We start from the raw sequence: 60948 nt of genomic DNA, 5'->3' as shown, positions 1-60948 counted from the left end.
AGCGAATCACATGACCCTAAACCCCCGCCCCACCTCCCGACTTCTGAAACTCTTAAAGGGTGGGAAGGCTCCGGCACAAAGGGATTAAAAACAAATTATGAAATGCCTCATATGTGCACAGAAAATTATGTGATAATCATTTTGGTATGCAAAGTGCATTGAGCAAATTGGTACATAAATAAACCTAAAATTTTGCTCTGGTTACAAAGAAAATATATATTTATGTTTTAGTCAGCAGATACAAATGTTGTTCCTTGTACTATGACAATCTGCAGGCCTTCTGTATACCATGGAGTTCTTACTTGCTGGAGGTGCGACTGGCTCTCTGCTTGACAGCTCAAAGATAAATTCCAGGCATCCTTTCTAATAGGAATTTTATTATTGGTGAGAAATTTTCGAAGTTTTATTCACATCTAAATAGTTGCATACACTGCAGTTTTTATGATTGAAACAGTGAGATAGCCCCAGGTGGTTATAATAAAGTTGGACCTCTCTATTTAGAAATCGGCTTGATAAAGGACATAGTGAAAAAAACTTCTACACAAAAGAGAGAAAATCTCATTCTCCAAAAACAGTTTGTGTAAATCCTGGCTAGGTAAAGTATTTAGTTTGCCTACAGGGATTTGTTTTGTTCCATTGTAAGGTCTTCTCTACACATAATAATGCGTAGACATGCTCCAGGTTCTCAAAGTCTTTTCTACCAGAAAATGAGAACTTAGAAGTGATAAGCACTTGAAATAAATTAGCTGCTGGTGACAGAAAAATAAATGTCATAAAAGTAATTTTGGAAGTGTCTGTGCACTCTGTATATCACATACTGGTTTTTCAGTTTTGCTTCTGTTTATTTGTAGTTTTTATTAAGAACATAAGAAAAGCAATATTTATTTATTTATTTATTTCAGGTACTTATATAGCGCCGTCAATTTACGCAGCGCTTTACATATTTATTATACATTCAAATCAGTCCCTAACCCTCAAGGGGTGTACAATCTAAGGTAATCTACAGTTAGAGGACACATTCTGTATTTGGGAGTTCTCTTCTCAAGATCGAGATACAAATTTCAAAATAATTGGTTTCTTGGGTTGCATGAAACCTTGAGTGTTGAACTCCATTGGGACCTGTACACAGAATAATAGGAAACAAATGTTTAAGCACCATAGAAGAAAGCCAGGAAAACAAAATATATTCTACAATAAAGAATTTTGGGTGGAATGATTTACAAATTTCTAATTTAATTTATTATTTTGATTTATCTTCCTCATCGGCTGTGTTCACTTACTTTATATGCATCTTAGTGCTTGTTCCAACAAGATATGTTTTCCATAGTATGAATGTCAATACATGTAATATGCAGGCAAAACACATCTAATATGCACTGCACTATACAAAAAATGCATATGGTGGAGGTAGTGTCAGGGCAGGGCTGTGGAACGGACAGGTAGGCCTAGTGGCAGGGTAACGCACTGGCTGACGACAACCACCACCAACAGACCGAAGTCCCTCAGGGCACGGAGTCTAAGTCCCAGGCTGCCCTTCACCAGGGCCCCTGATGGTGGGGATGGACTTGACGCAGCCAGGAACCAGGTCGCGGCCCACGAGACACCCCGGCTGCGGTAATGGCCGCCGCCAATGGCGTGTAGCTGGTGAGAATGACAATAGCGTAGTCAGGCAAGCTGGGTCAACAACAACGAGACAAAACAGTACAGAACAGTAGACAGAGAATCACAGGTCACGGGCCGGGTACAGCAACGGAGGGTCAGATCGAAGGAAAACACAGAGAATGGTCTAGTCACAAGCCGAGTCAGAATACCAGAAGAGTCACGAGCGTATACACAGAGCTGTAGCAAGACAAAGACACAAGACACAAGTGCAAAGAGCATGTGCGGATCACAGGCTTATATGTACTCAGCCACACCCCTCTGGGGGATGGACCTCAGAGACCTGAAGGCATAAAAGCTTCCCACCATGCTCAGCATAAATCCAAGATGGATGCCAGCACATGGAGTAGCATAACCTCTGGGAAAAGGTAGGACCTTGACAGGTAGACTTATAATAATTAGTATGTGAGGTATCTCCTTTTTCAGAACAGTCAGTGGAGTGGCAGACTGCCTGTTGTAATGCAAGTTTACTTTCTTCATACCACTGCCACTATCAGAATGCTGTTGCTTAAAATGATAATAAACCCTTACATAGGCCCTGAAGTGATTAGACTAGGGTGATACACAGTGATAAATTAAATCCTCCTACATAAGTGATTCCTGTTTTTATGCAGGCCTCTCTTCTCTACAGCCTTCTAGAGTACACAGTTTAGAAAATATTTCTCAGCTATCAGGAGATGGGGGGTGGGGAACTGGTGTCACACACTGCACAGCAGTGAGCTGAGTGTAATATGAGACCTGAGTGGGGAGAAAGGACACACTCCCCTCTACAAAAATCTCATAGGGAAACCTGACCAGCTGAAGCTGTCAATTACCTGCTGTGTGCTGGGGGGGTAGAGTCATCATGGATTGCCTGGTGTTGGGATAAACTGACAGATAGCAGAGGAAGGAGATAACAGACAGGTCCACAACTAATGCTATCCACTGAGGCAAGTACATACTATGTGAGGATATTATTTAATTTCAAAGGTTTAAAGCCACTTTAAAACTAATATCCAGGCAAATATATAAAATATACTAATGAATGCAGCTATGTATTTATTGAAAAAAAAAACAAACAAATGTATTTAATATTCTGATTGCATTTAAAATACATTTATGATGTGATGTCAGCATGCTGGCAGACTGTGGAGGAAAATTACCATACTTTAGGCTAATCAGCCCCACTGCATTCATATGCTACATTTGTGACAAAGAACACACTGACAGCAGGAGATAGACAACCTCATCAGTGTGTTGCTGCTCCCTTGCTGTACAGTCACAGACTGGGAACAGGAAAGTGACCTGTGTTGCTTATCTGGAGCAGAGAAATGTTAGATCACCTGGTTGGTTGTGCTATGTGGCAAGATTGTGTAAATCTCCAGACTAGTGGACACAAATGCTAACAGTTTTGCAGGTAAAATAGATCCCATATGCATATCTCCCAACTTTCTGAAATAATAAAGAGGGACAGCTTTTAGAACACAAATGTAGGCAAAGGACATGTCCCTGCCAAAGCCCCAGTTCGACGGACCACAAAGATCTATTATGCAGAAAATGATTGGTTACATCAATTTTTTTTCACCTCTATTTTTCCTTGATATTGGCTTACCAAATGCAGTAATATAGAGGTTGGATAAAAAATATAGTGCAGGATAACACTTTTGTAGTAAAATAGTATATTTGTATAGAGATGTACCAAAAAGAGGGACAACTAAGGCTGCACAAGGGACAGAGGGATTTGGTCCTAACAAAGAAACCGTTCCTCCAAGTCGGGAAAGTTGTGAGGTGTGCATACAGTATGTGTATTTCAGTTATGCATTTAGTTGAACTTGTGTGTTCAGCTTTACTCTTCGATAGTTTGGCTTAATGTAAAGAAATATTGTATGTTAATGGTTCTGAGAGATAGCAAATCACATTACAAATGTTCTCCAAATAATCACTAGTAAAACACACAGCTAGAATGCTTACAATTAAAGTATTCACTTTTTTGGTATTGGAAAGAGTAGAGAATGGTTAAGAAATCTGGGGGATTTAGTTTTTTTTATAACAAGTGCAGAAATTTAGCTTACCAGAGTGTCTTCACAGGGTCGACATGTGAAGTGCTGGAGGATGGCCGTTATTGCTACTTTCATACTTAGCAATGCAAACCTCATTCCAATGCAGTTTCGTGGTCCATCTCCAAAGGGAATGAATGTGTATGGAGTATGACTTTCTCTGTTTTCCTTGCTAAACCTGTAGAAAAAGATAGTACTTCCTAATGGTTACTTACTATGGGCTGCAGTCGTCTTTGTTTAGGCTATAAAAGGGTGACTAATATTTTAAAAGAAGCTTGGAAAGCTGTATCAGATCAGGTATACAAGAAATGGTAATACATTACAGTATTTTATACTATACTATATTACTACTGTTTATGTTTAAGATCTATTCTATGCACTACCAGCATGGTTTTTTTTCATAAGATCACAAACTACTTGCATACATATACTTCTAAAAAAAAAAAAAAAAAAAAAAAAAAAACAAATCTGGGCAAAAACAAATTTGGTAAACATAATCCATTGCAGGTTTTTGGTTGACCACATTTTTGATTATGTAAGTTCATATAAGATAATTGTTTAAAAAGTTTTCACTGGGGACTGATATTAAGAAGTAAACAGCTTCACCTCTTCCAGTTTAAGGTCAAAATGGAATATGCACAAAAGGAAATATGGGTCAACCGAGCCTCTATGAATCTGTTAGTCTCTCAAGTATAGAATTCTGTCATTTCCCGGAGGCTATTGAAGCAGAGGCCCTGGTTTTCAAAACCCTCAATGTAGCTGTATGGGGCTCCTCTGCTATTGAATTTCATTGTAATGTCTAGCTGTTCATTATGACCTTTGTTACAGTATAGAATAGGTGTCACTAGATGGTGGACTACGGTCCAGACATGGGTTGAGTGGAAGTCCTTATTCCAAAAAATACCACTCCTAATATTAGTGATAATTAGTGGAGCATTATATGTGTCACACTAATTCCTTTTGATGGTCTCTATGTGCAAACGCATTTACACAAATATTAAGTGACAAATATGTTATAATAGTGCCCACAAAACACAGTAAAATATAAGTCCAGTGTAATCAATAATGAATTACAAAAAAAAAATAAAAAAAAAAATATATATATATATATATATATATATATATATATATATAAAAAATGCGCCGCTAATTATCACTAATAATAGGAGTGGTATTTTTTGGAATAAGTTTTACATAGTAATTTAAAGTGGCAGCTGATTGGATATAATATTGAATATTTAAAAGCATCAATTGGCACGGTTTAGTGATTAATATACTTTAAGAATCACTTTATAAAATAATTGAGTGGCAGTCCTGTCCGGACTGAAGCCACACCACTTAGCAGTCTGATTGGACTCCTCTCCTGTGTATATTTGCCCATCTGCTGCTATAGCCGCTGCTGCTATTTAAGCTCACAACAGGGCAGAGGTCAGGAGATATGGCAGATCTACATGAGAAGCAGGAGCTGCCCAACTTAACTAGCTGGTAATTGGTTGCTAGGATGCAAGGCAATCCTAGCAACCAATCACTTGCTTGTTAACATAAAGGTTTAGGCAGCTTCCACCCTCTATGGAGGCCTGCATTACTCTCTGCACTCTCTGCACTGTTGTGTTAAGATAGGACTGTGAAGGTAGGGGGGAGACCTGCAATTGCCAGGGGGGGGGGTGCTTTAATGGGGGACTGTGATGTGAGGAGGGGCTGGAGCTGTAAAATGAGAAGGGGGTCTGTGATTGCAAGAGGGGCTGTGTTTTAGGGGGGAGGCTGTGATGTGAGGAAGGAATGAAGCTGTGAGATTGAGGGGGGTTGTGATTGCAACAAGGGGAGCAGTGATGTAAGGGGGGACTGTGATGTAAGGGGGCCTTTGAGGTGAGGGGGGTCTTTGGTTGCAAAGGGGGCTATGATGTAAGGGAGAGGGTGATGTGAGGAGGTGGTCCCTGTGATTGCAAGGGAGACTGTGATATAAGGGGGAATTTAAGTGAGGAGGGGCTGTGATTACAAGGTGCACTGTGTTGTGAAGGGGACTGTGATGTCAAGTGGGGACTGAGGACACTGATGTGAAGAAGGGACTGAGGACACTCATTATGAAGGGGAAATCTATGCTGTGAAGGGGGGTCTGTGATGTGAAGAAGAAAACTGAGACTGAAGACACTGATGTGAAGGGGGCTGTGATATAAAGGAGGGTGGCAGAGCTGTGATGTGAAGGATCTGATCATAGAACAGAAATGAGATTTGGTCTTCTGCAGGATTAAAATGTTACTGACCAGACCGTCATGAACTTTAACACAGTACCCCTGGTATAGAAGTTAAACATATCTGACAAATATGGTGCCAAATTGTAACCTCCGTAAAGTGCAGTCCAAAGGGAGAGTCGCAGAATGAGTAAAATTCCTTTTTGACAGCATGCAGCTACTTGTATTTTTACTATATGTGATCTGGGTTTATTCAGGTAGTCTGTTTGGCTAGGATGTATAATGGTTATTATACCTATGATAGGTCTTATGGGTACTATCTTAACCAGCATCTTAATTTTAATTTTGAAGCAGGGAAATGGGTCAGTAAGATTCCACTAAGGATGGAAATTTATGAACAGTATACAGTATATCCTTAACTATACCTTTCAGGCCGAAATTCCTCGGGCTCGGTCCAGTATTCTGGGTCATTATGCAACACGTATGCTGGGATCATACAGACCATTCCTTGTGGTATGGTAACACCATTGATTTCAACAGTTTTCTTTGAAACCCTCTCTACTCTTCCTGCAGGAGGGTACATTCGGAGAGTTTCCTGAATCACCATATCCAGATATTCCATTTGCATCAGAATGTCATAAGTGGCACTGGCCTAAGAGGGTGACATTAAATAAGTCCACTCAGGCAATTAAAAAAACTCACACATTATGTAAATCCAAATGTTGTCATTTAGTTTGCTAAGGCCTCTTCATCATATACATTTACAACCAAAAAAAGCAATTTTTACCTTTGTATGCTTTTATTGCCTCTCAGTGCTGCTGATTCCATCCAGGCTTTTTTAGCAACTTCTTGTCTGCATATACTCACTCAAGTATCAATCACAAATCATTTCTCTGCACTGGCTTCCTGATAGTGGCAATGGTTAACTTTGCCTGTGGAATTTGTGCTTGCATGGTTGCTTGTGCTCTTAAAACAGAGGCGCATGTAACAGGTAACATTGTAAGATCACAACTGGGCAGTTGTCACCCCAGGTCAAAAGGAAATGCATGAACATGGACCTTCATGACAAGATCAAAAGGTATGCCTTTAATTAAAGCTGCCAATTTAAAAACTGTAAACAGCTATTGGGATTAGATCTACTGAAATAAATGGACAGAACTTTTATCTTCCAAATACTTTTTTCTTTGCCCATTGTTTTTATTTTATGTATCTTAAACCAGCCTCATATTTTCCAGCATTATGCACTTAATGTTGATTCCATTACATGGCAGCAGTAAATTCATGCTGTTTACATTATAAATCAATGTAACATGCTTCAAGTCCAAACTGAGAACTGTGAAATATTTGTTCTGTAAAATTAATTTATCATTGTCTTTCCCCATTCCTTTCTATATTTGCCTATGTGACAACCCAGAGGGATACAAAAAAAAATCTATAGTGAGTAAGTCAAAAAATAACCAAAAAAATTTTCATGGGGAAAAGTCTACTGGTCTGGGTGAGACTGATTCAGCTAATACTTGCATTTTATGTATATGTACAAATCTTGTGGGGAGAAAATTATTTTTGTGGTCAGATCTTTCTAAAAACCTATGTGAGTGCTATTTGAAATGGACCTGTGAGAATAAACAAAAGTTTCCATTTCTAACTTGGGTTTAAAGGTCCAGTCTCCAGTCCCTCATCCTGATTCTGGCTCTGATACCTAGTGAGTGACTGACCTAGAACAGGCAGACAGCAAAACCTAAAAAACCAGAGCTGTCATCCTACATAATCATTCCTAGCTAGTGATGTCAGGATCAAGAAGACAGCTTTAGAACTGGCACTTTTAAAAATAGGTAAGCAATAGCAGGGTAATGTAGGAATTTAACGCCTTTATTTTTGCCTTGAGCCAGACAACATGTCACCACTGCAATCCTTTTGCATGGGGCTCTCCAGAGATACCATTACTCTGCGGGACAGAACAGTGAGATAGAACACCCTTGGGGATTCTAGGCAAGGCCCAGCCTGGCCAAACCAGGATACAGTCCAACTACTGAGCTCTCTCTCGTTAGCCAGCACAAATCCCTCTATCACTGTACACATGTCCATGTTCAAGAGTAACTCCCCAGTTTGTAAATAATGTTAGTATAGTCTGGATTCCATAAGGAGCAATCAAAACTTTACCATACAAATCAACAGAAGATTCATAAATTAGTGGCAGTTATAACGCCATAAACCTGATTTCCACAACCAACGTAGCTCTAAAATCTTGTCTTTATTCAACAAACCAGAGTGTAAAGGCTACATTAAAAGTCAGTTGATATGTTTCAGCCAGTTATAACGCCACAGGCACATCTGAAGATTCAGATTCAAAAAGGTCAAAAACACCTAGCCTTCTTTGTGGAACCCAAGCCAACATCTGCTTTGTTATCAAAATATGTTCTCCAGATTTAGGCTATAGTTCAGTTCTTCTATCCCCTCCAAAGTGATCAGTCCAATAGCTCCCCCTCAAAAGGGCAATACACACCCCAGTGCTGTCTGCAGCCACCTTGTTCTGACTGTTGGCTCACCAAAAGAATAATTCATTCTTTTTCTCTTTTTGCTGTCCACCAGCTCAGCTGGAGCTTCACCCACCTATTTTATTCACATAAAAATACCTTTATTTAAATGACAGTGATTGACAGATGGAGGTTGCCAAATAACCTGAGGTGGGATCCAAACTTAAAGGACTTCTATCCTACTACAGCAGCTCCCATATCATTCCTTACAGGCTCCGTGAAATGTCTCTGGCTAGGTAGTGACAGGTGACAATATGAATTTTCTGGACCAATCACTTTAAAAAAAAAAAAACACAATTATTTTTCTTTTCCCATGTACAGGCTTCCATTCCGCATTTTATTCAGAATTCTATTTGATGAATTTTGGTGAAGAATCCATAGTCTGACTGTTTTCAGATGTGAAAATTCAGTATAAGGAGCCTAACCACTGTCTTTCTAATAGTGTTTTTAAATGTAGCAGCTCTTAGGACCATGTAGCACAATTACACCATAAGGTTTCCACATTGTGGTTGTATGGGAAATGCCTGTGATGCCTTTCTGATAGCATCAAGATATCCTATGAGCATTAACAGGCAGCCTAGAGGAGGCCAGAGACAACCTATTGCTGCCTGATAAGATTGATACTTTTTAGGCCTCATGCACACTGGACGTTATAAAAACGCCAGCAGCATTAGCTGTAGAATGCTGCAATACAAATGTGAGTTTTTTTGCGTTTTGTAGCATTTTTGCATTAGCTTTTTTTCATCTTTTTTAAGTGTTTTTCAGTGTTTGCGTTTTTTAGCAAAGTTATACTCCCACAAAATCTTCAGGCTCAAAAAACGCTCACAAATGCCAGATAGACGCGCTTTTTTTAGTGTTTTTCAGCTTTTAGCATTTTTCAGCTTTTAGCAGCGTTAGAGCATTTTTACAGCTAAAAAACTCCTCTTGAAACCCACCGGAAAACGCATCTGCCAAAAAACGCTGATGAACACATAGGATAACATGCTGGAGAGTTTACTGGCTATAGAAAAAAATGCCAGAAGCCAAAAACAGCAGCTGTAAAAACGTCCAGTGTGCATAAGGACTTACACATCTAGATACAAATTGCTGTCTGATAAGATCCCACTCTAGCTGCGCATGTGCGCTCCCGGGGGCAATCTGTGGTGCGCTGTGTCCCTGGGATACAGCGGTCATCGTTCACAGTAAAGAGCCAATGACACAGACTCTCTTGTGATCAGCTGTGTCCAATCACAGCTGATTGCATGTAAATAGGAAATGCCGGTAAGCGGCAATCCTCAGAGGGGACATCTACACCGATCATCAGGGCACTGGTCATCTGTACCCTAATTGTCAGTGTAGCCCCATCAGTGCTGCATTTCAGTGCCCATAATTGCCACCTGTCAGTGCCCATCAATGACACATATCAGAGCCCATCAGTGCACATCAATGCCACATATCAGTGTCCATCAGAGCTGCCAGTCAGTGCCGCATATCAATCAGTGCACACCAGTGTCACCTATCAGTGCCATATGAGTTCTGCCTTTCAGTGCCTGTCAGTGCCCACCAGTGATGCCTCATCAATGCCGCCTATCAGAGCACATCACTGCAGCCTCATTAGCGCACATCAGTGAATGAAGAAAATTACTTATTTACAAAATTGTATAACAGAAAACTAAGAAAAAAGATTTTTTTTTTTATTTTTTAGTTTGTTTAGCAAAAAATAAAAAAAAAACAGCGGTGATTAAATACCACCAAAAGAAAGCTCTATCTGTCTCAAAAAAATTATACAAACTTTGTTTGGGTACAGTGTTGCATGACCGCGCAATTGTCATTCAAATGAGACAGCACAGAAAGCTAAAAACTGGCCTGGACAGGAAGAGGGTAAAAGTGCTTGGTAAGCAAGTGGTTAAGCATGTGGTAGTGGTTTGTGTTCTGGGTAAAGCCCTGTATGCCAGGTGTAATTCTCGGTATCTGTTCTTATTCTGTATGTATGGACTCTACACAGTGCCACTTCTCCTGTCCTATATGCGGGGTGTAATTCTCGGTATCTGTTCTTATTCTGTATGTATGGACTCTACACAGTGCCACTTCTCCTGTCCTATATGCTGGGTGTAATTCTCGGTATCTGTTCTTATTCTGTATGTATGGACTCTACACAGTACCACTTCTCCTGTCCTTTATGCTGGGTGTAATTCTCAGTATCTGTTCTTATTCTGTATGTATGGACTCTACACAGTACCACTTCTCCTGTACTTTATGCTGGGTGTAATTCTCAGTATCTGTTCTTATTCTGTATGTATGGACTCTGCACAGTACCACTTCTCCTGTCCTTTATGCTGGGTGTAATTCTCGGTATCTGTTCTTATTCTGTATGTATGGACTCTGCACAGTACCACTTCTCCTGTCCTATATGCTGGGTGTAAGTTTTGGTATCTGTTCTTATTCTGTATATATGGATTCTGCACAGTACCACTTCTCCTGTCCTGTATGCCGGATATAGTTATCGGTATCTGTTCTTATTCTGTATGTATGGACTCTGCACAGTCCCACCTCTCCTATTCTATATGCTGTGTGTAATTCTTGGTATCTGTCCTTATTCTGTATTTATGGACTCTGCACAGTACCACTTCTCCTGTCCTATATGCCGGGTTAACAAAAAAATCAGTGAGTGTCCTGCCTTCAACAAGATAGCGCCCTTTGCCCATTAAGGTTGGTTATTAAAGCGCACCATCCTGTGAAGGATCTGTAAAGGTTAAAAAAAGTAATTGAGTGCGTTGCCTGACGCAAAATTGTGCCCTTTGCGCTATAATAGCCAACCTTACTGAGCAGGTGCAAAGGGCACCATCTTGTGGCAGGTAGGCAGCACACTCACTTTGTATCTGTTCAGTTTGCGCACTATAACTGAGCAGGTTCTAAGGGCAGCATCTTATGGCAGGCAGTGCACTTTTTCTAACCTGTAAACTGTGTCCTAAGAAAGTTGATGAAATGTTTTAATAGATAAAAATTACTCCATTGTGGTAGGCAACAGGTTCACAGTTTTCTTTTTCCTCTTAAAAACATTTCATAAAATTATGACACACATTTAGTATCCATACAGTTAGTATTACCTTTCATGTGGGGACATTGGGGGGAATTTATCAAGACAGAATCTGGAGCAGTTGTGCATGACAACCAGGCAAAAAATTATCTAAGGCCCTGGTCTGATCATGCCTACAAATGCAACTTCCCTTTAGTATTTAGAGCCAGCTTCAATCAATTTGATCTGTTTACTGCTTGCTGATAATAGCACACAATAGACTACCACCATAAATGATCTACTGCTGCAGAAGTAACTGAGAAGGTACCAAATAACAAAATGTAGAAAAATGAAAATATAATTGCCCCTACCCCCTTCGAAAACCCCAGGTTCATTTTTAGGAATTGTGTTATTGTCAGAAAACTGCTCCACTGAAATGATTACTGCCAACATAAACCTACCTTGATCTTATTGGAATATTATACTACTAATCTAAATATACTTTCATCTGGGTGTGCCACATTATAAAAGCAAAAGAGTAAAAACACTTCTAAACTAAAAGTCAGATATGCACTTTGCTTTATCATTCACATAAAGATTGTAGGCATGTAGTAGTCATGATATGTAGGTTAGGAGAATTAGAAACACTAATTTGCTTATTGTAAATTACAGATGTAAAACTGCTTATCATCAGGTAGATTCTTACCTTATTGGGAAGATAGGAGTCAACTTCCTCTTGCAGTTTTAGCTGTACATCAGGGTGTGTTGCCAGGTTATGAAATAGATAGGTCAGTGTCATACTAGTGGTCTCATATCCAGCGAGTATAAAAACAACGGATTGAGCCATTATTTCTGAATCTGTCATTGCTGTAAAGATGGAGTCAAAGGTTAGTAGTGCTAACAATGATATTTTAAATTGTGATCATACTACAGGAGGACAGGTGATTGAAAGTGGTTTTGGAAGATAATTGACCACTTCAGCTCTGGACGATTTAACCCCCTTCCTGACCAGCCCATTTTTTGTGATATGGCGCTGTGTTACTTTAACTGACAATTGCGCAGTCATGCAGTGCTGTACATAAATGAAAATTATGGAATTTGTTTCCCACACAAATAGAGCTTTCTTTCAGTGCTATTTGATCACCTCTGCTTTTTTATTTTTTGAGCTAAAAACAAAAAAGGATGACAATTTTGAAAAACAAAAAACAATATTTTTTACTTTTTGCTATAAAACATATCCAATAAAAAAATTAAACTTCTTCATAAATTTAGGCCAAAATGTATTCTGCTACATGTCTGCTAAAAACAATCCCAGTAAGTGTATATTAATTGATTTACGTGAAAGTTATAGCATCTACAAATGGCGGTGTATTTATACAGATTTTTTTTTTTAATACTAATAATGATGATTAATGATTAGCAGGACTGCAAGATTGCAGCGTGACACTAATACAGTGATCAGTGCTAATAAAAAGCACTGACACTGTACTAATGTCACTGGGCAGGATGGGGTTAACATCTGGGGTGAACAAATGATTAACAGTGTGCTGTTTGTGCTTACTGTGTAAACTGTGTGCTGTTTTACTAGGGAGACCTGCTGCTTTCAATATCTCTGCTGTGTGTGGACACGGGAGGAGGAGGAGCGCCGTCGCTGATCACACCGGGAGAGCTGGAGATCACACACACCGGGGGTCGGAGCTTGTAACGGAGAGGGGGGATCGTACCGCACAGATCGGAGGAGGAGATCGGACAGGTAAACACCGCTTGGTTTTCAGGCAGAAGGCTCCTGTAATATTTCACATTAAGTGTTTCCCTGCGCTGTTCCTGGGGCTTCACCAAGGACTTTCGGCGTACAGTATTCCACCTATAGGACCGATTGATACTACAACTTTTCCTGGAGAAGAGCCAGAGTGGGATTACTATATTCTGAGAAAACTGCCTTTGGAGTGTTTTGGTGCTTGGAGGATCCGTGAGAGGGATCCACTACTGCTCTTTGATCCGCAAGGGTCGAAGGGATGAGGTGAGAGGCTAATCCAGATGGTGGTTGGATTCTCAGATTTGTACACACCCAGAAATCTGCACGAGTTTCACCTATGGTCACTAACAGTATTATTTGGAAGCACCGTTTACTGTTTTGTCACCAATAATATATTTTTTGGACTTTGAGATATATTTTCGTTTGTACCATTATTATGGTTATGTCACTTCACAACAGGCACGTGTGATTACATCATATATATGTGTAATTTGTTTTATGCATATATATATGGATATGGTTTTTTCATATGTTTTTTCACATGTTTTGAGCTATCCACTTTATTTGTGTTGATGATATTATTAACGAGCACTTATTGATATGTATTGTTAACACCGTCACATTTTATCTAATTTAACTTATTTGATATTTTGGGATCCCACATTCACATATTTTTATGATTTGAATGTAGCGCTGCATTCCTTATTACTCTTATCTTAGATAAATAGAGATGCTAAATATTGCACAGGGATATTTTCAACCCTTTTGAAAAATGTCCTTGTGAGTGAGAGAAGTTTCCTGGTATGTTGAAAAAGTAGCAACTAAAATCTGAAAATACAGATCTGTACATGAAAAGTATGTATTATCAAAATTGAATGTAAAGTATGTAAAATTGTAAACCTTAAAAATGGTTTTTATACAAATGTTCCACAAATGAAAATATAACTATTCACTTTAAGAGATTTAAGCACCTTGTAAAAGAAAAGAAAACATAATGATGAAAGTCTGCTTACCTTTTTGTTCTTTGTCCACACCACTGATGTCTTCTGTTCTAGAATCCAGCATAAGCTGTAGGAAGTCCACACGACCCTGTTGATTTAAACATAACAAGCAGACATTATGAAATACTGTATGTAGCTAGGTGCTTGGCTAAGAATGGAGAGTGAGAGAAACACTGGCTGCCACTGCTCTCTGCAGCTGCTGCCCTGTGGTGCTGAACTGGTTAAAGGATAAGTTCACCTTTTAGACAAAAATAATAAAACGGACATTTTTCACAGGTAAAAAAAATGCATTTATTATTTTGGTGTTCAGGAGCCTGGGAAGCATTGCACCAGCGATCAGTAGATCGCTGATGCCATGAAGTATCCCTGCAGACCTGTCAGAATATCTGCTTGTTGTATGGGATGTACAAGCAAGCAGATATGTTGACAGGAAGTTTCAATGAACTACCAGGATGCTCCACAGTGACGTGGTAGTTCATTGAAAACTACAAGCTGACAGCCGATAAGGCTGTTGGGACTTGCAGTTCATTCATTCACAGAAGTCCACGAATTAATGATGCAGCCATGTGAGCAGAGCGGTTTTCAAATCTGACAGATAGTATGAGGAGATTACTCCCTGTACTATCTGTCAGAGGATGGGGGGTGGCGGGCAGCGGCTATGGGGACATGTTACAAGTTCCACCCTAAAAATAGGTGTAACATGTAACATGTTTGCAAAAGTGAACTTATCCTTTAACAACTATATCAGCAATAGGAGGGAGCTGCTGAGCAGGAAGTGAAGAGTGGGAACTGTAGTCCATTGAAGAGAGATTCAAGTGTAATTAAGAGCCTTTGAACTACATTTCCCAGAGGAAGACTGCCAGGATGAGGGGAAAGAGCTGCATTTTCCCAGGCAGAACAGGACACAGCTTCCCCATGAGGGAGCCCAGAGAGTGCACACTGCTATTCAGAGTCACCTGGGTGCAGAGCAGTGAGTAGACTGATCGCTGTGTGTGACCAGACGGTAAGGTTCAATATCGCTGGGATAGGTAATCTGCTGCTGTGGGGATTTACTATCTACTACTAAAGAGAATGAGCCCTTAAGGAATTGACCAAACAGCCATCTAGTAGCCTTATTGTTGCTTGCAGGCTCAACTGGGACTATTTTCATGTGCACCAATGTTACAACTTGGCCCCATCGGTAGCCGTAAGAAGAGTTAGGACTAAAGAGTTCCCCAGTCACAGCTGCTATACAGAGACCTTTCCTATTGCTTATGCTAAGATTTACACCTCGGGGGACATTTTTAGAAGGATGTCAAAAACTGTAGACTACCTACAGTGGGGCAAAAAAGTATTTAGTCAGCCACCAATTGTACAAGTTCTCCCACTTAAAAAGATGAGAGAGGCCTGTAATTGGCATCATAGGTAGACCTCAACTATGAGAGACAAAATAAGAAAACAAATCCAGACAATCACATTGGCTGATTTGGAAAGAATTTATTTGCAAATTATGGTGGAAAATAAGTATTTGGTCAATATCAAAAGTTCATCTCAATACTTTGTTATATATCCTTTGTTGGCAATGACAGAGGTCAAACGTTTCCTGTAAGTCTTCACAAGGTTGGCACGCACTGTTGCTGGTATGTTGGCCCATTCCTCCATGCAGATCTCCTCTAGAGCAGTGATGTTTTGGGGCTGTCGCTGGGCAACACGGACTTTCAACTCCCTCCAAAGGTTTTCTATGGGGTTGAGATCTGGAGACTGGCTAGGCCACTCCAGGACCTTGAAATGCTTCTTACGAAACCACTCCTTCATTGCCCAGGCGGTATGTTTGGGATCATTGTCATGTTGGAAGACCCAGCCACGTGTCATCTTAAATGCCCTTGCTGATGGAGGTTTGCACTCAAAATCTCATGATACATGGCCCCATTCATTCTGTCCTGTACATGGATCAGTCGTCCTGGTCCCTTTGTGGAGAAACAGCCCCAAAGCATGATGTTGCCACCCCCATGCTTCACAGTAGGTATGGTGTTCTTTGGATGCAACTCAGCATTCTCTCTCCTCCAAACACGACGAGTTGTGTTTCTACCAAACAGTTCTATGTTGGTTTCATCTGACCACATGACATTCTCCCAATCCTCTTCTGGATCATCCAAATGCTCTCTAGCAAACCTCAGATGGGCCCGGATATGTACTGGCTTAAGCAGGGGGACACGTCTGGCACTGCAGGATCTGAGTCCCTGGCGGCGTAGTGTGTTACTGATGGTAGCCTTTGCTCCGTTGGTCCCCGCTCTCTGCAGGTCATTCCCGCTGTGTAGTCCTGGGATATTTGCTCACCGTTCTTGTGATCATTTTGACCCCACGGGGTGAGATCTTGCGTGGAGCCCCAGATCGAGGGAGATTATCAGTGGTCTTGTATGTCTTCCATTTTCTAATTATTGCTCCCACAGTTGATTTGTTCACACCAAGCTGCTTGCCTATTGCAGATTCAGTCTTCCCAGCCTGGTGGAGGTCTACAATTTTGTTTCTGGTGTCCTTCGACAGCTCTTTGGTCTTCACCATAGGGGAGTTTGGAGTGTGACTGTTTGAGGTTGTGGACAGGTGTCTTTTATACTGATAACAAGTTCAAACAGGTGCCATTGATACAGGTAATGAGTGCAGGACAGAGGAGCCTCTTAAAGAAGAAGGTACAGGTCTGTGAGAGCCAGATATCTTGCTTGTTTGTAGGTGACCAAATACTTATTTTCCACCATAATTTGCAAATAAATTCTTTCCAAATCAGCCAATGTGATTGTCTGGATTTTTTTTCACATTTTGTCTCTCATAGTTGAGGTCTACCTATGATGCCAATTACAGGCCTCTCTCATCTTTTTAAGTGGGAGAACTTGCACAATTGGTGGCTGACTAAATACTTTTTTGCCCCACTGTATTTCTGTTAGGCCAGCTTTGTTCTAATGCTACATACAATTTTGGACATCCAGCAGCAAATGAACCCTGCATTGAATATTTTTTTTGCTTTGCATACAGTAGATAAGGGTTAAAACCCCCGTTAGATTATTTTACCTGTCTGTGTCCTATTAGAAATGTATCACCTGAGCAAGTGTCTTCATTGGAAGATTTTCCTTACTTGTTCTGTTGCAAGTAAAACATTTTGGATTTTCCACCATTTTCTGCCTGTGACCTTGAATGCCACCAGAACAAATAGAGTAAATCTACCCAGAGGGGGCACAGACAACAATAAAAACCTGTCAGAGAGGGCACTGCATACTAGTTAAGCCCTCTGTACTTTGAATAATGTTTTAGGTGTATGAAAAAAGCCTTACATTTTTTAATTTTGTATGAGTTAATATTTTATAAACACTCATTAATAATGACAATTTCTCTGAGGCTTTTTTTTAATGGGGTGACTATAGGTTTTGTAGGGCATTGGTCTTCCTGTGCTTTTATCCAATCTGCTGCAGTCAGTGCCCCCTGCTGGTCAACTGAGAGCTGCTCTGACCATTTAAAAGCTGAGATAGGGACCCCCTGTAACTATACCTGCCAACTTTTGCTGGCCAGTGGTCTGTTACAGAAAGAGGAAAAATGATTGTTCTACTGATCAACAGGTATTATATTTATGTAAGAAAACAAGGTTCTGCCAACACTGTAAATGCTGAAGATCCATGGTTTACCATTGCCAGATCCTGTTTCCTGAGCGCAGGAGGTTGCTCTTTCTGTATATACACTGCTCAAAAAAATTAAAGGAACACTTTGAAAACACACAATATCTCAATGGGGAAAAATATCATGCTGGATATTATACGGATTTGGACTGGGTAATGTGTTAGGAACATAAGCATGGCCCATTGTTTGAGGGAAATGAAAATTATCAACCTACAGAGGACTGAATTCAAAGACACCCGAAAATCAAAGTGAAAAAATGATGCAGCAGGCTAGTCCATTCTGCTGAAATTTCATTGCAGCAACTCAAAATGGTACTCAGTAGTTTGTGTGGCCCCTACGTGCTTGTATGCATGCCTGACAACATCAAGGCATGCTTCTGACAAGATGATGGATGGTGCCCTGGGGTATTCTCTGCCAGATCTGGACCAGGACATCACTGAGCTCCTGGACAGTCTGAGGTGCAACCTGGTGGCGTCAGATGGACTGAAACATGATATCCCAGTGGTGTTCTATTGGATTTAGGTCAGGCAAGCTTGGGGGCCATTCAATGGTATCAATTCCTTCATGCTCCAGGAACTGCCTGCATACTCTTGCCACATGAGGCCGGGCATTTTCATGCACCAGGAGGAACCCAGGACCCACTGCACCAGTGTAGGGTCTAACAATGGATCCAAGGATTTCAACCCAATACCTAACGGCAGTCAGGGTGCCGTTGTCTCGCCTGTAGAGGTCTGCGTGTCCCTCCATGGATATGCCTCCCCAGACCATCACTGACCCACTACCAAAATGGTCATGTTGAACAATGTTACAGGCAGCATAACATTCTCCATGGCTTCTCCTGACCCTTTCATGTCTGTCAGATGTGCTCAGGGTGAACCTGCTCTTATCTGTGAAAAGCACATGGCACCAGTGGTGGCCAATTCTGGTGTTCAATGGCAAATGCCAATCGAGCTCCATGGTGCCAGGCAGTGAGCAAAGGGCCCGCTAGAGGATGTTGGGCCTCAGGCCACCTTCATGAAGTCTGTTTCTGATTGTTTTGTCAGAAACATTCACACCAGTGGCCTGCTGGAGGTCATTTTGTAGGGCTCTGGCAGTGCTAATCATGTTCCTCCTTGCACAAAGGAGTAGATACCGGTCCTGCTGATGGGTTAAGAACCTTCTACAGCCCTGTCCAGCTCTCCTAGAGTAACTGCCTGTCTCCTGGAATCTCCTCCATGCTCTTGAGACTGTGTTCGAAGACACAGCAAACCTTCTGGAAATGGCCGTATTGATGTGCCATCCTGGAGGAGTTGGACATTCTGTGCAACCTCTCTAGGGTCCAGGTATTGTCTCATGCTACCAGTAGTGACACTGATCCTAGCCAAATGCAAAACTAGTGAAAAACAGTCAGAAAAGCTGAGTAGGGAAAGAAATATCAGTGGCCTCCACCTGTAAAACCATTCCTGTTTTGGGGGTTGTCTTATTGTTGCCCATATAGTGCACCCGCTGGTAATTTCATTAACACCAAAGCCGCTGAAAGTGATTAACAACCCCCTCTGCTACTTAACGGACTAGATCAATAACCCAGGAGTGATTAAAAAGTGTTCCTTTAATTTTTTTGAGTAGTATATTTATGTAATCCTGCTGTGTTTATTCACAGGCAACATCTTGTATGTTATTTATTTGCATTGTGCCTATAGTTGCACTTAAAATCTTCTCAAAAACATGGCTTGTGTATGGTCATATTGTTATCACAATATTATGGCATTGATCATTTTTATACACAGTTTATTAATTATTAGTAAGGACTTACTGAATGATCTCCTTTTTGACGCTTCTCCTTGAAACTAGTAACTGCATTCATGTAAAAAGTTAAAAACTCTTTTGGAAACAAAGTGACATTCAGCCCCTCCAGGATAGGACGAAGGAATGGGAAAATAACTGAAAGTAAAAAAGCAAAAAAGTCATGTCACTTCAAGATAATTATTTTTCAATGTAACAGATTTTCTGTATTTTAAAGTTTGACATAATACAGTTGAGTGCTTTTTGTTAGAGCATGGAAAATATAAATTAAAGTTAACTTCTTGAATCCATGCATTACATTACTTGATTCCTCTTCACATATTCTTTAAAAAATATGTTGATACTGTATAATATTTTATAAGAAGCAGTCCAGGCGGAAATTAGTTATATACTGTACATTCTAACAGGCAATTATTATTTTGATGTTGCAACTTTTTTATAGCATAAACTTAGAACAAAGCAATTACATGTGACCTTTAGTTTAGTGTGTGAAGCTTTTTATGCACAATATTTTTAGATATACATGTGTAGCCATCTTTTAGGGGTTTATTAGAAATGGTCCTCCCTAAACAGGATATTGCACTCAATCTGTAGGTAAATACAAGGACTAGAGCCTTTGCTAAGTGGAAGAGTTGGTTTGATCATGTAGCTCCCTGCCTCTGTTAGGTTTAATTTAGTTTTTTACTTCACTGGAGCAAGGATCTGTTCTTATGGTCTGGTCAGGCTTTCCAAAGCTGGGCGATTGATTACCTCTGCCTGTTGCTAGAAGAAACGTCCATAAGATAGAGCAGGAGGGTCAATCACTCAAGTATGAATATTTATCATACCTCAGCCAGTTCCTGGGGGGGTATCCAGCACGTGGCTGGAAAGGTGATAATTATTTAGGAGTGTTTCCAGAGTGTTCTTACTTCCTCTGCTTAGGAGGGTTCCCATTCTCCTGAGGCTGCTGCCTCTGGGAGGCAGCTAGGGTGAGAGATTTGCAGTTTGGGTCTCAGTAGTAGCAGGGCTGAAGACCTAAAGAATACTTGCTAAAGGATTTTTGCTGGAGGTTGCTATACTAAAGTTCCAGTCTGGAGAAGGATCTCCCTCACTGAAGGACGTCTTGTGGAAGCTGAGTGGCAATCACCTCCTGGGACATTGTCAGTAAGGCCTACTGTGGGACATTTATACAAGTCTGCAGCTATAAAAGGAATGGTGCTAGACGTTTGTCCTCCTGTTGATTTCTGACAATGTATTGGAGTATCCTGAACTTTTAAATCACCTCCTGTTCACGTTTTCTGCACTAAATTCATGAAAAGATATCCCCTAGACTGAGTCTGTATTGTTGGTGTGCATGGAACTGTATCAGTAGCAGACAGCCTCTGTGCTAGCAAGGGAGACCTAGGCATATTCTCAGTGCTACAATAATACGCCTGGCAATGTCTCTGGTCAGGATGGAAATTAACAGAAATTAACAGAAATCTAATCAAAGTAATTGAGAGAAGAGTAACTATTGCAGCCAGCATATAACATTATAATTAATTATATAAATACTCACTAGTAAGGGTAGAATGCAAGCATTATATAATAAAAGGTTAATATTAGTACATACATCCCATGTACAAACAGGTAATATCAACAAAGGACCTGACAGAAGTCGGTTTGGAATTCTGCATACAATCCCTGGTATATATAGTTATTAACGGAGATACCTCCAGATGAATGTTGCAGCAAAATCCAGTTGCTCCTGAGGATGATCATGATGCGGCTTCTGTCTTGGTTTCAAAGACCTGAAGACAGAGTCAGTGGTGATGGGGAGATCCTCCAACTGTTTTCCAGCTGGTCTGGAATGTAGCTTTTCACCAGAAAAAAACATGGTGTGATACTGGAACTGCTTCTTAGTCCCTTGTAACTTCTAATCAACTGGACCAGACCTCTAACTACCTACTGGGCTATTGGATGTCTAACCTGACTCTAGCCTATGCTGAAGTTTGAGCTATGAACTAAAAACTAGCTACGGAATTCCAGACCAGAAGGAATAGGGTTAACTAAAATAACAGGAGATGCATATAAACTCTATTTCAATAAACAGGTTCACCTACTAATATACTGGAAGGTGGCCATTACACAAATACAGTAGCACAGTATAACACATAGCTATCTGGCACTGTGCATGTGAGATAACAACAATAGGACAGAGACATGTTGATTACTAGGATTTAGATCAAGAAGTTATTTGTTCCTAGAGTTTTTAATAGTCCCTGCTTCTGGTCTTCATAAAATACAGCAGCAGCTTCTTCATGTGGACATGTGTTCTCCAAAAACCTCTATATCTACTCCCTTCCTCTGTGGTTTTAACCCAGCCTCCCAGAGATAGAAAATGTGTGCATAATTAATTGTGTAATATTAGGAAATCCTTTGTCTAAATGGACATCTACTACATCTCCAGACATGTACTCATGGGGAACCATGATTAACACTGCTCTGCCCCTATACAAGCTGACATATATCAATCGAAGTTGCCCCTGGAAATACGATAAGGTTTGGCAGCCGTGGGTGTCTCAATAGGATGGGTCAGGTTCTTCCCTATCCAACTGAAACTTTGGTGGTGCGTGTGTGCCCCCTGGCTCTCACTGGTATTTTCTATTATTTCCCCCCTCAATGTCCGTGCTCTCCTGGTTCTCACCCCCCCCCCCCCCCCCCCCCCGCCCCTTCTTCCCCCACATCAAATTCTCCCTCCCTGAGGAGTTAGAGCTGATCTTCATACTATGGCAGTTATGGTCGAATCCAAGAGTGATGTATTACATGTATGTACAGTAATTATGTGGTGACGCTGGATTTTTTCAGACATTATGTGTGATCCTTTAAACTTCTATGTTATGCCATGTCAGCTGTTTTGTTTTTCTGTTCTAATGTTAAGTGCCATGCCTTTCTTTAATAAAGCACTCCTGATTGTTAAAAAAAGTGTATTATTAAGAGCACAGATATTCACAAATACAGACAATAGAGGGCATAGATCCCAAAATAGGTTTTACAGGAGGTAGCTATATCAGTAGTGGTCAATCAGGTAAATACAGAGAGCCACAAGTGTGGCCCTAGACCAAGGGGACCACACAGCAGAATATATACTTCAATGATGGACAGCAGATATAGAAAAGAAAAAGATAAATGTGTGTCACAGCGCTCTGAGCTGCCAGAAACAGTGAATGCGCTATTTTAAGTGTGTTGGCAGCCCATTTATTTGCAACAGGTCGATTCCATCTACAGCTAGGAACAGGGAGCTTTGATTGGCCTCCACATGTGGCCCTTGTGGGCAAATCAGCAATCTGTCTCTCTAGACCTCATGGAAAAGAAATAATGCAAAAAGAGCTACATCTGATTCACTGCACCCCAAGTTCTCTTTGTCTTGCTGATTCTGACACACTCTGCATTCTCAACGTCTCTGTGGCTAACGCCAACCCCTTTAAAATGACCTGTATAAGCCTTGGAAAGTCATCTTTACTGGTGCAGTTAATTTAAAAAAATACTTCAGTTCATGGTTCTACCATTAGTTTGATACTGGAACAAGGTCTTGGGCGACTAATTCCTCTGCTTTCAACTCCATCTGGGAAGAAGACAGAAACCCCCCTGGGGTGATCATTAAGGCCAGTGATATTATATTACCCTGAGATTAGGAAACAACATGCAGCATCTACATGGCAGTCTTACATCCACAGTCTCCTCAGGAAAGCTAAAAAATAGTAAGGTCTTTGTCCCACCATCTTCAACTTCCCACTGCCTCCTTTAGCTAGGGAAAATCCACCAATCAGAAGAGAGAGTAGGTTACTTATGCAACTTCTTAATAAAGATAAACAACATGAAGAACCCATAACATATCCCCAAAGTGAACATTACCACGTTCATATACCAAAAAAAGAAGTCTAGCAATCAACATTAGAGTATTAGCTTGTCTGATTGCTCAAGATAAAAATAAGCAGCATATCGTACATTACACCAGGTAAAACACGACTCTACCTTTCTGTTGCAAGCCTAAACTGGCTACACCATAGTAATGCAGAAACAACTTTCAGTTTTAGTGCAATACTGTGAGCTCAGAATGTACACATTTTTGCTCTCTCACGATTCTGTGGTCTTTGTCCATGTTGATAGATAGTCTGAAGCTTGTGTTTGGAGATTATTGTCTGTGGTAAAATTTACATAGGAAGTCCTTAAAATTTCAGGCCATCACGTTTTCCACCCTGAAGTTGTGCTGTGAATTCATGGCATCTTAATATGCCCATGTACCCACACACATCTAGGCAGTGAAACAGTTCATCACAAACTCTTCTAACCCATAATCCTACTTGACTTGTGTATTGAGATCTGGCTAACTTGAGAAGTTCTCCTAACCACGCCTGTTCTCAGTAGTAGATAGGATTTTGTGACCTATACATCAAATCACAATATAGCCACAGCCAGCAAGATCCACAAGGACAACAACAAAGCACCCAGTAAGTAACCTGAGGGGAGCAGAATGCATTTCACATACAGCATAATCAGAGCCACAGACCATGTCAATTTGGTCTTTTTTTAATAAATCAGCTGTACTCTGCAACTTCTTTCCTTCTATTATGGATATTGCACAAGACATTGGGATGATCATACAAAAGCTTTACACACACCATTTTAACTACTGGCCTGGGTAGATGCTCAAAGGACCCCGAACTCGCCACTTGCACCAGTCAGTTGGTCAGAGCCTACAATGCTGACTCTCTTGGGTCCTCCCAGGTCATTGTTCTTAGGCTCTTATTACAGGGGCCAATCAAGCCTTGTAACAATGAACCAGAAGCCTCCAAAAGCAACCGCAGGTGGCTATCAATTGGATAAGTATACACTGTCCAAGAATGGTCAGTATATCCGAGCACACCCAGCCTCAAGGCTTCCAAGACATGCAGCACATGCCCAGCTTTCTGATGGATTTTCTGATGAAGTGTCATATATATATATATATATATATATATATATATATATATATTCTATATTTATTGTAATGGAACCGACTCAGACTGTGCTTGAGTACTTCCGTTAGATTACCGCTTCCCCTTCCGAACACTGACAACAGACACCGCAGCCGACCATACAAGACCAGACAACACCAGTCTTGAAGTAAACCAGGAGGTAGACTACTTTATATGAACCCAGATACAAGATATATACACTCAGGGGACAATCCCCCCTCCCTGCATAATGACACAGGGCGGGACATCTACATTTAGTAACAAGAGACACATAAGTATTCAAACTTCACACCAGCAGACAGTCCCATCAGGAGGGAGGGCTGCTGGAGACAACCCCCCCCCCCACTAAGCTAATACGCATAAACCAGTACATCCCATAATAGTTTGCTCCCATGCCAAACAATAAAACAATGGGATGCAGCCACAGAACATTAAACAATCAACACCCCCCACCCCCACCTATCTCCTAAACATGTCTACACAGTCTGAGACAAAGCCCACACAGTATTAGGACAGATCACCCTGTACCCTTAACAGGCAAAGGGTGATTTACACATAAGAGGGATATGGGGGGCTGAGACGGGTCTCCCCACCTCTCCAAAGTGAGCTGGGTTCCATGGGCCCCCCACCTAAAGTGATATATTTCTGTGTATTTTGTATGGGCCTCTTTAATACATGTAGGTTTTAAACTGTAAAGAAAAATCACTTTACCTACAAATATAAGCATTGGGCTGAACAATCCAAACTTTAGAAGTTGCTTGGTCTTTTTAACAAAGGGGTCATCAGGCTTGTTCAAAGAATCCACATGCACACTGAAGGAACTGCTGGTGACAACATCCATACTGTAGGCTCCCAGAACACTATAAAAGAAAAAGAAAGCAACACTGTAACACTTTATACTTCACAATGATTATACAGAGCCAATTAGAAATCATTTCAGCCTGCAATAAATTTGTCGCTCTGAACTATGGACTGTCCTCATTCTCAGTAATAATAATAATATTATTAACTGGGATATGAATAACTGCCCACAAGATGTTCATTTACACCAGAACATAAAGGAGTTCAAGCTACAATTTAAATTGTGCTATACCTAAAAATAGTTGAGACAAAATTTGCAAAGAAATTTACACCTGGAATGGCTGGAAGCCCTTACATACAGTGGGGCAAAAAAGTATTTAGTCAGCCACCAATTGTGCAAGTTCTCCCACTTAAAAAGATGAGAGAGGCCTGTATTTGGCATCATAGGTAGACCTCAACTATGAGGGACAAAATGAGAAAAAAAATCCAGACAATCACATTGACATGAACTTTTGATATTGACCAAATACTTATTTTCCACCATAATTTGCAAATAAATTCTTTCCAAATCAGCCAATGTGATTGTCTGGATTTTTTTTCTCATTTTGTCTCTCATAGTTGAGGTCTACCTATGATGCCAATTACAGGCCTCTCTCATCTTTTTAAGTAGGAGAACTTGCACAATCGGTGGCTGACTAAATACTTTTTTGCCACACTGTATACCTAATGAAGTGATACACAGAGATAAATCCTTCTGTATAAGTTGTACTTGCTTATCCACAGCCCGCTCATTACAGCCATTCAAAGTGCACATTTTACACAGCATTTTTGAGCTTCAGGAGGCACAGGGCAGCATTTCATGTCACTACTGCACAGCACAGAAAGGACAGCTGAGTGCAATCTGAGACCTGAGTGGAGAGAATGAACAACCCCCTCTTCAAAGTCTCATGGGGAAACATGCACAGCTGAGGTTGTCAATCATCTGCTGTGTGCTGGATTGAGGCAAGTATACACTATAGTAGGATATGCTTTGTTCATGATTCATGGAAGATTTACAACCACTTTAAAATGTGCAAATATTGAGCCTATTGTATTTTTACATATGAACGTATGCAGTGCATATCATTTAAATATCTGTTTCTTTAGGCTTAGCAAATATTGATCATGCTACCAACTGCTGGCTAATTTACAGTATAAGTCAAGACTACTTTGCAGATGCTTTCTGACCATACTCCCATTGCCTGAATTTATATGAAGCATAATGTGCTTACTTTTAAAAGAGATTTGCCAAATGTTACTCTTTTTTTTGGGGGGGGGGGTCAAATAAGCATCTTCCTCATCTAGCAGCCTACTGCAGTGGATTGATAGATTTGTATGAAGGTATATGAAAAGTTAGCCTGTATCTATGGAAACTTTAAAAAATGCAACAGGTGTGTCTATTGTCATCAGCCCGCATATTCCATTTTTTATGTAAATAAAAAAAATCATAAAAGCCATATAAATTAAGGCAAGTGTTATATGTAAATTCTAAATTAAAGCAAATGTCAAATGCTGTTCCTGCATCTCTTGAGATGCATTGCTGAATGCAGGCTCATTTTGACTGCTTGACTTGGGTTCAAGTCAACATTTTAGTAATGTGCAAACCTTGGTTCCAGAAGCACCCTGAATATGCAGACGTTTTCCTTTAAAGTTGAAAAAAAGACAAAACTGTTCTTTTTTAGATAGAGCAAGGGAGGGTTATAACCCCAACAAGTTTTTTTTCCACTTTTGTTTCCATTTGGGGAGAGTTCCCATCTGCCCGTTGTCAAAACAGGAAGCTAGAGGAAGTCCCCCCAAAGTGAGGGAATTCATGGTTGTCACCAGAACTAGTTTGGAAGATTCCCCTCTATACCTACTCAAATTTCATTATTTTCTTTTGCTTTCAATTTCAGTGGTAACGTTCACCAGGACAGAAAGAAAGAAAGCGAATCTCCCTAACAGGGACACAGACAGACAACAATAAAAACCTGACAGGTGTTCTAATCCTTCTTCACTCTATCCAAAACTGAAAAATAGGATTTTTAGTTATACTTTAAGTACAAAAACTTGACTTTGTTGAAGGTATATTATAAATATTAGTAAATTAATTCAATATTAATATGAAATGAGGTGTGATGTTCAGTCCCCACTAGACTGATGAGATTGGACAGGACCTTAGCTTATACAGTAACTCCCCTGCATCTGTTGTAGTGGCAGCAGGTGTTAATATATTAGCCCCATCAGGCCTGGACTGGACATAGGGCACACCAGGCATTTGCCCTGTGGGCCAGGGCCACCAGGCCATGTTTCCTAAGAAGAGCAGCCTGTTGATGACTGGACCACACAGCGGGAGATAAGTGGCGTTCACTTCACTGTCTGGACAGGGTTAACAGAATGTAGCCGCCGCTCGCCTTCCGCTATGTGGTCATGCCTACAGCAGGGCCAATTCTGGCAAACTAAGAGGTACAGAAGAAGACCTGCCAGCAGGGGAAACATAAATCTCAGGCCGGCCGCTGGAAATACACTGCATGAGACCATGGCGGGCTCTTTCCTAACTATGACAGCTACACGGGAGGAAGGTGAGCGCAGTGTGTGTTAAAGCCACACATCCCACTCTGTAGCAGCGGTGTGTGTGTGTGTGGGGGAGATTGGGCTGTCTCTTTGCTTGCTTGGGACTGTCTCTGTACTGGATTGAGCCATCTATTTGCTATATGGAGCTGTCTCTTTGCTGGACTGGGCTGTCTCGTTGCTTGATTGGACCATCCCTTTGATTTATGGAGCGGTCTCTTTGTTTGATTGGGATGTTTCTTTGCTGTATTGGGCCATCTCTTTGCTGGATTGGGCCATCTCTTTGCTGGATTGGGCCGTCTCTTTGCTGGATTGGGCTGTCTCTTTGCTGGATTGGGCCGTCTCTTTGCTATATGGAGCTGTCTCTTTGATGGATTGTGACATTTCTTTAATAGATTGGGATGTCTCTTAGCTGAATGGGACTGTCTCTTTGCTGGACTGGGCCATTTTGTTTGCTGAATTGGGCCATCTCTTTGCTGGATTGGGCTGTCTCTTTGCTGGATTGTGCAGTCTCTTTGCTGGATTGTGCAGTCTCTTTGCTGGATTGTGCAGTCTCTTTGCTATATAGAGCTGTCTCTTTGCTATATAGAGCTGTCTCTTTGCTATATAGAGCTGTCTCTTTGCTGGATGTGGGATATCTCTTTGCTATATTGATATGTCTCTTTGCTGGACTGGGCTATCTCTTTGCTGGGTGGGGCTGTCTCTGCACTGGATTGAGCCATTCTTTGCTATATCGAGCTGTCTCTTTTCTGGATTGGGCTGTCTCTTTGCTGGATTGGGCTGTCTCTTTGCTGGATTGTGCCATCTCTTTGCTATATGGAGCTCTTTACTATATTGACATGTCTCTTTGCTGGATTTGGCTGTCTCTTTGCCTTTGCTGGATGGGGTTGTCTCTGCACTGGATTGAGCCATCTCTTTGCTATATGGAGCTGTCTCTTTTCTGGATTGGTCTGTCTCTTTGCTGTATGGAATTGTCTTTTTGCTGGATTGGGCCGTTTCTTTGCTATATGGTGCTGACTCTTTGCTGAATTGGGTTGTCTCTTTTCTGGATGGGGCTGTCTCTGCACTGGATTAAGTCATATCTTTGCTATATGGAGCTGTCTCTTTGCTGGATTGAGCCATCACTTTGCTATATGGGGATGTCTCTTTGCTAGATTATGCTGTCTCTTTCGTGGATTGTGCCGTGTCTTTGCTATACGGAGCTGTCTTTTTAATGGATTGGGACATTTCTTTTCTCGATTGGGACGTCTTAGCTGAATGGGACTGTCTCTTTGCTGGATTGGGCCATCTTTTTGTTGAACTGGGTAGTCTCTTTGCTGGATTGTGCTGTCTCTTTCGTGGATTGTGCCGTGTCTTTGCTATATGGAGCTGTCTTTTTAATGGATTGGGACATTTCTTTTCTCGACTGGGCCGTCTCTTTGCTGGACTGGGCCGTCTCTTTGCTGGACTGGGCCGTCTCTTTGCTGGATTGGGACGTCTCTTTGCTATACAGGATGTCTCTGCTAGGTTGGGCTGTCTCTTTGGTGGATTGGGACGTCTCTTTGCTATACAGGATGTCTTTGCTAGGTTGGGCTGTCTCTTTGGTGGATGAGGCTGTGTCTTTGATGGATTGGGACGTCTCTTTGCTATACGGGATGTCTCTTTGCTGGATGGGGATGTCAGTTTGCTGGATGGGGATGTCTCTTTGTTGAATATATGGGGATGTCTCCTTGCCAAAGATAGGACTGTACAGGAGAAGCAGAGCGTAAAAGGGGGGCACTCTGATTAGAGAGAAAAGGGGGCCTAGCTGCTAGGGGCACTGTAATGTCATGGGGAGTTCACTGTAAGCAAAACCGTGCCCCTTTACAGTGCAATCCCCTTTTATATCACAGTGCCCAGTCACATTACATTGTGGAGGATTACCTTTGTGAACATCCCATCACCAACCACCCCCATGAATGCTCCCCCCCCCCACCCCCTGGTTCCTTGGCTGCTAAGTCTAAAATGCCTGGGTTTATTGTACGTCCTAGTCCAGGCTTGATCCCCATATTTACAGGAACTTTTGATGATGATGGTGACATGTTAGTTCAGTAGTTAAACAGTTAGCACTTCCACCTCACAGTACTAGGGTCATTGGTTCAAATCCAAACCACAACTAAATGCCTGGAGTTTGCATGTTCTCCCTGTGCCTGCATGGGTTTCCTCCCACATTCCAAAGACATGCTGGTAGGTTAATTGGCTTCTGTCTAAACTGGCTTTAGTATGTGTATACATGAATGTGAGTTAGGGACCTTAGATTGTAAACCCCTTGAGGGCAGGGACTAATGGGAATGTACAATATATACTGTATGTAAAGTGCTGTGTAAATTGATGCTGCTATACAAGTACCTGTAATAATAATAATAATGACCCCTGTGCTTAGCAGGACCAGAGAGAATTCCTCTCAGTCACAGAAAAAAGCACAGTTCATTTGTTTGAGAGATAACAGCACTATGAACATAGCTGAATTACTTTTTTATACTGTAGCCATAGAGACATTAGTCATTTCTGTGCAAAGTAGAGGTCTTCATACGCTTCATGTTAATAACTGAGCTCCAGACAAGCAACTACATGCATCACTGAAATACATATACTTAGCCTCCAATGCAGCAACATTCTGATGAGGTCATCCCTCTGCTCACTCTGTGCTCTCCTCCTGTCTGAATGTATGCTGTAAGCACATGTGCTTTTAGGAGAGTGATGCCATACAAGGCATTATAGCGGGATGTTATCAAGACAAACGTATTTAGTTGCATTCAAAAATACATATAAAGGATGAATATTTCTGTATCTATCTAGATATACCGTATTTTTCGCTCCATAAGACGCACTTTTTTCCCCCCAAAAAAGGGGGGAAAATGTCAGTGCGTCTTATGGAGTGAATATGGAGCGGCCGGTCCGGTATTTCCGCCGCCGACACCATGTAAAATACCGGGCCGGCCGCTCAGCTCTTCTCTGCAGCAGGACCTTACCTGTTCCTCGGTCCAGCACTGTACAGTCTTCCCGCGCCGGCATCTTCCCGTGCCGGCATCTGTGACAGCCGAGTGCCCACTGTGCATGCGCGAGAAGCGCTGCGCTTTTTGAATGGTCTGGCGTCTTCTGGGACATGACAGGTCCTAGAGGACGCCGGGCCATTAACAAAGCGCAGTGCTTCTCACGCATGCACAGTGGGCACCAGGCTGTCACAGCTGGGTGCCCACACTAAAGGGAGGACAACTTCGCGGAACTGGGAGCGGGTACCTGTCAAATTCAGGTACCCGCTCCCCCTCCCTCCCCAAAGGTCCGCAGTCTCTTGATCATCCCCTGTACTGTCTGCAGTCTCTTGGTCATCCCCTGTACTGTGTCCGCAGTCTCTGGTCATCTCCCATACTGTGTCCGCAGTCTCTGGTCATTTCCTGTACTATGTCTGCAGTCCATTGGTTCAGAATATTTTTTTCTTGTTTTTCTCCTCTAAAACCTAGGCGCGTCTTATGGTCAGGTGCGTCTTATGGAGCGAAAAATACGGTATACTGTATAGTTTTTCTTTTCTTGATAACTGCCTGGAGTTCAGCTTTCAGGTTATTTCCTTTACATTAAATAAACTCACTCCTTCATTGGACATGGCTCATCGTTGGCAACATAAACTTGTATATTCTTGACCAGTTTATTAGAGTAGTCATTCATTATCTGGAACATCTAAAAAGTAAAGATTTGAGTTTAGAATAATCAAATTCTAAGTATTCTTGCAAAAATACAAAAGGAATTGATATCCTGTAGAGAATGATCTCATCAGTTAACTAATCTTCAAAACAGCAGTCCACAAAAGAAAAAATCAAGAGATACACAGAAACTGAGTAATAACATTTACCTCCTTCAGTTTCCCACTGGTAAATGTGGGTGAGAGCACCGTCCGAATCCTCTTCCACTGGTCATCCTCAGCAATTGTTATAGATGACTCAAAGGGACCATTAAGGCCAAAATTCTGTATTGGAGAAGATATCTCTTTATACATATTTGTTGTCTTTAATTTGGTCAAAAAATGGGATAATCAAGCTTACGCCAAAGTAATTTGCAATCTGAGTGTTATTTATACATAAGAGCAGGTAAGGCCTAAATTAAGATAATTGTAGAGAAGGAAGGAAAGAGAAGAGTATTTGCAGTAACTGTGATTACTTCACATTATTATTATTATTATTATTATTATTATTATTATTCAGTATTTATAAAGCGCCAATAGTTCGCTCAGCGCTGTACATTACAAAGGGGAATGAAGGATCAACTAATCTTTCTAAAACGGTAGCAGTATAGTTCTTATTAACATGTCTATCAGTAATGTTAGTGGCAATAACGTACCGATGATTTGAGAAGGAAATAATGCAATTCTAAGAAATCTGGGTTTCTCTATGTTGTAGACATTTTCCAATAGCTGACATGAACCATTCTGTCTGTGCCCTTATGAAGTTGTTGAATGAATTCAATAATTAGAACACATTACTGCTTATTCTTTCTCTCTGGAGGTTTGCTTTGAGCTGCTGTGCCAGAAAATAGATCTTTACAACTGCAATTATTTTCCTACATAATTTACTTTTAGCATGAGTAAAATTTGGCATAGATCATTTAATAAGCAATAATAATAATCAGGAAAGTATTATGGCAACTAGATGGATCTGACAATGATAGAATATATATTACTATATTTATGCTATTCTGTATGAATGGATAACATTTGACTTGGAGACCTGGAAAGAAAATAGCCTAATGACATTCAATGTTGCCCCCATTAACACAGAATCAGTGCACAGTGTTCATGCAGTTTAACAGGATGAATAGTTATTGTTATTATTATACAGGTTTAAAAAGCACCAACAGTTTGTGCAGCGCTTTACAAAATTAAGGTAGACATTACAGTTACAATACAGTTTGGTACAAGAGGAAACAGAGAGCCCTGCTCTTTAGAGCTTACAATCTGGGAAGAAGGGTTGAGTGATACAAAAAGGTAATAGCTGTGGGGGGATGAGCTGATGGAGGAAATAAATGGCAGTTTACTAGTTAGAAGCAGGATAGGCTTCTTTAAAGAGAAAGGTTTTCAGGGATCATCTAAAGGTGGATAGATTATGAGATAGCCAGACAAATTGGGTTAGAGAGTTCCATAGGATGGGAGAAGCTCGGGAGTAGTCCTGGAGGTGAGCATGGGAGAAGGTGACACGGGAACTAGAGAGCAGAAGGTCTTGGGATGATCAAAGAGAGCGGTTTGGTTGATATTTTCAGACCAGGTTGGTGATGTAGCTGGGGGCAGAGTTGTAGATGGCTTTGTAAGTTGTTAGTATTTTGAATTTTATTCATTGGGCGAGTGAAAGCCAGTGGAGAGATTGGTAGAGAGTGGTAGCAGACAGTGAGCGGTTGATAAGGTGGATGAGCCTGGCAGCAGTATTCATCATGGACTGGAGGGGGGATAACCTATGTAAAGGTAAGCCAAGGAGGAGGGTGTTGCAGTAGTTGAGGCGAGAGATAACCAGGGAGTGAATTAGGAGCTCTGTGGTATCATTGGTTAAAAAGGGGCGTATTCTGGAGATGTTGCGGAGGCTGAAGCGGCATGTTTTGGACAGGGATTGGATGTGGGCCTGAAAGGATAGTTCAGAATCAAGGGTTACCCCTAGCACCCTGCAATGCAGCGATGGGTTGATAGTGGTGCTATTGATCCTGACCGAGAAATCAGGGGAAGAGGCACGTGGGGGAGGAAATATTATGAGCTCAGTTTTGGATACATTGAGTTTTAGGAAGTGGTGTGACATCCAGTCTGATATGTCTGTTAGTAAATTGGTGATACGTGAGGAAATGGATGGGGTGAGCTGAGGAGTAGAGAGATAGATTGGTGTGTCATCAGCATAGAAATGGTATTGGAAACCATGGGAAGCTATCAGCTGCCCCAAAGAAGAAGTGTAGATCGAGAATAGGAGAGGTCCAAGGAACCTTGGGGGACCCCGACTGTAAGAGGAGTAGGAGAGGGGGAAGTAGAGTTGTAAGTGACACTGAAGGTGCGGTGAGATTCGAACCAACGGAGAGTACAGTCACAGAGACCAAGTAAATAGAGTTTTTTGAGGAGGAGGGGGTAGTCAACTGTGTCAAAGGCAGCGGAGAGGTCCAAGGAGTAAGTTGTTTGTGAGTTATAGGAAAGCAGTTTCTATGGAGTGTTGTGGGCGAAATCCAGACTGAAGGGGATCGAGAAGGTTATTCTCAATAAGGTGGCAGCTCAGCTGGTTGTAGACAAGACGTTCAAGGAGTTTGGAGGCAAAAGGGAGTAAGGAGATGGGTCTTAGATTGCCAAGATTTGTGGGGTCAAGTGAGGCCTTTTTAAGTATGGGGGTGACTAACGCATGTTTTAGAGAGTTGGGGAAGATGCCAGTAAAAAGGGAGAGATTAAAGATATGAGTTAAAGAATAAAGGATAGAGCCAGAGGGTGAACATAGTATTTGCGAGGGAACAGGGTCCAGAGGACAGGTGGTTAGGTGGGCTTTAGAAAAAAGTTTACCAACCTCCTCTATAGTAGCTGGGTTAAACAAGGGAAGTGTAGATTGTGCAGGTGGACAAGGAGTGTAGGATGAAGGAGATATCTGTACAGTGGAGATCTCATCACAAATTGTATCAATCTTATTTTTGAAGTGATTAGCAATCTCCTGGGCAATTAGCGAGTTAGTGGGTGGAGGTAAAGAAGGATGAAGTAGAGAGTTAAAAGGTAGAAAAGAGTTGACGGGGATTGCATGAGAGGAAGTTAATGAGAGTGATAAAATAGATCTGTTTGGCAGTGTGGAGACAAGAATTGTATTTTTGAAGGGCAGATTTATATTGGTTGAAGTCTTGCTGGGTCTTAGTCTTATGCCATAAATGCTCAAGGGCATGGCTACATTTTTTGAGTCATCTGTTTGCCAGGGCTGTAGCAGTCAGGGCCTAATTCTGTGTGTAATGAGGGGGGCTAATGTGTCCACGGTGGATGACAGTGAACTATTGTAGACAGAAGTGGCCAGGTTGGGACAGGACAGGGCTGAGATTTTGTCATAGAGACAATCTGTTGCCGAAAAAAGAAGAGAAGGGTTAAGATAGTGAGGGTTTCTATGGGTACCTATTCGGTAGTTGGAAGACAAGGAGGAAGAAGCCAAGGAGAGAGTGAAGCTAATAAGTGAGGGATCAGAGGAAAAGGAAAGTTGGTGAGGTTGCAAGGGATGTTGAAGTCACCAAGAATGATTGTGGGAATTTCAGAAGAGAGAAAGTAAGGCAGTCAGGCAGAGAAGTCATCAAGGAAGCTTGATACCGGTCCAGGAGGCCGATAGATCACAGCAATTCTTAACGAAACTGGAGAGAATAGAGGAACAGAGTGAACTACAAATGAGGAGAGGGAGATGAATAAAGGACCTGAAAAGTGCTTTGAGGGGATAGGAGGATCCAACTCCACCTCCTTTCCATCCACTAGGCCTGGGAGAGTGAGACCACCATGGGAGAGGGTAGCAGGAGAGGGAAAATCAGATTCATGAAGTCAGGTTTCCGTAATTGCAAGCAAGTTAAAGGAGTTTGTGATATAAAGGTCATGGACAGAGGTGAGTTTGTTACAGAGCAGGCATTCCAGATGGCACAGGAAGAGGGGAGGCTGGTTTAGGAAGAAGAGGAATAGTAACTAGATTGTGTGGATTGCAACTGCTGTTAGAAGACAGGGGGTGCCGGGTGTGTTGATCAAAGGAAAAGGATGGTGGCCCAGGATTTGGGGAAATGTCTCCAGATGTTAAGAGAATCAGAAGGGTGAGAGAGGTAATATGGGAGTATGACTTATATGGAGGGGCAGGATCCATTGTCCTGGAGGTTTTATTAGTGTGTGGGTTCAGCATTAGCAGGAGTTGATGAGTACAGTAGTAAGGTGAAGACAGGAGTAAGGGTGATATATATAAGTTGTGGGGTGGAGAAGTGGGGTGAAGGACAGAGTTTGAAGAGAGAGGATACAACTGTAAGAAGGAGGAGTAGGGAGTGCATGTTACAGAATGGTGAGATGAAGAAGCAGACTGGATAAGAGCTAAAAGAGCTGGATGGGGAAACAGGTCACTTGTAGTCTGTTTGGTATTTGAAGTTGTCTGCTGTGGCTTCTCGCTTTGTGCATTTACTGAAGTGCAGAGCCAAAGTGCAATGCTCAATACTTAATCCAAAATGAATACTTTATCCAAGATGAGAGTTGCCAATGCTACCCCTGGCTGTGCCTCCCCTAAGAAAGGCCTAAATTTATACTGAGTTGGGTGGGGATATTGTCAATTAATCAATTAGGAATGCATAGCAGAGACATATGGCTGGCAGGGCAAACTTCTCACACCAAAGGAGGACTACAAGGGAAGGCAGAGTTGTAAAGATTAGGATCAGCTCATAAATTTGGGTCAGACAATAAGAGCAAAATAAACACCACAGTAATATCTACCAGAGTTAAAGATTTTTGAAGCAGTAAGAATGACCAATAAGAACATTGATATTTATGAATCAGCTTCAGTTTGAGGTGGATTTTAAAAGCAGTATAGATGGGCGATAGTATAGATGGATATTGCTCGCAGACATTTACCAATAACAATCGAACAATTCACTATTGTTTATGGTTTCCAAACTTGTAACATAATAATTTGGGATACTTTATCTGTATTACGTGATACATACACAGCTTAATGTACAATTCTAGCATCTGCTATAATTAATTAACTCCTGTGTGCATGAACAGCAGTTACGTCATCCCAGCCTGACCAATTAAGACGGTGCATAAAATTTGTTTAATTTTTATATTTATTTCATTGCAATATTTTTATACTATCTAATTTTTTTTCACTTTTATTGCTATCAGAGAGATGAACAACATCCATTGTGATAGCATGGGGGCAGTAGGCACTCTTTACTGAGACATATAGGGTTTATTAGGCCCCAGATCTCTCCTCTGCCTTAAAAGCATCTGACCAACCCAAGATCAGTTTGATTAGATGCTTTCACAAGCCTCTAATGACTTGTTTACATCTGAGCAAAACCGGAAGTAACATCCTCTCTGTTTCCAGTTTCTTAGACCATAGAGAGATGATTGGGGAACTTCCAGTCCTCATTCATCTCTATAGTAAGTCGGCAGAACTGCTGGCTTCAGTTCAAGGTTCTCCAATGGAACAGGAGAGCCAGGGAAGGCAGAGGCGGAGGAGACCTTCCACCACATGTAAATGCAATCCAGTGGCTTTTCAGCCATTTGAATCGCTTATACAGTACCTAGTTGAACATTGCCAGCTGAAAAAAAGGTATAGTTGGAGCCATGACTCCTGGTATACCCACTTCTACCCAAGGATGTACAAGTACTTCTTATGGGCAGGAAGTCTTAAATGCATAAAGCCACCTTTGTGATTATGCAGCTTGTAATGCCATTTTTCACACAGGCTGAAAGAATGACATCATAATGTAATATTGCTGGAGTTTGACAGAAATTGTTGTTGAAGAATGTACCCCGAAGACACTTACCCGTCTATTTATGAAGTTAGTGTAACACTCTTTCACCAAAATGGCTTTTATTAAAACAGGGTCTAGAATTGCAAGAACCGGTTGTCTTCCATCATACAGTCTGCAAGACAATATACAACAGACATTATTCACCGCTAACAATTCATTTTTGATCCGCTAAATACATACATTTTTTGGCCCTGTCACCAGTCATGTATTAGCAGTCTCATAGAAGTTCTATATGAATGGTCATATGCGCCTTGGGGTGCCTCAGAAGCCCCAAAGTACAGGGTGCTCAATTTTGCAAGTTTCAGCTAGCTCATATGTTCAAGACATCTGGTCTTCCTTCCACACTGTAACTAACACTGTAACTAATTTTGGCATCCTCACTGACCAAAAGTGAGGCAACAGAAGTAGAGGGCTGTGCCCAAGCCCTTGTCCACAGGTGCTGGTGAAAATGATCTAAACACAATACTCCAGGTTCTAGGATTTCCGAGTTATTTTACAAATCAACAGCCTCTATGTGGCTTTTGTTCATGTCTTTAAAGCTGAAAGTGAATACTGGTTATAATTTTAAATAATTAGCGCAACTAGGAAGTGATTTAATTGAAAACAAAATGTGTATTCTGGAGATTTGAACTCACCCCCATAACTTTCCATATTTTTTAAAGCATTCCAGATCAAACTGTACCACACCCTGCAAAATAATCAAACATATAAGTACACAAACATGCATATTCGCAGATGAATAATACTATAGATAATCTAAAATATTACATTTTTTTCTGTGACATTGTGAAAACTATTGGGCAATCAGGAAAGCCTCTACTGGCCAACCAGAGAAACCTACAGTTTATGCTTGATGCTGCTGTCCAAATTTTGTAGCATGTAGCATGTGTAATATCATGCAATGGAACATATACTGTACAGTATGTTGGAATATTATGCACTGGAATGTTGATTTCCAACCCTGTTCAAATACAGTGGTTAAATCATTGGTTGGTCATGTGTTTCCAGCTCTGTCCCTGTTGACATTTTATTCTGAATTCATTTGAGCCACTGAGAAAACCTTTCTGATAAAAGGTGTGAGTTTAGGCTGCTAGGCTTTGGCAATGCCAAATCCCAGACACACATCTCACCATTCCTTCTCCGTTCTGCTACGGCCTATCTCAGATGGACTCTTGGTCATGAGTTTTAGTGGTGCAGACACTTGGATGGAACTCCGGCTTGCTAAAGTATACAGACATATGACACGCATGACTGGCATGTCTGAGGATGGTGTTGTGGTGAAATGAAATTGTTTGCAATTATATTAAATACAGCAATTGCTCTCTACTAAAATTGTGCAATTTAATTTACTTCAGAGTTTCGCTACTCAATCTGACTGAGGCTGGACATTTTGATGCACAAAAACAAACTTCAGAATTGCACTGTTCATATTATTGTTTTTATATTTACAGTGGATATAAAATGTCTACACACCCCTGTTAAAATGTCAGGTTTCTGTGATGTAAATAAATGAGACAAAGATAAATCATTTCAGAAATTTTCCACCTTTAATGTGACCTATAAACTGTACAACTCCATTGAAAAGCAACCTGAAATCTTTTAGGGGGGGGAGAAAATATAAAAAACTAAAATAATGTGGTTGCATAAGTGTGCACACCCTCTTATAACTGGGGATGTAGCTTCATTCAGAATTAAGCAATCACATTCAAAATCATGTTAAATAGGAGTTAGTACACACCTGCCATCATTTAAAGTGTCTCTGATTAACCCCAAATAAAGTTCAGCTGTTCTAGTAGGTCTTGCCTGACATTCTTAGTCGCATCCTACAGCAAAAGCCATGGTCTGCAGAGAGCTTCCAAAGCATCAGAGGGATCTCATTGTTAAAAGATACTGATTCCAGTAAGGAGAAGGTTACAAAAGAATTTCCAAGACATTAGATATACCATGGAACACAGTGAAGACAGTCATCATCAAGTGAAGCCAAGAGGCCTACAGCAACATTAAAGGAGCTGAAGGAATATCTGGCAAGAACTGGCTGTGTGGTACATGTGACAACAATTTCCCTTTATTCTTCATATGTCTGGGCTATAGTGGCAAGATGGAAGCCTGTTCTTACGAAGAAAAACATCCAAACCCGGCTAAATTTTGCAAAAACACATCTGAAGACTCACTAGAGCATGTGGGAAAATGTGTTATGGTCTGATGAAACCAAGGTTAAACTTTTTGGCCAGAGTTCCAAAAGATATGTTTGGCGCAAAAACAGCACATCACCAAAAGAACAGCATACAGACAGTGAAGCATGGTGGTGACAGCATCATGCTTTGGGGCTGTTTTTCTTCAGCTGAAACTGGGGCCTTAGTCAAGGTAGAGGGAATTATGAACAGTTCCAAATACCAGTCAATATTGGCAAAACCTTCAGGCTTCCGCTAGAAAGCTGAACATGAAGAGGAACTTCATCTCTCAGCATGACAACGGCCCAAAGCATACATCCAAATCAACAAAGGAATGGCTTCACCAGAAGATTATAGTTTTGGAATGGCCCAGCCAGAGCCCAGACCTGAATCCATTTGAAAATCTGTGGGGTGATCTGAAGAGGGCCGTGCACAGGAGATGCCCTCGCATTCTGACAGATTTGGAGTGTTTTTGCAAGGAAGAGTGGGCAAATATTGCCAAGTCATGATGTGCCATGCTGATAGACTCATACCCAAAAAGACGGAGTGCTGGAATAAAATCAAAATGTGCTTCAACAAAGTATTAGTTTAAGGGTGTGCACACATATGCAACCATATTATTTCAGTTTTTTATTTTTACTTCCCTCCACCTAAAAGATTTCAGTTTGTTGTTCAACTGAGTTGTACAATTTATAGGTGACATTAACCCCTTGGCGCCGACGCCTCCCGGCCCTTTAAGGGTTTCAGAAGCCGGGAGGTGGGGCAGGGTTTTAGGGTCATGGGACCCCGTGATTCGCCATCACATGATCGGAAAAGTTCCCAATCGAAAGAGGCGATCGGGACCTTTCCGTGAGTACCGGACATGTGTGCTGGGAGCACGCAGGGTGTGCGCTCTCAGCACATAGGTTTTTCTTAATTGCACACAAATGTGCGCCCACTCGGCGTCAAGGCCCAGACCCCGGGAGGCCGCACATTTGTGTGCAGCCGGCGTGAAGAGGTTAAAGGTGGAAAAAGTTCTGAATTGATTTATCTTTGTCACGTTTTTTTTACATCACAGAAACCTGACATTTTAACAGCGGTGTGTAGACTTTTTATATCCACTGTATGTCCATAAACATTATTTGCCAGATATCAGTATGTGTATTCCACAATCTCTGGACTTTTGCATTTATTTAAGTGTAGAAGGGTGTTTTTCCTACATACTATTTGATGCATACAAGTTTCCAGTGGATTTACTGGGTCTGTTATACCATTGTTACATATTATTCAGATTTATATAAGCATACTTTTCATACAGGTATATATACAATGATCATCAAGACAATGAACAGTGCTGAATGAATGAATTAGATAGTAATATATGAATACACAATAATGGATAAGTAAGGAAATTGAACTGACTGCACAGTGGGTGATATGACAATGGTATGTCAAAACATCAATACGTCCATAGGGTGAGCAGAGTAGGGAAGAGGTGGACTAAGAGAACAAGGCACATGCAATAGGACCGGCAGCTCCTCGCCAAGGATGTGGGGAATCCTTCGAAGACAAGCAAAAGAAAAAGGAGGGTGCCAGGTGAGTGTAGGTAAAAGCATTAATTTCAGATGACTTACATCTAAGACACCTTCGGTCAGCATGCAGGATGTGATGTGTAGGCAGACCAGGGAGACCACAGTTCTCTCACATGGTAAAGCCAAAGATAGCTGCATAGCCTGGGACAGAGCCACTCATGGACTAAACAGAGTTCATCCATGTGTTCCCGCCGAGCAAGGGGAAGATGTGACAGGTGCCATAACAGATGCCGTGAATGGGGAGTGGGCGGGTTGCAACGCGTTTCAGAACCTGTCACATCATGAATACCGTTTAGTCCAAGAGCGGCTCCATCTCAGGCTATGCAGCTATCATCGACTTTATCATCCGAGAGAACTGTGGTCTCATTGGTCTGCATACACATCACATCCTGCATACTGACCGAAGGTGTCTTAGATGTAAGTCATCTGAAAATAAAGTTTTCTGTTTTTACCTACACTGACCTGGTGCCCTCCTTTTTTCTTTTGCTATATTTTTCATACAAGAATACTAGTATATGAGGCTGTTCCCTGGAGGGTACTGGCATTTCTGTTTATGTTTTTTATACATTGTTTAAAGTTTTGTTGTGACAGGTACGAAGAGTATAGATCAGTACAGTCAAACTAGTAAACCGGAGAGATACGGCTTAAGATCACAATTAGTCAACATAGAAGCATACAGGGAATACACTCCATGAATGCCCATAGTGGACTCCTGGCAACTGGTGTTAAAATTATTACATAATATGGGCCCTTAAAACAACTGTTTATGTTTCTATTTTCCTGATAGGAAGTGAAGGGAAATATGCCCAAATGGGACATAAAAGACAATAAAAACCTGAAAGAGGCTATAACTCTTCTACAACAAAATAAAAAATTGTTTGGCTGAAGCTGGACTTTTAAAGAGGCCCTTCATTTAGCACCACATGGATATAATTACCAGAGATTTTATTCTTAAAAAGTTTTTCTAAAACATAAAATGGCCAAAGCCACTACTCTCTCTATATATATTACCTATGTACAGGGCGGTTGCTTCCACTAGCAAACTAGGCAGCCACCTAGCATGCACTGCCACCTAGGGGCACCTGGGCATTGCACAGGTGGGCACTCTCTGTGTGGGAAGCCGCCATGTCATGAATGATCCTTCAGCTGAGGGGAAGGGCGGCAGAGAGGAGGAAGAAAGGACAGAGGAAGATGCCGGGTGTCTGGGGCCAGTGTAGCAGCTGAGCTGCGGTTCCTTCCAGTGCTCCTCCCAGACTCCGTCCCTTACTGCAAGCCGGCTGGCAGCTGCTGATTACTGTGCAGTTCCAGCCTTTCTCTTCCCATTCATCAGCGGAGGCAGAGTTGCACCTGTGGAGGTAGGTAATGTCTGACTCTACTGCTTGTGTCTGTGTGGTTGTGACGCGGCCGGCCATCACATGTGCAATGTGTCAGTGAGTGGTGACTCATCACGATTCCAAAGCCTGCTCTTCTAGTGCCTGCTGATCTGTGTCAGTGTTGGTGGTGGTGTGTTGTGTAGGATCTGTCACTGTGTGAGATTGCTCAGTTCAGGTGTTCTCTGTGTGTGTGGGCTAGGCTGCCTGCTGTTGTAGCGTTTTATCTCCCACATTGCCTGGGGAATTCCAGCCTGGGATCTGTCAGAGTGTGGACCCATCATCCTCCACTCACTGCAACTGTCACCCTGCCACTGCCAGCCACAAATATCTGTCCATGACTCTGATATTGTCTTTAATATTGGTGCTGGTGGTATCTTATGGCACCCTTTTTTGCAAATTAAAAGAAATTTAGCAATTTCATGTTTTGTTTATTGAATATTTTCTACTGTTTTAAAAAATTAGTTTATTTTTTCTTTTTTGGGGGGGGCGCAAGTAGCTGGACTTGCCGAGTGCGCAAAATAGTCTAGCACCGACCCTGCCTATGTGTAATCTATTGCCTAAACATGCATGCCAATAAATATTATCAGCCAGGTGTTTTTTTTTCATATCTTTTTATACCAGCAAATGTGATAGGTAGACAAAGATTGGGAATTTGGGGTCTGATAAAATCACAAACTTACTTTTCTATATCCAAGAAATGTTCCAATAAATGGAACTGGAAAGGGGCCTGGAACTCCCAGCTTCTTAAATATTCCATATGGCCATACACCGTAACTGAGTAGAAATAAAAAATATATTATATACTTATATACAAATAATACACACACATATATATATATATATATATATATATATATATATATATATATAAAATAAATAATAAAATAAATGAAAGTGTGAGACCCTGTCTGCATTCTCCACTACTTGTGATATGTTTAGCTCTGATGGTAGATGTGTTTGTAAAGTGAGTTCACTTCAGTCCAAAAGTGTTTAAATGTGTTTATTAGAAAGGAAAAAGCAAAGCAAAATTCCAACACCAACGGTTGCCCACACAGGGGTTTCAACTCCACATAAAACAGTATTAACCAAAAATGTCAAGCCACCTGGCTCATCAGTCAGAAGAAGTGCTGCTCACCTTAGTCTCCCCAACCATGGGCTCCTCAATCTGTGTTTGCAGTACTTAACTGCACAGGCCCCACTCCTGACCTCATGGATAGGGTTCTCCTTGCACCCCAGGCTCGCCCACTTCTAAGGAACACATGACTTTTCAGTCTTCTCTGTGGACTCGTTTCTTGAACAGCTTTCTTGTTCTCTCCAGACCCACATAGCTGTCCTGACATTTCCACTTCTATGGGCAAAAAGTCCCCCCCAACATAGGACCTTTTCTCCTAAGAATGACATCTCTCCTGGCTGGAGCACTCCACTGTCTCCACACTCTGGCTTTCTCTCCAACTCTGTAAGCTTTCTCCTTTTCTCCTGGTTTTGTAATTCCAGATTGGGGCCTAGAGTTTGAAGGTTCCAAAGTGCCTTGGGTAGAAAGGAACTTTTAATCCTGTGTCTGAACTTTGCTAGTTGCTGGCAGCCTTTGTGAGTGCACAGGTATGCAGGATAGTTATAAGCCAAATCTGAGCATAGCTCAGGGCAGTTGCTACCACTTGGAAAGAGAGCCAGAGTGTAGAGATAGCACCATGCTCCAGCCAAGAAGGGTGACATTCTAGTGACAAAACCCTATGTTGGGTGGAGTTCTTCCCCATAGGACTGGGAAAGTCAGGATAGCTACGTGGGCTCGGAGAGACTGAGAACGCTGAAGTGACTAGCAAGTCCACAGAGAAGACCAAGGGAAACCATGTGGCCCTGTGAAATGGAGGAGCTTGAGATGCAAGGTATCAAGTGAGGCCAGGAGTGGGGCCTGTGCAGTGACGTACTGCAAAAACAGACTGAGCGAGTCTATGGAGCCCATGGTAGGGGACAGTGGTTCTGCTGACTGAAGAACCAGGTGGCTCAACATTTTAGTTGATACTGTGTTATGTGAAGCTGGAACCCTTGCGTAGGCAATCCATTGGTGTTGAACGTTTGCTTTGCTTTTCCCTTTTTAATAAAAGTGGGCTACCAGGCCCTTAAGCACAGTTTAGACTGAAGAAGTGAACTCACTTTATAAAGACACCTACATCTACCATGAGAGCTAAACATTTCCCATGTCAAAACATACACACATAAAAAAAAAATATATATATATATATATACACACACACATACATACAGTACATATACACACACACACTGTATATATAATACTACAAAAACAAAAACTATTTAGCGTCAGTTTGTATTACTATTGCAAAATGCCAAAATCTAGCATAGATATTCATAGTTTAGCTAACATTAAAGCATATATAAAACCCCCAAAAATGATGTAATCAGCATTCTAGTCTTTGGATGTGGTGGCTGCATTCCTTTTCTTTTTTTCCCGACTTTTTGTTATCTTTATTTTTATCAGCTAATAATGCAAAGAACACACTTCCTGTCCTGTCATATATACACTCATCTCTCCACTGTGTCTATAGAAGGAATCATGGTTTTCACACAGACTGGACTTTAAACATATCTGCCTTTGCTAATCTCCTTACAAGGTTGTTTGATGAGACTAGTAGCTCCCACAAGATAAGGATGTTTGTGCTTTCTTTTGCAGCTCACAGAATGAGACAAGGACACTACCATTCCTACAAGAGCAACAAGTATTTGTATCTGCTAAAAGCATTTAAGCTGAAAAATTAAAACAAATGCAGCCACCACATCTAAGGGCTGTAAAACATTTTTGTTTTCAGGTTTTGATATGTTTATCTACTTTTACTATTCCATATTCATATAAAAGTCCTAGTATTGGCTGTATGTCAAACAACAAAGAAAAATTCCCAGCTCAACTTACCAGCCAGCCTGCAACCAACCAAATTATCCTAAGAGTTCTTGTTAAAAACGGGTTTAGTCTGCACACATTTGCAAATACATGCGTAAGCTGCAGAGCCTCTTCACAGCCACCAGGTATTTTCTGCAGTCCTAACTCTATAAATTTTGAGAGCCTCCATAGAAGAAGCACATGCATAATAATAGATAGACTGAGGGTAGGTGAGCCTGGAGGGGGCCCACCTCTCCTTAAAGGCACGGGGCACACTGGACATCCAGCATCTAACACAATGGCAGCTAAAGTGTCCAGTGTGCCCCTCACCAGTATATCAATAGTACAAAAAAAATGGTAGCTGCCCCAATTTATAACTGGCCTTTGCAGTAAGGAGCACATGGAAGGGCGACACGTCATACAACAACAAAGAAAAATTCCCTGCTAAACTTACCAGCCAGCTTGCAACCAACCGTATTATCCTGTCTAACAGTTCACATTAAAAACAAGGGTTTAATTTGCACACATTTACAAATACATGCGTAAGCTGTAGATCCTCTTCACGGCACCCCGGTATTTTCTGCAGTCCTAACTCTATAAATTTTGAGAGCCTCCATATTCCTACATATACAATTTATGGACATGTACACAAATATGTTGCAAGTTGTAACATCTGTTTCATTAATGAGTATTTTCTACACTCTATAAATTTCACTGAAATTGAATCTTTCATTAATCTGAATTTTTATGAATTTGTCGCCAAAATAGGGACAGACAGTAAAGGTGTCACAATGAAGAACTACGTGAATTTGTCACACACAAAATTCAAAATGTTGCACAGGTTTTGTGAATTTCACACAAAGCTTGTGACTACATTCACACCACTGGAAATGCATTGTTGAAGTCCTCCAAATATGTCTCCCCAGTGTTGGTCCATTCTGATGGGGCATTTGTCATGTTTTGCCCACTTCTTCTAGAGAAGGCACATGCACTGCCAGTCACCTCTAAGGTTATTCAAATACCTTATTAAATGCCTTAGCAATCAAGACTGGCGCATGTAAAAAGACATAAGGGGCATAGCTGTACCCTTACCCAGAAATAAAATGCTGTTATTCTTGAATCTGTGTTCCAGACACTATGCAGCTCATAACAGCCAATGCATATTATAAGTAACCTGGGAACACATGCATTTCTTTTCAGCCTAGCAATGTATACAGTAGGTGTGTCAGGAAGTAGATATAGTGAATACCTAGCAACACAATCAGCTATCCAACATTTTTTTCCCCAGGCCCCGTGACTGTGAAATAGCCCAGTGTTTCTACATGTCATTATTACATACCCTTTTATAGCAACACATCTTTCATTCTTCCATTCCATTCAATATAATGCAATAGAAGCCTGCAAGACAGGTCACAAGTCGCTTTTAATTCCTGAACTTTGTTACCTAATTTAAGAAATCACGTCATTATGAGAAATGTATTTGCCCAACATCTACTTTAAGTTATAAAACACACAGGCCATGTTAGGTAAACCTGTATCTGTATAGGAAGCATGTGGTCTCGTGTTTATACACATAATGTTGAAACAAAATCATGCTCCTTGTACGTATGCCATGCTAGTGTGTATATTGTACACAGTGTCAGACTATATTATACTCACATTAAAAAGAGAACCCAAAATAAAGCTATTAGGATCCATGTCTCTGAAGAGAAGCTGGGGATGAAGTTCATGGCTCTTCTACGACTTCCACTGTTCTGAATGTCAGATTTTGCTACTTTCACCCTACCTCTTTGTTTTCTGTGTCCTAGTACAATGTACAGCTGCTTTCTAGTTCCTTATTGTCAAACCCAGCAACTTCCTTTGTGTCTCACAAAGCAGTCATATGATCTCATGGGTTGGCTGCAGAAGGCAGTGCTAGAATGTGATAAATATCATGTATATACATTCCAAGTGAAGATATTGTGCAACAATCGTAGAAAATAAGAGAATTGTATCGTGAAAGCTTATGTATTCTATGGAAAAGCAATAGTACTTTTAAAAGCCAAAATACATACGTTATATAAATGCGATCAAATACATAGTTATATATTTTTTACACTGAACAAAAGAATCATATGGGCATTTTTTTTAGGCATTTTGTCTTATTATATCAGTGTTTGTCTGCAGGAATATTTTCAGTATAGTTTGTATAGTTTACATTCTGTCCAAAGGTCTGTTGGTGAAATACCCATCCTTTTGCTGATGGAAATACACTGGCCTCCATTTTTTGCATAATACAATCATACAAGAAAATTTTTTTTTTTTCCAGTAGACTTATCCACTAGCCTGCAAGAAAAAAAAACAATCACTGTCTATCAATTTTTGTTAAAAACAAAAGTTTTATGTAAAAGCTGCACTGCCTTATCAAGGTTTCTCTGTAAAGTGCCGTCCTAACTCTAATATTACAGAATCTCAATATTGGAGCATATATAGGAATAGATAAATTAAAACAAAAGATATGAAAAAAAAAAACATTCATACTCACCTAGGCAGATCCTGTCCCCTGCCACCCCTGCCCTGAGAACTGAGCGATCAAAGACCACTGTGTGCTCAGTTCTCAGTCTTCAGTAAGCAGAGAGCCTGTGACTGTCAGTGTCTGGCTCTCTGCTCTGCCCCTCCAGAGCTCACTGAAGTGTGGTACTCAGGGGCGGACTGACCATTTGGTAACTCGGGCATTACCCGAGGGCCCGGGGTCAGTAGGGGGCCCCTTGAGATGCCCCTGGTACCTTTTTCATAGGTTTTTTTGAGTTTGGGCAAGGACACAGGGGCCCCATGATCCCCTATTGCCCGGGGGCCCCATGAGTTGTCAGTCCGCCCCTGGTTGTACTGTAGTGGGGGGGGGGGGGTAGAGGCTGGTTCATGCTCTCCGCAGCATGCTAAGAGGCTGAGCCAATTGCCGATTGGGCATCCAGGTGGATCCCGACTTTAAAGTTGGGATCTCTCCAGAGCCTGAACTAGCACGGTGATGTCAGCTAAAGCCTGTTGTCAGGTGAATACACATCACGGGAGTGCACAACAAAGTTCTGAAGTTCTGAGGACCTCAGTGCCTCAGTGATGAGGGATGACTACAGGCATCCCTCCCTTAAATTGTTTAGGGGGTTCTTTACTGTTGAAGCGGTAAGAATGTGGAACTTCCTTCCACAATCAGTGTTGTCAGCGGGAAGTGTCAATAATTAAAAAAACTCTTAGATGTTCATCTTAGTGAGTGCAATGTACAAAGATATGTGAAATGATATTGACAAAATCATGTACACACCCACACAGGTTGAACTAGATGGACTTCAGTCTTTATTCAATCTTACCAACCATGTAAATATGTTTGTACCTTAAAAAGCTATATGTATTAATTTGTTGTCATAAGATATTGCTAAATTATACGCCTGTATTGCAAATATGAAAATTGCACTGCTTCATAAGCAGGGGTGTATTTACCGCACGGCAAACAAGACATTTGCCTTTGGTGGCATTTTTCAGGTGGGTGGCACCACCCCTTGGAAAAGGGACACATGTGGCAGCCAGCAGAAGACAGATTGATCCGCTGCCACTGGGTGTGGGTGAGGCTCAGATGGTTCAGCATGATGCTGGTCAGTTCCCACAGTTAGAGCACAGCCCAAACCAGGTTCTCCATCCTGGGACCCCACCAGCCTAACACTGACTGCTCTGCACCGCCAACTGACAGCACCGCCCAAGAGGGGAGGAGGAGGAGCGAAGCAGCGTCAGCACCACTCGCAGGTTATATAATGGGGGGGGGGAAGGGATGGAGCTAGCATCACTACATTATTCTGTATTCAAACATATAGAGTGTCAGCTCTGGGGGTACACCCCCCTTTTCCCCTCCCCCTCTTATTTTCCTCTACTTCTGCAGATATCTGTTTCCTGCTCCTTATACCCTTGGGTTTTTCCCTCACACGGCCTCTGATTAGGCAATATTAGACTTATTTTTTATGATGTATGCAGTTTGTTTTGCTTCTCCTTTCCTTTTGTCCTACATTGGATGTTGTGCAATATATTGTTAATGCTCATCTTAATTGCACTATAACTTCCATGTCAAATGTTTGCATTGCATATCGGTTGTAATGTTTTTGTATTTTCCTTTTACAATAAAACACCCTGTTTTTGTATAAAAAGCTGACTGCTAATAAATGTATGCTGACAGCAGTAGGAACCACTGTGAGAATACAATGTCCCAACTGAGGGGATTCCTGCATCCATCTGTGAATGGAGAAATCTGTTAGTTATGCCAGCAGGATGAATGAAAAAAATATGACTACACTATATTGCCAAAAGTATTGGGACACTTGTCTTTACACACACATGAACAGTAAATTACATCCCAGTCTTAGTCCGTAGGGTTCAATATTGAGTTGGCCCACCCTCTATAACAGCTTCAACTCTTCTGGGAAGGGTGTCCACAAGGTTTAGGAGTGTGCTTATGGGAATGTTTGACCATTCTTCCAGAAGGGCATTTGTGAGGTCAGGCACTGATGTTGGACAAGAAGGCCTGGCTCACAGTCTCTACTCTAATTCATCACAAAGGTGTACTATATGGTTGAGGTCAGGACTCTGTGCAGTCCAATCAAGTTCCTCCACCTCAAACTTGCGTGTCCATGTCTTTATGGACCTTGCTTTGTGCACTGGTGCGCAGTCATGTTGGAACAGGAAGGGGCTATTCCCAAACTGTTCCAAAAGGTTGGGAGCATGAAATTGTCCAAAATGTATTGGTATGCTGATGCCTTAAGCGTTTTCTTCACTGGAACTAAAGGGCCAAGCCCAACTCCTGAAAAACTACCCCACACCATAATCCCCCCTCCACCAAACTTTACACTTGGCATAATGCACTCAGGCAAGTACTGTTTTCTTGGCAACCACCAAATTCAGACACGTCCATCGGATTGCCAGACAGAGAAGCATAATTCATCACTCCAGAGAACACGTCTCCACTTCTTTAGAGTCCAGTGCTTTACACCACTGCATCCGACGCTTTGCATTGCACTGTGTGATGTCAGGCTTGGATGCAGTCGGCCATGGAAACCCATTCTATGAAGCTCTCTATGCATTGTTGTTGTGCTAATCTGAAGGCCACATGAAGTTTGGAGGGCTTTAGCTAGTGACTCTGCAGACAGTTGGAGACTTCTGCGCACTGTGTGCTTCAGTATACACTTATTGCACAGGTGGCAACTTATCACAGTACCACTCTTGAATTCACTGAGCTCCTGGGAGTGATCCATTCTTTCACAAATGTTTGTAGAAGCAGTCTGCATGCCCAGGTGCTTGATTTTATACACCTGTGGCCATGGAGGTGATTGGAGAATTCAGTGATTTGGAGGGGTGTCCCAATACTTTTGACAATATAGTGTGTGTATAAAATTGTGGCAGTGCGGTATCCTGCCACGGTGGAAATCACGGTGGTGACCCAGGATTCTCGACTATACAGATTGAGGGGCTCCAGGCAGTTCTCGTAATGCAGAGAAAACTGGTTTATCAGTTTCCTCTTTGGCTTGTAAAGCCTGTTTTGGGACCTGTGGCCTGGAGATTTCTAAGAGATTTGGGAGGTATGAAATCTCCAATCCTGGGTGCAGGTTTTGATAGCAGCCAGCACACTGATTGCGCAGTTGTGTGCATGCCTTTTTGTAGAGGCCAAAACTATGATTCTGGGATCCACCCCGGCAGACAAGCGGTCAGTGCCCAGGAGTCAGGAGGGCTCCACCTAGGTGAGGTGGAAGCCAGAAGCAGTAAGGAGCTGCTAGGGGCTAGCTGTGTGTTAAAGAACCTTTTGGAAGGAGTCTGTAGGAGACAGATGTAAAGCGGTATACCTGAGAGAGCCAGAAGGCTGAATATTGTTTGATGTGGATACCCCTGCGTGGGAAGCATTTTTGTTATTGAACTTTTGTTTAAATAAAATTGGGCTAAAAGGCCTTTAAAAAGAAGAAGCAGCGAGTTGCTGCGTGCTTTTAAAAAGAAAAGCTCTACCATTTTGATGCGAGTTCCCACAAAAAAAAAATATATATATATATAAATATAAAACAGTATTCCATGTAGCAGTGAAGTGTTGTCTCCCCCTAGGATGGGAAGTAATGACCAGGACCCCAGAGAGTTAGCAGTCCCCGATCAGAGCATTGGTCCATACAGCTTGGTACACACACTTAAATAAAATGTTGAATGTGTCGCGCTCCTCAAAAAGTGTTTAGAAATGAATAATATATACTTATGTGTAAATAAATTAAATAAATCTAAATAAATAAATAAATGAATATTAACTCATGGTGATATAATTTTAAATTATATTTAAAACACTCCCAGTGCTATAATTAATTATAAATAACTAAAAAATATATTTAATAATGTGAAGAAATAATGTATTTAAATATGATATTAAAATGAGACAAATCAAGTGAGCAAAGAAACCTCTTTGCACAGTGATGTATGTGTGCAAAAAATGTGCATGTGCAAAAATGCAAATATTGCCCAGAGCAGTTATATATAAAAAATATAGCTGTAACAGGGAGCCGGCTAGTGACCGAATAGGGCATGTTCAGGGCTGGCTCCGCATTCTTCTACACAGCTAGAGCAAATCAATAGGTGGGGTGTGTGCTCTGGTTGCAGAGTGAACCGTATGTGAATAAGATGATCGGGGTCCAATGTGTATGAGAGGGAAGTGGTGTAGTGCTGGGAGGCTGCCTGTCTTCACTGAGAGCTGCAGCCTGGGCTTCACACCCCAGCAGCAGGAACCATCAGAAGAAAGCCTAACCTAGGAGGATGGCGGGTCATGCAGGTGACAGAATGAGGAGGAGGGTCGGACAATGGTCGGGGTGGAGTGGATGCTGATTGCTCGTGTGGGATGCTGCCACATCATGACTGATCCTTCAACTGCATGGAGGGGTGACAGAGGGGGAGGAAGAAAGGACACAGGAAGATGCCAGCTGTCTGAGGCCAGCGTGGCAGCTGAGCTGCCGCTCCTTCCAGTGTTCATCTCAGACTCAGTCACTTGCTGCAAGCCAGATGGCGGCTGCTGATCACTGTGGAGTTTTGTGACTGTCTTTTTTTTTTTTGGTTTCTCTGATTGGTTAATACAGTTATTTATATTTGGTTAATATTTATTTTGTCTTTAATATTGTGCTGATGGCATCTTATGGCACATATTTTTTCAATTAAAAGAAATTTAGCCATTTCATGTTTGCTGATTTAATATTATCTACTGTTTTTTAAAATTCATATTTATTTATCGGGGGGGAGCACGAGTAGCTGGTCATGCCTAGGGTGCAAAATAGTCTAGCATTGGCCCTGCCTACACCTATAGCAAGGATGTTATTTACCTTTGGTCAAAGCTGCAAAGTTTGTTTTTTTTAAATATTGTAAATTTGTATTAAGGGCCAGTGCTTGTTTTTTTTTTCAGAACATAGTTTCAACAACAATACTTTAAGTGTAAATGTTGCAATGAAAGAAAACCATCAGCGATATAAAAGAAAACAAAATCAGGAGAAATATGAACAGAAATAGACAGCATGGTAATCTGCACAACACAATAGCATAAATCGACATAAACCTGCACATCACTGGGTTACATTATTTGTCAAAGGCATGTTACCTAGAAAGCTGTCAGGACTATATAAGGGGGGGGGGGAGGAGAGGGGGAGAGGAAGGAAGTCTACCAAAGGGGGATTGGTCACATAGCTCCCAAATAGAGTGAAAGTGACCTGAGTGTTCACCCACTAGATATGTAAGATATTCCATTTCCTTGACTTCAGAGATAGCTCTTAGGAGATGATTTTGCGTGGGAACATCAACTGATTTGCAGAGTCGTGGTATCACCCTTCTAGCGGCTGTCAGGATATACATTCCCAACCTCCTATATTGCTTAGGGATACCCCTAAAGGGTAGCCCCAGAAGATAAAGTACCGGGTCTAGGGGTAGGGTAACACTAAGTACTTGTTCCAATATCTTTATAACCATGGCCCAATAACCCACATACTGTGGACATAACCAAAAGATGTGTACCAAGGTACCTACTCCTCCCATGCACCTCCAGCACTTGTCACACAGATTCGGGTTAATTGCATTAAGCACTACAGGGGTCTTGTACCAATGCATCAACACCTTATACAAGTTCTCTTTATATACAACACAAAGAGGTCTTAGTGGGAGAATCCCATATCACCTTCCAACATTTCAAAGAAATTGAGCATTGGAGTTCATCCTCTCATCTCTTCATATACCAGTGAGACCTTTCAACAAGAGAATCCCTATTGTGAAGTAGTTTATATAAAGAGGTGATAAGATGTTGTTGGGAGGGACCTTTAATAGCTATCCTCTCGAAATCTGTGGGGTGATCTAGCATTAAAGAGGAGTTCAAGGAATGGAAGAAATTACAGAACTGTAAATAGGTGTATGTAGCTGTTACAGGTATTGTGAAATGCCATGCCCTAATCTCCTCAAATGACCGAATCCTGCGTGAGACCAGATTGATCAGATGATGCACAGTTTGTTTTTATCTTCAACTGCACCTTTTCCACATAGGTAGTCTTTTGTAAAGGTGAACTAACCCCATTATATACCCCTGGTCTAAATGGAGGTTTATTTGAAAATCTATGAGTTGTGGGAGAGCTATAGGAAACTGGTCTATGATCCATATTAGATTTTATATTCCAGACACAAAAGGTACCTGAATCAGAACATTTATTTCAGCAAGAAAATTAAAGCATTTAGTCACTGTTTAACTTCTAGTAACAGTCATCCTCATACAAATGGCACAAATACATCCAGAGGTTTAATTCTTTTTTTTCCCCTATGTATTAGTCAATACATGTGCATGTAATTGTGTACGTGTGAGTGGGTAGGAGGAGAAGGAGGGCACTTGAGGCTGTAGATCAAATTCCTGAGTTAATCTACAAAGTTAATATTTACACAAAGCTGTGTGGTAACACATGCATTTGAAGCAACATTTTATACTTTTGGTCTTATACAACGTCTTTAGTAACATTTATGTAAAGCGCTACACCCGAAGGAGCTACTGAATTTTATGGACCTCTCATGCTGGCCTTGACCTTCTCCATCCCCTCAGCCTTTCTGACACACTCGGGTGTGTACACAAACACAGTTTTACTATGAAATCATTCACAATACCCCAATATTCAGCAATAACGTTGCAGTCAAGAGTGTAAACCTTATATATTAAAATCTAAAGCTAATACTGGTTATAAAAATAACAGCAAGAAAAAAAAAAACATCAGAGAAGAGAAATTAGAATACACTATTGTAAATAACAATTAGAGTGGTGCATCAAGCAGGTATATTCACACATATGTATAATATATATATATATAGCAATATGCGGTACCCCAGGGCCAACCATCCAGATCAGCTTAAAAGGTAGCACCCCATCCAACTTGCAATATCTAGCAATGATTGATAGATTTGTCTAAGCCCCTGGAACATTACTTCCCACAAAGCAGTGTGGTGGCTATGCTAGGCCTAAAACTGCCCAGAGAACCTCACAGGCCAGGCTGGCCGAAAGTAGGTCACAGAAAGTGGTGTATGGGCTGGTAAAAGAAAACGGGGGTAGTCCTTTGAGTTGTCTCTTCTGTCAGCTATGGTTGTGGCCCAATGATGTTAGTGTAGTTATGGGAGTGTATAGAGTGTAAACCTGCATCCAGTGAAGGTGTAGTAAAGTAGCGGAATGGGCTTTCAACTGGCTTTAGAGTAATAGGGAAGTCAAAGGTAGGAGGACCATAAGTCAAATATTGAAACGATGAAAAAAAAGCAAGTTTGTCTTGGATCTGAAATCAGAGCGAAGTTTTAATTCAATTAAAATATAAATGTTATGCGCTAAAACATTTGCAAACAAAGATGATCTGTGTTTACAGTGCAGAAATATACAGTCAATACATGTTAATACAAGAAAACGTAGTGGAAAGATAAACTGAATAAGTCCAAAAAAATCCCATCCTGGAGTGTGCAAATGGGTGAAGCCACGTCTCTTCCTGAGATCCTATATATGTAGTGCCACCAACATACACCTACAACCAATGTGATAGTAGAGTACTTGCTTACCAAATTCCTATAACCCCCTTAAAATCAAGAGTAGTCATAAAGAGCTTGTGTAATCTCTCTGGACATCTAGCTCACCTTCCAGACCGCCTCAGTATCAACCAGGAACAGCATCAATAAGGTAAGTATATCCAGGTTCTCAACATTAAAATTCATGCAAGACAAGAAAGAAAAAGCCTCTCCATAGTGTAAAAACCTTTAAAAATAACTTATTTTAGCGAAGAAATACACACACATACTGTAAGTTAAAATCAAGTGTGCATGTAAAATACAATCACCAAGCCATCCACTTCCTGGAACGCAATGATGTAATTTTTTGGTGACATTTCAATAAAATGTAAAAAAAAAAAAGTAATTTAAAAAAAATTCATAATCAATATTGGGTTCACGTCGACACGTTGTTTAACAGTGAGGTTTTCATTGGGAAACTACATTAACACCAAAATCGAAAGTTAAAAGCAAATGTTTTTGAAGTACTTGCAAACAAAATTTGTTTAGTCATTGAATGTACTGATGAGAATATTTGTACCAACGTTTATATTGATATGTATTCATATGAATGTTTTTCAAAAATCAACTAGTGTATGGCAAGCTTAACTCCTTCACATATATTTTTAAAGACACCGGTGCAATGTTTGTAGTGCAAAAAATACAATAAGACCAAAAAATACAATGCAATTTATGCAAAATTACATAAATTAGGTAACTGCTACCGCAATGTTCCGCATGTACCATACACTAGACATTAATATGATCAAAAGGCTGTGCTTACCCAAAATAAATTATAATTATAGTGCAAATCTCAACAGCAATTAATTAATCATGTAAACAATCAAAACTCAAATGTCCTTTGAAATATCCTTGCAAATCCAAAATGAAAGTGCCAATGCAATGACAGTGCCACAGTGGCAGCACAATGGCAAAATGGTTAGCAACTACGCCTGGCAGCACTAGGGTTCAAATCTGACCCATGGCACCACCTGCCTGGAGTTTGCATGCTCTCCCTTAGCCAGCATGGGTTTACTCCCACACTTCAAAGACATGCTGATAGGTTATTGTCTAAATTGGCCCTAGTGTGTATGTCTGAATGTGAGTTAGGGATCTTAGATTGCATGCTCCTTGAGGGTTAGGGACTGGTGTGAATGTACAATATATACTGTATGTAAAGTGCTGCGTAAATTGACAGCGCTATATAAGTACCTGTAATTAATAATTAAAGTGCAAACATATGTGCCATAAATCATCTTAAAAAATAAAGTGCTCCATGTAAATTAACTTCACTCCTCCAACCTTGTGCAATCACTCATGTCCCCTACAGGGACTGAATTCACTAGAGCTTGTTGACCCCCTAAGTATACACCATGGAAAGGTAAATATGCGCTTTCACACAGTCCCACTGTGTATAATATATTTTTCCTTATAGTCAGGTATCTCATGTAAGTAGAGAAGAAGCCAGAGAAAACTACATCGTTTTAACATCTAATTAAAACTTCTGATGGTATTTCTGATGGTTTCAACAGATAAAAGGTGTGATGGGGAAGTGCAGCAAAGACGGTTGTCAGTAGTGTGTTCTTAGGAAAACCTGTCACTTTGCACATTCAGTGCAAAGTGACAAGTTCCTTTTAGGCATAGGTGTAATATACATTTAGTGGTTCATTAAAGTGGTTGTATCGGTAAAGAATTCCCATTGGTAACAGTATTACAAGAGATATGTGTTTCAGTTATTGATGCCTTTTTCTTTACAATTACAGAAAGCATTCTACACATTCAAACACTAGATTGACATCCATTTATTTCATGCCACAGGCCAAGATATGTTCTTTTCATGAGAATTTAAGGGGGGGGCTGCAGTAAGACACTACAGGCTAAAGAGAAATGTCAGTCATTTGTGTTAATCTTTTGCTGTCTCCATATCTAATGCTGGAATTGCATTTGGCAATTTTGCTGTCAGTTTTGGAGTCTTCCATCATCTTTTAGCCACAGCAATTTGCCATCTGTGGTTTCAATTGTTCTGTGGTTTCTTTCAAGTAATCAAACGATTAGAGTTTATTTCAAGAACATTCTGTTCTACTAGGATGTAATCCTTGACTCCAGTTATCCTCCTGTTCAGTCCATCTAATATTCTGGAACTACTGGAGATGAGATCACATGTTAATATTGTATATGCAGCTTGTCACAATCCACTTAAAGCAAAAATAATTTCTGCTCCTGCAAAGAGCATAGCATTCTCTTCAAGTAGATAAACCTTAAAGCAGTAATAAATCTAAACGCAAACATTTATTATAATGTAGCTTACCAATTATTTTATATGATGTCTGCATTCCTTTTCCTTTTTTCTATTTTCATCTGATGATCCAGCTATTAAGTCTGTTGTTTTTCAACAGAAAAGCTCTCTTTTAGTCAGGAGTGGACTGACAACTCATGGGGCGCCCGGGCAATAGGGGATCATGGGGCCCCTGTGTCCTTGCCCAAACTCAAAAAAGCCTATGAAAAAGGTACCAGGGGCATCTCATGGGGCCCCCAACTGACCCCGGGCCCTCGGGCAGTGCCCGAATTTCCAAATGGTTAGTCCGCCTCTGTTTGTAGTTATGGGGATGAGACAGACAATTTACTACTGGTAGAGGTGTTTAAAATGATCAGCATTTATGTGAAACTTTTATCCCAAAAGGAAAAAAGAACGGTTTCCTGTAAATAATTATAAAGTATTAGCTGGAGTCCAGCTTAAATGTGTTAGTGTATTTAAATCTGCTAGTACTTCTAATATTCCCCTCCCCAAAGAGTGATAATGCTGCTGTCCAAATCTGCCCCCTGTGCTCATTAATCCAGAGTGGTGTCTGTATAACACAGGAGGTGTTTTAGTGGCCAGATCACAAAGGGAAAAACAGAGGGGGAAAAGAAAAAAAAAATGAATACACCCACTATATCTAAGGATTGGTAAGCTGCAATTTATTGCATTTTTGGTTTTGAGTTTAATACCACTTTAATACAGGTGCAATGCAATATTTTTCTTTGACCTCATAGAAGATTTAACAAACATTTTCACTAGCGTCATCAAAAATTAAGCTGTCGTCATTGCTTTTATTGCATACATTTTTATAGCTTCCTTTCATAAAACTGAGAGAATTCTTGTTTTTGAACATTCAGCAATACAAGATTATCATTTGTTTATCTACAGTATATTAATTGCTTGTGGTTGAAGTGCAATCTGCAAAATGGAATAATATGATGAAGACTAATTACATGTTTGGTTGATAGAAACATATTTCACTCAATGTACGTGAACTTAAATAAAACCAATTTTATTCTTTTTATGTAATTTGAGCCTAGAATATTGCACCTTTTCACAATATTCTAATTTTCTGAGATTGTGGATTTGGGGTTTTCATGAGCTGTAAGCCATAATCCATAATCCATATCACAATTAGGACAAATCATGGCTTGAACTATCTTGCTTTGCATGTAATGAGTCTATCTCATATATTAGTTTCACCTTTTAAGTTGCATTACTGAAATAAATGAACTTTTGCACGATATTCTAATTTTTCGAGTTTCACCTGTATCTAAGAAACTAGAGCTGATGCAGTCTAGTTAATGCAATTTTCGGAATCAGCACCCCAAAAGTATCCAAGAACAGGTCTAAAGAGCCAGCCACAAAGAAAAAAGATTTTTCAACAATAATATTTTTTAACAAATTCCATAGGTACCGAACTGAGATAGAAAGCCCTTATTTCTTCAAAATAATCCCCTCCAAAATAGTGCTCACCAATCCCAACCTTGATAGGGCAACTAATGCAGACTGAATATTTTTTCACATTTAGAGAGCCTATATTGTAAACAAAAATATATAGTATGTGTGCCAACTCATGTACTGTTTAATGGGAAAAACCTTGTCTGAGGTCACTGATTTGACCTCGTGTTTTCACATGAACCCAATAATAACAGTAAGTCTTATAGTCACATTTGTAAGAACCAGTCTCTTAGCTACACAAGAGTTCTATAAGCCACTTTATATCCAAAAAGGTTAGGTGACAAAATGCTACCCAATGAAAAAGCCCTCCTACTGAAAAACCGACAACCCTTCCTCAGGATGGGATATGGCTGCCTATCCTTTTTTCAAGGTAAACATTTCTTAAAAAAGACTTAACACATTTGTATCCCTTTGAGAATGTTGGCACAAAAGTTAATTTGTTTTGCTGCTTCCAGATCCTAAATGAGCTACCAAATCCTCCAATGCACAGTGGAATCCTTGGGCTCTAATTCTTTCAATAAACCATTCTAGTTATACTGTAGGTCTCAACCTATCAGAGCCTCACTTCCTTAAAAAATGCCAGGTCTTCAGAGTCATTCCACCACTCTCTGATAATTTCCCCCACTGCTATGGTCTTAATAGTTTTAGAAGGGTGACAGCTTTTAGCTCTCAATATGGTATTACCACTGCTTTCCTTTCTGAAAGTGTAAGAACTGTAACTAGCTCTTACACTGGTGAACAGAATAAGCGGTGGAGTTCTTATTCAGTGATAATTTCTTCATGTTTGATGGGATCTACTACTTGTAAAAGTAATAGATCCCATAAGGGCAAAGTTCTCTTCATCTCACAAAATCTGTGTAAGGGTTAGTGAGAGGAGCTCCACATTTCTGCAGATATTGATTATTTTAGAAACTATAGGGTTTGGTATGTGCGTGATTCACTACATAAAACGCCTGCTGTTGGGTTTAGTCTGGTACATCCAAACAGCGATTTATGGAATTTTCGCACAACAATGAAGTTAACCCACAGTTCACATGTAACATTATCTTGGAGGCCATTGATTTTCAGGATATTACTCTGCATGTGAATCTTGAGACAGGTACACTAAGCACTACTACTTTTAAAAAGAAATGTAGTGCTAATAGCACATTTTGAGCTAGCAGTTACCCTTTTCACACTCTTAAGTGACTCCGCTTTGAGGATGTGGTGTTTTTGAAGGCAGCAGAGGTTCTGACAGATGGGTTGAGAACTAGAAGATACCAGACTGTTCTGTTGAAAAGGTTTTACATTGCAGATGTGGAGGGTTGTTAGCTAAATCATTTAAGATTTGAAATCAGCAGAATTAACTCCCTTTTATAACAACAGTCTCAAGGGAATATAATTAGATTGTAAGTATAATTAGGAAACATTTGCCTATTTTGAATATGGATAAACAGCTGTATATCATCCTGAAGGAGGGTTCCAGTTTTTGAGTAGGAGGGGGCCAAATGTTGGGTAGCCTTTTGTCACCTAGCCTTTCTGAATGTAAGGTGGATAATAGAACTCCCATGTATTTGGGTTGAGAGACCTGTGATTCCTTTAACCTCTTCACACTGGCAGCAAACAAATGTGCGGCCTCGCGGCGTCTGGGTCTAGACGCCGAGTGGCCACACTTTTC

General features: G+C 40.9%; 1 protein-coding gene across 1 annotated transcript; it reads right to left on the bottom strand.

Annotated features, from left to right (window-relative positions):
* Positions 1–880: 880 nt before the first annotated feature.
* LOC149449541 (cytochrome P450 3A9-like) lies at positions 881–47308 on the bottom strand. The gene is made up of 13 exons (XM_089693116.1): positions 47120–47308; positions 43248–43341; positions 38088–38140; positions 37465–37564; positions 31823–31936; positions 31562–31650; positions 25282–25430; positions 19605–19732; positions 14183–14258; positions 12120–12280; positions 6310–6536; positions 3711–3873; positions 881–1119 (listed from the first exon to the last, which is right to left on the bottom strand). The coding sequence occupies exons 1-13, from the start codon at positions 47188–47190 to the stop codon at positions 1042–1044; spliced, it is 1503 nt and encodes a 500-aa protein (XP_089549242.1). The 5' UTR covers positions 47191–47308; the 3' UTR covers positions 881–1041.
* Between the last annotated feature and the right edge of the window lie 13640 nt (positions 47309–60948).

This window comes from Staurois parvus, unplaced genomic scaffold, assembly GCF_062004578.1.
Source record: "Staurois parvus isolate SC_StPar_1 unplaced genomic scaffold, SC_StPar_1.0 ptg000613l, whole genome shotgun sequence".
In the NCBI taxonomy this organism is placed as follows: Eukaryota; Metazoa; Chordata; class Amphibia; order Anura; family Ranidae; genus Staurois; species Staurois parvus.
This window is presented reverse-complemented; position numbering and strand designations above follow the sequence as displayed.

What these genes read in the sequence shown, in the direction of transcription:
- LOC149449541 (XM_089693116.1), bottom strand. Translation starts at nt 47,190, where the DNA reads ATGAACTTCATCCCCAGCTTCTCTTCAGAGACATGGATCCTAATAGCT. An exon ending in CTAACTTCATAAATAGACGG is followed by an intron (nt 31,937 to 37,464) that starts GTAAGTGTCTTC and finishes TCTCCAATACAG; the next exon opens with AATTTTGGCCTTAATGGTCC. An exon ending in GAGGAATTTCGGCCTGAAAG is followed by an intron (nt 3,874 to 6,309) that starts GTATAGTTAAGG and finishes CTTTTTCTACAG; the next exon opens with GTTTAGCAAGGAAAACAGAG.